Source organism: Echeneis naucrates, chromosome 3, assembly GCF_900963305.1.
Source record: "Echeneis naucrates chromosome 3, fEcheNa1.1, whole genome shotgun sequence".
In the NCBI taxonomy this organism is placed as follows: domain Eukaryota; kingdom Metazoa; phylum Chordata; class Actinopteri; order Carangiformes; family Echeneidae; genus Echeneis; species Echeneis naucrates.
The window spans coordinates 22,983,417-23,049,780 of NC_042513.1; the positions used below are offsets into that span (position 1 = coordinate 22,983,417).

At 39.7% G+C, this 66,364-nt stretch overlaps 4 protein-coding genes across 4 annotated transcripts; 2 read left to right on the forward strand and 2 right to left on the reverse strand.

Annotated features, from left to right (window-relative positions):
• Window positions 1-5,139: 5,139 nt before the first annotated feature.
• On the reverse strand, window positions 5,140-6,787 carry serf2b (small EDRK-rich factor 2b). The gene is made up of 3 exons (XM_029497959.1): window positions 6,635-6,787; window positions 5,797-5,905; window positions 5,140-5,573 (listed from the first exon to the last, which is right to left on the reverse strand). Exons 1-3 carry the CDS (start codon window positions 6,639-6,641, stop codon window positions 5,501-5,503), a joined length of 189 nt encoding a protein of 62 aa, XP_029353819.1. The 5' UTR covers window positions 6,642-6,787; the 3' UTR covers window positions 5,140-5,500.
• A 14,898-nt stretch (window positions 6,788-21,685) lies between these two features.
• Window positions 21,686-45,758, forward strand: LOC115041418 (RNA polymerase II elongation factor ELL-like). Its single transcript, XM_029498845.1, has 12 exons — window positions 21,686-21,951; window positions 22,495-22,542; window positions 33,952-34,079; window positions 34,981-35,144; window positions 36,736-36,980; window positions 38,333-38,457; window positions 39,276-39,390; window positions 39,661-40,138; window positions 40,626-40,677; window positions 41,441-41,612; window positions 41,749-41,793; window positions 42,724-45,758. Exons 1-12 carry the CDS (start codon window positions 21,814-21,816, stop codon window positions 42,832-42,834), a joined length of 1,821 nt encoding a protein of 606 aa, XP_029354705.1. The 5' UTR covers window positions 21,686-21,813; the 3' UTR covers window positions 42,835-45,758.
• A 996-nt stretch (window positions 45,759-46,754) lies between these two features.
• Window positions 46,755-52,252, forward strand: wdr93 (WD repeat domain 93). Its single transcript, XM_029498577.1, has 15 exons — window positions 46,755-46,826; window positions 47,439-47,640; window positions 47,887-47,951; window positions 48,218-48,296; window positions 48,386-48,471; window positions 48,847-48,931; window positions 49,020-49,161; window positions 49,910-49,980; window positions 50,204-50,290; window positions 50,440-50,571; window positions 51,094-51,301; window positions 51,380-51,440; window positions 51,529-51,685; window positions 51,878-52,064; window positions 52,162-52,252. Exons 1-15 carry the CDS (start codon window positions 46,755-46,757, stop codon window positions 52,250-52,252), a joined length of 1,725 nt encoding a protein of 574 aa, XP_029354437.1.
• A 2,348-nt stretch (window positions 52,253-54,600) lies between these two features.
• Window positions 54,601-57,483, reverse strand: LOC115040744 (putative gonadotropin-releasing hormone II receptor). Its single transcript, XM_029497746.1, has 3 exons — window positions 56,935-57,483; window positions 56,022-56,226; window positions 54,601-55,130 (listed from the first exon to the last, which is right to left on the reverse strand). The coding sequence occupies exons 1-3, from the start codon at window positions 57,481-57,483 to the stop codon at window positions 54,601-54,603; spliced, it is 1,284 nt and encodes a 427-aa protein (XP_029353606.1).
• Window positions 57,484-66,364: the final 8,881 nt, after the last annotated feature.

The following is a 66,364-nucleotide window of genomic DNA, read 5'->3' on the forward strand; positions in this document are numbered from 1 at the left end:
CAAACTCGTCTCATTTGGTCTCCCTGGACTGAAAATGATGAGAATGGAAGACTCTGAATATATCAGAATGAGCAGGAACAACTTGAAATTGCAACATCACAACTAGACAAGCACACAAATTGAGATGCAGAGGCAGCACTTAAGGTGCAAGAGATTTGGGTGATGACAACACCAGCAGCAGCTCTCAGCATATTTCTTCACGTTGTGTATAGTCACAGTAAGTTTACTGTCTTTTTTTCAGTGTCGTCATGCAATTTTGCTGGTCTGATACATAAAAAGTGAGTCTTGATGAGCACTTTTCATCTCCTGATTTGTCTGGGACAGTTTAAATAAACATGAACTGTTGCAATTACAGCGTCTGTCACTTTTAAAGAAAGCCTTGTTTCCAACTCACAATGCCAATTACCCAGTAAAGAGCTGTACAGAAGGATTTATTTTTTGCTATTCATCTATTTACCAAAGCAGCAATTTAATCATCATCCTGAACAACAATAATTTCATCCTAACAATATGTTTAGTGTTGACTTCTGTTCAGACTTCTGTTCACAGAAAGAACATGTTTCAAAAGAGCAGCCAGAAGTAATAATAATGCCCAAACATGGTTTTATCACAAAAGCTATGTGACTGGGCCATAAATCAAAATTTACAGAATCAAGCCAAGTGGATCATATCACAGATAGACGACATTAAAGTAAAGTTAGAATCTGATTATCTTCTTTTTGAACCAACAAATGTCCATTTCCATCCTGATGGTCATCAGGATATCAACTTTAGAGATAAAGAGAGGTGGCTGCATGCAACAAAAAGACTCTGGCGTTGTGCTTGTATCAGTTCATTTCATGCACCGTTGAGGGAATCCATTTTCACAGACAAGCCAAAACTGACTGAGCCTCAGACATAAAATCAGCCTCAACCATTCACACTCACAGGCAATTTAGAGTCACCGATTATGCTCACACTATACCTGCATGTAATTCCACTGTGGGAGGAAGCCACAGTATGGAGGGCCACCTGGGTTCAAACCCTAAACCTTGGTGCTGTGAGGCAGCAGTGTTAACCACTTCACTACCTGGCATGCAGCATGCCACAAAGAAAAGAGCCACAGCCCAGGTCCAAGGCATCCTGCAGGAAATTCAGTGCACTGGGCATAAATCTTTATCTTCTACTGAGGTGGAGATGAGCTGCCTCAGGGATAAAAGACCTCTTCCATACGACAGACCTGATGGTCACATGGAAGGCAAAGCTCACTGCCACTGTCTCAGGCCCAGCGACAAGGGTCCTGCCCTGCCCCTGTCTGTTGTGCTCTTTTATTTTTCTGAATTTCACCAAACCACAGAGTAATCTGTCTCTTTCGATACACTGTGACAGATCCCATTTACTCTCAACCCCAGCCGCTCATCTGCTGTCACCGACCGATTGATGATGAGCAGAGACACTAATTTGCTATTCATTATTAACAAATCACTGCACTGTGAAAAGTGCCTTTTGTTCGCTGCAGCCATTGATGGTGAAATTGAAAAGCAGGTTTACTTTTCGTAGTCAAGGAAAAAAAAAAAACAATTTCCAGACGGAACTTCTCAGCTCAGGTACCTCCATCTCATCTCTCTTCGGAAAAAGATGTGCATGTAGCAGTTAATATTGTGGAATGGATGACGATTTGTAATAACCTGAAACATTTCCCGTTTAAAGTGATCCAGAAATAAAACTAGCTATTTTTGGCTTTTGTTCAGTTGATTCAGTTTGGTTCAGCCTTAATTTCAGCGAATAGGACACAGATTTTTTTACATACTAAAGTTAAAGAGGATCCCAACTGATTGTGTACAGAATAATGTTGTGTTTATTGTCCTGGGGGAATATTGTTTTCACAGCTTGCACAATCTTGCGTCTTAGGTGCAAGCAATTAGACACAAGTCTGTGCTTGTTTATCAAGCTGAAGATTGAAGAGTCGGGTTCAAATTCATCCTTTCACATTTGGGAAATTAAAAGTGTGGCTTGATATTTTGGGAGATTTATTCACTTATTCTCTCATGCCTGTATGACAAATGTAAAGCTACAACAAGCAGACATTAGCTTGGCTTAAGATGTGGACTGAAAAGTGGAAACAGCCAGCCTGTCCGTTTCCAAAGGTGACGTGTGCTGGAGCAGTAACTTCCTGTGCTGACCTCATTCAGTGAGGTCAATAAATAACAGCACATCACCACATTTCACAAATGTCAAGCTATTAAGTTTGATTATTTCTCACCCAAGATCAATGATGACATTTTTCATGTGGACAAATATGCATGCACACAAAACTGTATATGTGAGCATGCACTGTTATCTCAGCTCAGCTGATTGCATTTTAGGGTAGAGAAAGTAAAACTGTTCAGTAAGTAATCATATCCTGCTGTGATAATCAAATAAAAATCATATGGTTAGATTTTTACAGGCGTATCAAATTTAATCAATATCAGAGGAGCGTTTATAGTTAATGCCATTCCCCCTGCGCTATCATTATTTATAGTTATATGGGTATGGAGATACAGTTACTGTGCACACACTGTGCTGTGTTTCATTTTGGGTCCACATTTTAGAACACCATCACTTATCGTGCAGCCATTATCTAAGCGACTGCAGCACTGTCACTGTTTGAAGTGTTATTGAAATACTGTTCTGCCTTTTTCCTCAGAATAATGAAACAGGAGGACCTCCTGCCAGTGCCTATATTTATCAACACAAGATGAATGTGATGATTACTTAAAGGAGGATCCTCCAAACGCTTATTCTCAAAGGACTGTCATATGTAGCTCACAATAAGGCGAGTCTTACAATTTTTTGCTGGTATTTTCTGAGTTATTAGATATTTCAATATACAGGTGAATTGAGATGGGGAACAATGGGCTGATCCCAAGTCTCAGACTTAAAGTGTCATTAAGTCAAGAACCCATGGACTGCACTCAGACTGGTGGTGGTGCAGTGTAGTCTTCATGCCTATCAATTGTGGTTTGAATCCCACTGCCTCAGTGTTGTTGCTGACTATGTGCAACCCAAAATGGCCACAAGTTACCTTCTTATAGTTTGTCCATCCATTATTTATACCCAGATCTATTGCAGGACAAGAGATAAACAACCATTCATGCTCACATTCATTTCTACTGACAAAGTGGAATCAGCAGTGAAGCTAAACTTTGTCTTTGGACTGTATGCTGCAGCATTAGAGGGGCTGCTCATGAGCAGCTAACCGATTCAGTGCTTATTAATGCAACTTTTTGTGAGTAGAATGCTGAACAAAATGCCAACGTTTTGATAACGACAAAGCTCAGTTAAATGTGCATGTGACTCGACGATTTTCAGTTTAAGGTTAATCAGCTTTGTTTTTAGCGAATTGAACTTAAAACAATTCTATCCCTTCAAGCTTTCAAGTTAAATTCACTCAAGGTTTTATCAAACATTACTTCTTTTTTTTTTTTTTTTTAGAAAAACTGGTCTCCACAATTGTTTTAAGTAGATTCGCCTTATCCAGGCTGACAGTGCACATGTCAAGAAATACAGCTGAGGGAGTATGAAGACATGAAGCGTCTTGTATGAATTTAATTAGATGAGCTGACGGCGTCTTTTGTCTGCTTTCTGGGAGAAAACTGGCCCGGACCTAAGGACAAGTCAGTCTGAATTTAATGGACGGTATCATGCATGATAAGGTTGGAATTTTCCAGAATTTTTTTTTTAAGCACCCTGCTGATTCTGCAGTTGTTCCTCATCACTATTCAGCTCCTCAACCACACTTCTGCTATTTGAGATGGAAGAAAGCTAAACTGGTGGCTTAATTATACACCCTGTAATCTTGGGACACAAACTTGCTGGGTTTCAGTAAGTAGACAGGCGGCATATTGACTATAAATAAGCTGAGCTGTAGCTTACTGGCTAAGCGAACATTATAAAATATCAGCAATAAAGATTTTGTGCTCATGCTGATGGATCAGTCATAACACAAGGGTGCGGCAACAGAAGTGTTTTTTTAGGGACGTGTGGGTGCATGAAATGGAAAAAAGTACTCAAACTGATTCATGACCCTTTTTACTGGATGTCATTTCAAGAGACCAAACCAGTAAAAAAAAAAAAAAAAAAAAACTATTTCCACTGCATTGCCATTGTGAATAAATCCAACGCTCACCCTTGAGAATACTGTTTTCATAATCACCATGGTGTCTGCTTCCACCTGGTGGTCACAGTATTACTTATGCTGTAAGAGCCTGCTGGCGTTTAAGGTTTAATGACAGCAAGTCTGGCAAGCTCCGGTGTTACACAACACAGATATATCAGAAACAGAGCGCAGATGTATCTGCTCCTTAAACACAAGTTTATGTGGGCAGGGTGTTATTCTCTTCTCTTCACAGTAAATACCAAGATGTTCCCATGTTGAATGTGACTCTGATTGCACTTGTAAATGCCACTTCTTTGTAAATTTATACCTCTGAGTCCTTGAATGGTCATAAACTGAGCCAATGCCATAAACAATAGTACAAAGTTAGTGCTGCTGAAGGAGTCTGGCATGGATTTGTGTTTCCAGTGTTGTGTCCAAGATGTCCTACTGTATTTTTCCAGATGAGCTGATTCATTTGTCTCATCAATTTGATTAACTTGATTGTATAGAACTTAGCACAATGTCATAGCTATGATGTTTCTTTTTTAAATTCATCTACTTGAACCATTTGATCAAATTCAACAAAGATACACTTCTTTCCATAAAAACCTGTTTCCCTGTTTTGATCAAGGAAAACTGGATTATTTAGTAGATAGATTATGTTGAAAATGTAGTGAATGCCGATTAATGTCTGAAATGTTTTGTGCTCTTTAAGCAGAGTGGAATTATATGTTCCATACCGCCATTTTTCACCATTTCATAGAACGAAATGTTCCAAACAAGCTTTTTTTTTTTTAAATGCATTTCTGGCCTCACAAGCTGAAAAGTATGAAAATAATATTCAAATACCAGCTGCACAAATGCTTTAAACTGTTGATTTGCAGACTATAACTCATTCCACAAAGATTATGCAAATTACACACAAATGTAATGCATTTGCCTTTCAACAGTCCCACAACAATGGTGCATATAGTGCAAAGATACAACTTAAACAAACACTGAAAGTATCTCAAACAGGCATGAACTAAAAAGATACACTTTATTTGAAACAGGCAGGGGACATTTTTGTACAAAAATACACAACTGTTACGTAGATGTTTTGTGTCAAGAATTGTTCATCTTTGTCCTGCTGCTTACACCACTGATGCTCATCTGCATGCTGCACCAACGTGGGACAACCGCTAACTTGCTCAGACATAATTTCACAGAGTAAAATGACAAATCCGACAAGCAATGTCATTTCCATAGGGAAGAAAGTAGGATCCTAGATTCTTGAGTATTGACAAAAATGATAGATCCCTTCTCATAAATATCAGGAAGAATGCTGAACATGGGATGTTCTTGAAACACTTGAGTTGAATTCATTTCCGACTTCATTCTTTACTTGGACTTGGTACTACTTTTCCCAGCTTCATCCGCTTTCTTCTGCTTCTGCTGCATTATCTCAGCATCCCTTGAGGAGATTTCAAGAGAGAATACACTTCATGTTTACCTACAATCAAACCTCTGGCAAAAATATCACATTAGCAGTAGATCTGTTGTACTACTTTTTCAACTTTTTTTGTTGTAGTTGAAACCACACAAATGCATGAAAGCATGTTGAGCTTGCAGCAACAACAACAAAAAAAAATCCCACTTTATTTGTGAGCCTCTGGTGTCTTCAGACTGCTGCCTACCTCTGCTTCCTTGCAGCAGCGGACAGTCCATCGTCTCCCCTCTTCCCTTTACTGGTTTCATTCTGCTTCTTGGCATTCTTCTGCCGTGCAAGTTCGCGTTGGTTTCCCCCTGCAAGTAAAGACAGAAGAGAGAGAGAAGGGGGGGGGCTGAGAATTACCCTTTAAATGGCTTTAAACGCCAAATGCAACAAAAGAGCAGGCAGGGGCATTAAGTGTCAACCAGGCTGACAGTGTGTACAGTAAATACGACTTCAGAGGTGAGGCCGGTTGAAAACCAGCGAGCAGCGACGTGGCAGGGGGGCGCTCCAGAGCAGCTTCATGCCCGGGACAGCAGCACTCCTCTACCGCCAGTCAGGTAAATACGGACCAGCACCGAAGGCAGAGCCGCAGCTAGGAGAGCTAAAATGACTTACTACTTCACCAGCTTATCATCCCGAACACCGCGGAGGCAGATTTCACGTCCAAACGCCGCCGCGCCGCGTCTGTGCCGACTGTAGGCCGAGGATCAGACTAATAGCTGGACGACCCGTCCGTGTTGACAAACGCACAACGTACACACAAAGCCGAACAGCTACGTGACTCCAACAACACGCTTAGTCCAGATACATCTAATAGTTCCGCTTGCTTCAGGTCTCTGTGTGTGCTTAAAAAACCCTACAACATTAATGCTCTTAAAATAACGTTATGGGATTTGTTATTTAGCCCCCCAACCCCTCACTCAGCAAATAGCCGGAACCCGGCGTTGGCTACCGAGCGGAAGAAAACAACGAGCACAGACGACATGCAATCGAGTGAAGTACATGGATGCCTTACAGTCAAAATATAGGTCGATACCCACTGGTCATTGTAATAACGGACGCTTCTTCCGCCTGAGATCCAGAAAAGCTCAGCCACAGGGCCGCTGGCTCCCTCCTCGTCTCCCCAGTCGTTGTCTCTGCTCCGGTTTCGCCTCTCTGCGGCGGCCGACGGTACTTCCGGTCGAGAGCCAGAACATTCCGTCTCCCTGGGCGATCACTGCGCATGCGCCGGATGCTTCGGTTTGACAAGATCAACTGGAAAGCACGAAAAAACAAAATAATAATCTTAAGTTAAAGCTTAGATTATTGTTGTTGGTGTTTTAGAGAAAGAGGCTTGGTGCTTTTGGACGCAGCTCCAGTTTTATCATACAGTTTGGAATGGTGGTTCTGGGTTCGATTCCCAGGCCTGAGGGCTTTCTGTTCTTCCTGCGCATGCGTGGGTTCCCCCGGGTTCTCCAGCTTAGACAGATATTGATCGATTAATTTATTTTATTGATTCAAAGATTCAAATTCTTATTTGACAAATACACTTAATATAGAATTATCCAGCTAAAGATAGAGCATTTTGAAGTGTGACAAATATGTAATTTTTTTTAAGTCTTCTTTTTTAGGGGTTTAGTCCTTTTTTAAGTTTAAGTCCAATTTAAGTTGTGAGTTTCCACAGCACAGTTGTGTAATTTATTGGACCCAGACTGTCCTCCTAGTAATAATAGCCTATTACAGACGAAAAGACCTTAAAGTTAGATTGTAGATAAGCAGAGATATGATTTGCACTTTCAGCAGAAGACATTGAGAGAGTTCCTGTGTCAAACTGTAAGCATACATCTTTCTGAAGACTTAAAATCAAATAAGACCGAATAACAATGAATACACGTATTTGTGAGTGGATACACATATTTGCATTGATTATAAAAATCAAAAGCAAATTTAATTTGCTTTCAGACTGAATGCATTTGTTACTCGCTCTCATCTGACACTTATTTAAATACGTAATGTACAGTAATGCTGGATAGCCAGCAGGTGGCAGACCTAGACAACCAATAAACTGTGAGCAGCCAATCATTCATTCATTCATTCATTCGTTCATCTTTTACTGCTTAACTGTTTCCAGCTTGCGTGGGGAATCGAGCCCACAACCTTCTTGTTGTGGGGAAACAGGGCCAACCACTAAAAACAAAAGAAATCATTCAGAGTAAAAAGATAAAGGTGTTAATTTCACTCCTTTTACTAAATACTGAAACTGATAAATTGAATTTTGCATTGAGAAACTAGATAGAGATCCGCATAACAATCACACAATATGGTCGCACAATCATAGCTGATCAAATTAAACTTGCCAACCCTTAAGTGAAAGGGTAAAATGTAATTCTCTTATTTATGTTTTGCTATAAAATTCACACAGCATGATTTTAATGACTGTCTGGTTATTAAATAGGCTACATGACTGAGTCACGTCTGCCTAAAACTGAATTTCTACCCAGACATGGAACCTATGAATAGAAGAAGACAACATGTTGAATACAGTTGAGCCTGCATGTGTCTCATGCACTGTAGCTCTTGGCACAGCCAAGTCAGCACATGTTTCATTTCAAGAGTCTGCAGCTGCATTTAACCCAGCAGTGTCATAAACATGGCAGGTTCGGTTGAAAATGAAATTTATTTAAATGAGGTAAATATTTATAAAGTATTTGTTGTTGTCAAATCCAGGGTTTGCAAGATGACACAGCCAGCCACGAAATGTGCTCGTAATGGTGGAAGTGAGCTGTGGCAGGAGAGTGAGGACGGGGTTGGGTTTCCTGCTGAAAGACGAATGTTATATTTTAAGGACATAATTACTGTTTGAATACAATACGCCATCAAACCACCCCTGTGATTGTCTAGCAAACTGTCTGTTTGTTTTAGCCTGCAGAGCTCTGCTAATTATTTTTTCATGAATATTCAGAAAAAAAACGAACTTTACCTGATAAAAGTAGAGTCTGGAGAGAAATTCTTTCTCCAGATGTTTCTCCTCGACGTCTCGAGGTCAAAATCATGTGTATGCTTTTCAAATATAATGAGTGGTAATTCAGAAATGTCTTTGTGACGGATATACATCGCCTGTGAACAGAAAACCTTACTTTTGTGTGAATCTCAGCTGAATAATATATTATGCCTGACTTTATCAACTGGTGACAGGAAGGAAGCAAGAATTTGTTCACTGGTTAAAATCTGTAAAGTAACATTAACGCCATAAATCAGTAAAAAAGGAGTAGCCTTCATTTTCATGAGACCGTGAAATCAACAAAACTTAGCAGTCTAATCGTTTTTGAGTTTAAAGGGCAATGTTACCTCCTACCTTTATATTAGTTTCATGTGGAAGGGATGTGATGTGGCAAAGGTCCTCTTGTCAGGAATCAAACTATATGTGGTTCAAGTCTCACCAACTGGATCATTAAAGTGATATATTTATAAACTGAAATATTCCAATGTAAATTTGATATGGTTTATTTACCAAATTTTCTTCAAAGACGTGAGATTTGTGTGCGTGCACGCAGATGAAATGTCATATTTCCCCTTTTTTTGCCTTTCTGTGCCTAATAATTACCTTTCTCCATATTCAAATTCTTTCCTGCTCAGGATGCAAAGGAAAGATTTAGTTTTCTATCCTGGACTTGACACAGTTTTTGATTTGTTTTTAATATTGAGTCATTTTTGAACCCCACACATCCGCCCCCATTATACAGATAGACTGCAATTGAAAACTGGATTAAGTGAATAAACAGTCAAGGCCTCTTTGTGCTGCGTGTGTGCTGCAGTGTGTCGACTTTAACAGTGTGTAGAACAGCATGTTAAACTCTGCGGTCAGTTTATTGGGCTGGTGGCGACACGACAGCCCAGCATGTCTGACTCTGAGCTGTTTTCTCCACAGCTGCTTTCAGTGACAGCATCCTGCTTAAAGCAGACTATTTTTGTCTCCCAGTGCAATTATCACCACCTGGTAATTTTGACAATGTTGACTGCTTCTGTTTTGTGAAGCCTTTAATGCTGTCCCTGTGTTACTGCTGCTGCCCTGGACGCCAGTAGATCCTCATGAAGCCTGTTGTGCATTTAATTATATTTTTGATTTCATAATATATAACTGCGGAACTTAACTCTTAATGCAAGAGTCCACTTCTCCAGCATTTTAAGTGACAGACATGATTGTATCGAACGTTCAGTTTGGCTCTATAATATATGTGCTGTGTAGCAAAGTCCTCCCCCCACCGTACATGTGGGCCACCCCCTTTACTGTAGTTTTTATTAATGCTAATCATGAAGTGCTGAGGAGCTGGTGTGTGGCAGTATAAACTTAGTGCGACGAACTGGGAGTTGGGTGCATTCCTCTCTGTCTCATTTCACCGCTGCCATCCATCATGCTGCCAGAGTCATGCCTGCTGTCGTGAATGATTGATGGGACTTGCTGATCCCATCTTCTGCATTGCCTTAATGTCCCTCATGCCTGGATTGTTGGAGCTAATTTTGACATGAGCCCGTGTTGTTCATGCTGTAAACAACTGTACGTTTGTTTGTTTGTTTCTCTTCTCTAATAGCCTTCATTTTCAGAAAGTGAAAACGAGTACATGTACAGCATTATCTGGACCACATTAACCAAGCTGCCCTACCTTAAAAAAAAAAAAAGTGTAACTTGTTTTCAGAATTGGGAACATTTTGTGAAAAGTTAATTGTCACATGCAGCGCTGAATCACCATCCCACATTTTGAAACAGTGATTCGTGCCACCTGCACATTTATCTTCCTCTGCACTGAACATAAAGCTGAATGTTTGCATGTGTTAACTTCTCGGCTGAAATTACAGAAACCTCGATGAGATAAATTGTTATATCAGAAAGCAGATTGCACAGCAAAAATGTGAATAATCTTCTCACATACTTCAGTGTGCTCATGTGATTTAGATTTTTACTCAATTTAAAAATCAAAAGTGGTGTTACAGGAATAACTACAGACCTGCTGTTAATATTAAAATATCTATTTGAATAATAAAACTGTGGTGAGTCACACTGCCCAGTTCACCTGTTGAGCCAGACAAAGCCACCTTTTCCTAATCTGTTTTAATATTGTCAAACCTCTTTTGGTCACTATATTGTTTTCATCTTTTATCTGAAGTCTAACTATCAATGTAGTCCAGAACAATTCAACATGAGCGGAGATTAGGATGGATCGAATTTCACCGGCATGCGCACAGATGTAAAGAGAGAAAAACTTCTTAACTTGTTTGTAGTCCACATCAACGTTTTTCACACAATGAGAACAAGGAAAGTTTGAGCAGTGTTTCAGCGCGGATGAATTTGCTTTTGCTAAACCTTCACTTCACTTGAGTAAAGTTCATTTGTCTCTGCGATTGTAGAGTTAACCCTTTTTTTCGTTCTGAATCAGTGCAGTCACAAAGCCAATGTCCACGGGAGGATCTGCGACCCCAAATGAACAGTTGTGTATTCAGAAACATTAACAAGCTAGTTTTTATCTGGTGATCCACAAATCAAACCTCATTAATGCCAAGCTATACATAACTACTTGGTGTATGTTGAGCTTGAAATCTGTACTGTAATTCTGATTAAATAGATGTTTCTCAACTTGGTATGGAAAAATAAATTCAGGGATAAAAATGATGGGTTTATTTATGTACTTTAACATCTGATGTGCACTGTAGCCCGGTTTAAGGAAGTGGAAACCTGGTTTTATCTGGGCATGTTGAATGTGTGCACCGTGTCCAAAAAGTTACTTTGTTGGTTTTCAGTGAATCGGGATTGTATTTAAAGCAATGGGGAGAAAAGAACATTGCTCAGAGACAAATCCACAAAGCATTTTTATGGATTTTCATCCCTGACATAGTCAATATGCTGAGCAAAATGGGCTTACATCAAGACCAGCCTCATTACAATAATGAAATGAAATCATGACATTGTCCAGACAACATGTTTTCAAATGGTTGCCAAGGTGAGGGCCAATTTCTCAGACAATGTATTGTGTCCAGAATATAGGGTTGACTAGATAACAGTGGATGATGTGCTGGATCGTACCAAGAGCCTTTGACAGGGTTAGATAGTCTAGCATCAAAATGATTTTGGCATAATTGCACCAGAACTGCAGTAAACACACACCTTCATCTTTGAAGGTGTGTGTGTGTTTTTTGTTTTTTTTTTTGTTGTTGTTTTTTTTATTTCTATACACTAAAATGTCTTTGTTGTTCTGCTGTGGATGAGCTCACCACGTCCTCCTGTCTGACTCGTCTTGGTTGGTTCCAACATCAGATGATCCGACTGATGGCTCTCAGCTCTGCAGGTACAGAGTACAGAAAATTATCCTTTCTCTTTGAAACCTGGAGGACGTGCAGTCTGGACTCAGTGAAAACACTCAGCAGGGCAGCCGGCCCTCCCTTAGGGACCATCATGGTATTGAGTACATACTGCACAACACATACAGGCTGGATATGATGTGATGGATCAAACAAATCCGGGTGCTGGTGCTTTTTTCATCTCTTTTAAACTGGCAGATAATCAGCTGTTTGTGGTTTGACTTTTGGATGGCCTGCCATGAAACTTGGTGGATGGGTTTGAATATTGAGGTGTTCATTTCACCCTGTCCTTGAAGATGTTAACAATATTACACTCAGAGTTAATTGTAAAAAGTCCCAGCTTACTTTCTTGTCTTCTGAGATGTGGGTGCCCACGATGTGACATAGAGGTCATGATAAGCCACAGTCTTGCATGCATGGACTAATATTTTTTGTTTATATGATTTTGATTGTTTATTTATTTGCAGTCTCTCTGACCATTGTTTTGTCAAATGCTGTTTCAAAGTTTGGAATTTGGCCATCATCATCTTGGTTTTTGAGGCGGATCATAGCCAGAACTAAAAACCTGAATCTATCATCTTTCTTGCCTCCTTGCTCACTCCATGAGAAGACATTTGTGCATGTGTGGAAAGCTTAAAGTCGCCTACAGACGAATGATGTATGAGTTCTATGAAATACAATCTTGCCAAAGTCAATTTTATGCAGAATCCAGACAACAGTAGTATTTTTACTGTGTCCGCACAAAATTAAAATATAAATGTTCAGCACAAACCTGCCAATGATCCCAAAAGAGTGACTAAAAGTAGCATCCCAGATGCGGGAGTCTCTTCCATGGCAACTTGTCTTTGCCAGGCCTCAATTAGCTGAGTGGCAGGACACATGGGAGCCCCTTACCCATCTTGAGACCAGGCTCCCTGGGCCGGGGGGGAGGGGGGTGAGTACGGCGGGCTGGTTCTGTACAGTAAGGACCATTATCGTTGGTACAAGGTGTAACAAAATATCCACGGTGCCTTTTCCCTGAGAGAACACATGGAGACAAATATTATGAAGGATGAATTCAGATACAAGGTGGTCTACAGGTTTGGTTCCTGTTCCCAGGGCTCTTAAAGCTATCGAAGCTGGTGTAATGTTGACAAGCATGACAACTGAATACAGGTATTTTTTTCTGTGAGGTGTTGGATAAAAAAAACAAAAACAAACTGCACATATATTCTTTGTGAATTGTAAAACAAAAGCAACCTTATCATTCATTCAACGAATGTAACTGCAATACTCACTGCACCTTAATGTCTTCTTTGGCCTCTACCAACTCCAGATAATGTCCCTCTATTGTTATTGTTGGTAGTTTTCTGTGCAGATAGTGCACAAGGGATTTGATGGGATTTTTTTTCCACAACATAGGAGCACTCCTATGAACAGAAAAATAGCATGTTTGGCTGATATTTCACTTTGGTTTTGTTGCTATGAGCATGGCTTAAATGCACATATTGCAAGTAATTTGTTTTCATTTAGCCGATGTCATTTAAATAAAACATGTCACAGTGTTGCACCAGTTTCTTAGGTTGTGATCTTGTGCAGGAAAGTAAATATCATATGCTGTTACCATTTCCTCTATTTCAGCAAACTGATGAAATTGCAACCTGGCGACTAAGTGAGCTCTTTTTTTTTTTTTTTTTTTACTGTTCCTCTGTTCTCTTCCTCTGTTTGAGGCTTTTTTATGTATTTTTCTTTCTATTTAGGGAAGCTAACTAAATGCAGCTGTGGCAGCGTGAAGGCACCTGTCCTGAAGAAGATGACGTCTGTGGCCTGAGTGAGTCATCACGACCCCTGAAGTGCTGGAGGAAACTACAGCTGGCTGATTATCCTCCACAACAGGAGAGAGCTCCAGTCATCCAGCTCAACAAAAGGCACGAACAGCAGCATCACATCCTGAGATAAGACAACATGTAACTCTTTTGTATGTTTCTAGTCCTTCAACTTTTAAGTCTAATTACCTTGTTGCACACTTTTGGCTTTTGGCAGGAGCAACTTTAATCGAACTTCAAAAGGGGTCAGCATCATGTGGTGGTGATACAGACAAAAATGCCAAAAAAAAAAAAACAAAACAAAAACAAGATTTTTTGATAATTTTTTTCTTTGGACATAAAAACACATAAATACGTCTTTAACCACCATTAGAGCAACACTCAGTTGATTTATTTGCATATTGAAAGTGTTGGAATAGGAGCTGCTGAGCTTGTGGTGACTATCCTCATCTCTGCGTTGAGCGAACATTACTGGTGACAGATGATGAAGTGTTTTGTTTTTTTTTTTCTGTTGGAAAGCCTTAAATTAATTTTCAGTCAGATACACACATTCACATGAAGCACCCATGTCACCATGAGCATGTTGTACGGTGCTGTATTCATGTTTCCTTTCAGAATGTAGAAATCTTCTTAATGTTTTCACTTTCCGGCATCATAAGTGTCTAAATTTATATTCTGTTTTGTCTGTAGATGAAATATTAGATGTTGCCAACACGTCTTGCTAATATGTTAAATTAGTGTGCTAATTAAAGGCTATGGACTACCTCATTGTCAGCATGTTAGCGAGCTGCCAGCATGGCTGTAAATTCTTTGTATTATTAAAGAGACACATCAGAGAGTTAAAGGTGGCTTGCATATGGCCTGGTTTGAATTTGAACCAGTAAAGTTGTGATTTAAGACAGTGAAATCCCCCCAAAATATTTTATAGATGTATTTCAACACCGCAGCCACATTTTAATTTGGACTTTAGTGATGTCAGATTCCTCAGAGCGTAAAAGTCCGGTCACTCTATTATCCTGCTCCAACAAAACACAGTTTCAAAGACGTGACCCCTTCCTGTCCCTTAATATGAAAGTTTCGGCAGTCTGGTGTCTGACTTTTATAGGATCGTTGGATCCAATTACCCAATCGTGCTTCAGCATCAGGCGCCATTTCTGTTGTCTATTGTGTCCAGTGGCAGACCAGCCCATTTTAATCAGAAATTTTCCAATTATATTAAGTATACAGTAAAAATAGACATCAACCACTCAGATGGCATTGTGAGCAGATGGTGGAGTCTTTTCACTGTTATTATTAAAATGTAAACTTTGAAAAATGCCCAAAACAGGAGGGGATAGCTGTGGATTATTCTCCCTGACTAGCCCACAGCTGAAAATACTGACGGTGTGAGGATGTTGTTTGATTGCTGTCTCTTTCCATGCGTGGAATGATCAGTCACACCTGCACAATCGCTGTAAAATGGTAACTGTACAGAGCCTGTGAGCTCAGTAAAACACAAACACCTGGGCCTGCTTAGAAAGGGGTGAATACATGTGTGTGCATGCATGTTGCAAACACACACACAGAGGCGATGAAAAGCTAATTCCTGTCTGATTGTGTTTCTTTGTGGGAAAGTTTGCACCCACCTTCACTTTGAAAACAGTGAAAACAAATGTGCAAATCTCATATGTGAACATAATCCGCACTCTGCTGAATAAGCCTGCTTCTCGGTGGACTGTTACCAGGTCCAGATGTTTTTCTGTTATTTCAAAATTTTTGGAGGAAGGACATAGTTTGAGCTAAGCCTCTACACTTTACAGCCTGTGAAATCATCAGGTAGATTGTTTTGATTAAATCTTTTCTGAGATTGTGCTGTGGCAGCATCACCAGGTTACCTCAGCAGCTTTGACATCAGTTTGAGGTTTTTGGGTTTTTTTTTTTTTTTTCTGTTGATGATAACCTGATATTAATTCAGAACAAAAGATTCAGGAACACATCCAGGAAACCCAACTACTAACTGCAGCTTTTTATGAAGGATGAAGTCTTGGACCCGTCCACTGCCAACATGCCTTGCAAGTAACACACTGCCTTGAAATTCCTCCTCTACTGAAACACAGAAGCTTTGAGTGTGACTCGATGCAACAATATGAGGACTTTTTACTCATCTTTGCTCTGTAGTTCTACTCATAAACAACCATGGCTACTGTGCATTTGTACCTGCTTTCAACTATTTAATAATTCAATCATAATTAAAATCTATATTGTTAAAATAATCACACACTTGATTATAATATCAACATTACTGATAGTGAGCATTGGCAAAGAAATCCAATGACACATTTACATTGCATCACTATTACATTAATAAGGGAATGAAGCAAAGCTCAGCAACCTTTAAAAGAACTAGCTGACACCTTTTTAAAGTGAAAGTGCTGAACATGCTGTTGTGAAAATCTTTTAGAAACAAACTATATTGAATATAAAAGTATGTGCAGGGTAGTTGTTGTTTTACTTCCAGAGCTAGAAATAAAAATAGACAATAAGACTTTTATTGTATGTTAAAATGCTTAACATTAAAAAAACAGATTTGAATTTTTATCAGGTGTCTCTTCATAGACAAACATAAACATACATGTATAAAATTTTGGAGATGGCAGAAATGCAACTGAACCTATTTTACATCTTCACAAGCCTGGAGCTTTCAGTGTCTATGACACCGGCTGATACATTTTATCCATGTCCAGGCGTTTTTTAGGAGCAGCGATAATCCTTGAAGCTGTTTCTGCCCAACTGAGGACGGCGCCCAGCCTTGACCTCCCCACACATCCAGGGAGTGATTTTTTTTTTGCAGAAAGTGTCTGTGTCCTCACTGTCAGGTGGCTCTCTAAAATTATAAAGATAAATCATAAGATTAGATTTATCCAGAAGAAACCGTTTTGTTTCCATAAAAGGTTCAACAGTAAAAGAGAAAAGGTAACTGCTATCAAGCTAGGAATAAATATCCAGAGTATAGAAACTATATTACCAAATGTAATATAGATGGCATGTTTCTCTCCCTGGTAGATCTCCTCGACATCCCTAATTTCACTATTTACAAAATCACACATAATGAACTATAATACTACAACAAAAATGAACGAAGGCAACAGAGAAGGCAAAAAAAAAACACTCCAAAACTCAAACCTTACTAACACTATTATTTAAAATGCTGAAATAGTATTTTAATTGCTGAACATCCTGTTGACAAAATGCTGAATATAATGTGATGCTGCCCACACTGTACGCAGATGATTGTGTTGCATGTCTTGACATATTTCATATCCTGACTCTTGTTCGCTTAGACAACATTTTAGCACTTCATGTTGACAATCATTAGAGTAAGCTTTCCCAAAAAAATGTTATCAGTAAATATGATGATAGCATTTTCACTTCAGAGATCATGCACATTTGTAAACATCACATTCGCTGCAGGGAAATATCAGCGAACTGATCTCGTCATCCAGCTCATCCAGAGTACTCTTTCTCTTTCCTTGTTTTCTTTTCACTCAATAATGCTGATATTTCTGTGGCCTGCCTAAAAACAGCCAGTTCAACTCATTCAAATTCCAAAAGTTCCAATTTCCAACAGCCTGTGAAACAAGTCTATAAACATGCTGGTGTGTTTAACACCAGGCAGGGTGTTAGTCTCACACAGGAAGCGTTACTGGGTCTAATTTGATACCTTCTCTAAATTCATAAGTGATTTCTCACTCTGCCAGATAAACCGTCCCTGCCAGCTGAAAAAACTGCGTGTGCGTAATGTGAAGGTGAATGTCACACATCCACTCTATGCCTCAGTCTTTGAGTCATTTGCTCTATCTCTGTGAACATTTTCTTTGGTTTCACAACCAAATGTGCATTGTCATTGCGTTTCGTGTGCATCACTGAAATAGATGAACAACATATGTTATCTATGTGGTTATTTTGTACGTGTGCATATTCAAGACTTGCCATGTTGCTGAAGTATGAAAACATTCACAGTCCCAACTAGAGACGACAGTGGGTTTGGATTAAGAGCTGCTAGACTGCTGCCATAGTCTTTGGCCTGTTGTTGATTTGTTCTGACTGTTGTAGAAAAAAAAAAAACAACCGCAAAGGTCATCTGTGTTAAATGTTTATTACGACCCATAGTGACACTTTATTCTTAACGCTAACAGTAAATATAACAAAAGCAAAGGAAGAAGTCAGTGGACACATAAAGACTGACAGTGGTGCTGCTCGGCTCCGTTTACTGTCCCCAGAATAACATCCACAAATCTGCAATCTAACTGTTGGAGGATGAGTTGCTTTTAACACACAAAAGAGGCAGCGTCGGTCTTTCTTCTGCATTGATACTAACTGATTAAATTAAAGATAGAAGATTTATAGAAGATGTGAATAAGTTACTGCTGTATGTCTGCGACAGTTCTCAGTCATCCAGGTCATCTTAGTCTTGGTTTTACTTGCTGCTCTAAGTCTCAATTTTCCACATCTGCTCCTCTTTCTCCTTTTCTCCAGGCTCACATTTCAGACACATGTTAGAAGACATAAATTTCAACGGACCATTGTGTTCTCCTGTTGAGGCTGGGAGGTGGACTGTGTTATTCAACCTTTGGTGGTGATGTAATGGACAGATTAGATGCTTTTAACGCTGACTGACCTGCACTAAAGAAACTTGGGGGATGATTGTACAATGTGAGCAAGCTCTGCTTCTTGCCAGCTGCAGGTGTCCTCAGAGTCATAGACCTCAGGTGTGAAACGTCACTCCCGGGGTGGGGGGGGGGGGGGGGGGGGGGGAGTTTAGTGTGCATTAGTGGTCTCCCATGCAGCAGATGGTAAACCACAGACAATGAGTGGATGAGACAGATGAGCCAGGTAAGAAAGAGGGAGGGGCTGAAATGTGTTAATCTCCCAACGCTTGGCTGTGGGAGGGCAACTTCAGACCTCCCTGCATCAGTGAAGTGGGTGGGTGGGGGGGGGGTGGTGTTTTTCCTCTCAGGGGCTTGATTCACTGATATTGAATTGCAGAGACATTCAAAATGATCAAAAGAAACAGGGTTTTATAATGTAAGGTGTGTTGACGTGAGGAGTGATTTGAAAAACCAGCACCTCCTGTTCTCTATTGACCTCCTGTTACCCTCCCCCCCCCCCCCCGTCATGGTTGCGTACTTTCATTCAGGGAATAGCTTAGCAATTTAGCTAAGTAGGCTTACTTGTCAGACTCATCTGCTTTGCCAACCTCCACCGTCACTTGTTGGCTCCCTCACCGTTATGCAAACACTTAAGGTGCTTAGGTTTGATGTTCTTTCAGCTCGGTCATACCTGCTGGGCTGTGAGGCACAAACATTTGGAACTAATGATTTTCCCCAACAGACAGCAGGTCGACTCAGCAGTGGGTTCCGTCTTATTTTTCTATCTGCTCCCGCTACCGTCCATTCACCTTCGACACAAAGGAAGCTGGGAGGACTGTCGAAAGTGACGATCAGTGCGCCCATTAACTCTTCATGATAAGAATCTTTTCCATCAAGGATTATTAACAAACTGACCCCCCAGTTTGCCAGACAATTCAGAATAAATAAAAATTATATACATTTCAATACACTGGTTCTGCTCCCTAAAGCCTACAGTACATATTAAAAATTAATTATTTAATTCATCACTGCAGTACGACCGCTTCATAGAGATTCTGACTGCACATTGTTCTGCACCACATAGATGATAAATGCCCTAAACACTCACTGACAAAAGCTTTTTAATGCAATGGTTGAATTGTCTAAAACTTTCCATAGGAATTCTCAATTTTAACATTTTACAGAGTTTACATACAGTTTGTTCTGTGGCTGCAAATGACTTTAGATGACTGACAGACATTGTACACCACAGACAGAAAAGCCACCACATTGAACTATCAAATTAATCTGTCCAATGACAGTGCCTGCTCATCAAGCATCAGTGTTTTCAGTAATTATTCTCATAAAAGGCGTTGGTGCTTTTAGCTTTCCATTGAACCCGTTGAACTCTTTTTTGGTTCTTGTGGGAAATTAGATTAATTAAATAAATGTTGACCTGCGACCCGGAAACGGATAAGATGAATGAATGAAAAAGTAAAAGTAAATGAATGTTTACTGTGTGCTGCATTGTGAAAAAACAGGTTTTGATATGAATCATAAACAGGTAAACAGGCCTCCCTATTAATGTCAATTCACTTGTGAGAAAAAACACCAAACCCAATATTAACGTTAACAGTATTAAAGATATGTGGTCGTTATTAATTAAACTATCTTGTCTAGTTGTGTTTATTATTATTAAAGTATTTCTTGAGTAATGTATCAGTATTTCATCTGGCACACACTGACATGACATTTAAATCACCTTTTATCAAGAAACGCTGATCGTCGTTTTGTCACGTCCTCCCAAGTTAAAAGTCAGTTTAAAAGAAAACTTGACCAAGGTGGTGACACATTTCTCTCTCTTCTCTTCTCTCTTTTCTTTTCTTTTTTTTATTAAATTGCCATCTATCAGATTAGTGCTATTGCTTTATTCAGGTTTTGCAACGAGATAATTAGATAAACAGTAGGTTGCCACACTTCCTCACACACAGACACTTCTTCTTTGCTGTAGTTCTTGTGATACAGCAGACTGACACAACATGACAATTGAATGGATTTCAGATATATATAGTTTACACTGAAATGATAAAATCTGTTGTGTTAATTACTTTACTTTACTACAAGGAAATTTGGCTCCATTGCATACGACAGGTTGTCATTTTTCATTATGGGTTACAATCGACTTCAAATACTGTGTGTGACTTTGGATTTGATTCAGTTTATTTTTGCAGCGGTGGGAAAGCTGTTAACACAACATTGACTTATTATCATTTGATTGGCTTAGGCTGCGCATTGAAGGTGTTAGCAAACAGTTGGTTATTTGCATGTTGAGTAAACACTTAAAACACAGCATTAGCTTGGAGCCTCTCTCCAATTATCTCTCTCCATTTGGTAAATCCAATCAATATACAATCTCCTTTTTTGCTTTATTTTGGTCTCCACCAAGACAAAAGTGTGCCTCACGATGTTCACCAACAAAATCACCAACATTGTCACTGAGTGATAATCTTCAAGTGTATCCTCATGAGTAAAGTATTGTTTATAAAAATAAGAAAACATTGGTACAGCTTTAAGACAGATCTAGATCTAAATCCCGCAGAACAATCGGTCTTGTTCTTTTGTTCCCAACAAATAAAAAAGGAAAATGATAAACGGAGCTATATTGACAAGTGGATTCATGCGCGAGCTGTCTTATTAGATTTTATTGCAGTGTTTGAACCTAAAACTAAAATTCGACAATGGAAACTTCTCCTGAATTTACAACTGCTTCAAACCTGCTCTGCACAAAGCTGTCATTCAATGGCAGAACTTGTAAGAACTCTTCAGTGAATATGTTTTGGTTATGGCTGTAGTGGGAAGTTCACTGTCGTGTCTTATTGTTGGCAGATGGGTGTTTGATTATAACAGACTGGAACTTGTATTATTCTACTCTAGTCTTCGTTTACGTTATCTTATTTGTTTCTAATCTGCAATTTCATTTGTTAGTTTGTTTTTCTTTTTTTAATTTGCCTCATGAGACTCCCTTTGTCTGTTCTGTGCTGTTTATCAGTCAGTGCTGCAGAGCCAACACACAGAGACATACGGAGACAAACAACCATTCACACTTTACGGGCACTTCACCACAATGTACGTGTATTTGGAGTGTGGGAAGAAGCTGGATTAGCTGCTGGGAACCCACAAAAAAGGCTCCAGGCCAGGGATTCAAACCTGAAACCTTCCGGCTGTGATGCAACAGTGCAAAAACCGCGTCACTGTAATATCAGCAACAGAAACGTGTTGCACGAACAAAAGTGACACGTTGTGCAATAACACAACAGACGCGACGGTGCGGGAGTAACCGACGACCTGCCGGCCTCAGCTCGCGGCGGCGGCGGCGCCGTCGGCGTGGCCCCGCCCACGCGGTGACGTGCGTGCGGGAGCGTGCGGAGCGCAGGCAGGAGAGCAGCTCTAATTGCGGGGCGCACAGAAAAGCCAGCGATGGCTGCGCTCGGGCAGGAGCGGCGCTTCGGGCTGTCCTGTGGAAAAAGCGGCCGGAGCGGCCCCGGCAGGACTCTGTACCATGTGAAGCTGACGGACACGGCTCTGCGGGCCCTGGAGGCCTACCAGAACCTCAAGGTGCCGCTTCGCCTGCTTTGTGTTTGTTTGTTTGTTTGTTTGTGTTACGGCGCCGAATTTATTTATTTCTCCTCACACTTGTCAAAGTTGTCGCCTGCGCGTCTTCTTCTTCTTCTTCCTCCTCCTCCTTCTCACGGCTGCCTTTTTGTGTGTGTGTGTGTCCCGCTCTTTAGTTGGCTTTAGTTTAGTTTTAAATGAACAAGTTTTCCAGTTAGTTGTGTTTCTGTTTCTGTTTCTGCTCCCCCTCTCCGAATCCGCCTCAGACCCGGACCGAGGACCGGAGCGACTGTCAGCTGTGTGCCCGGAAACCTCCCTCAGATAGTCTGCCGACTTATCTCAGAGGAAAAACTCTGATAGTTTGTCTCATAATTGGCTCCACTTGAGACCATTAACCAGCACACACACACATTCTGGTTGCATAAATGTAACCAGGTTTAAAGAGATTAGAGCCTAATTGTGTTGGAGACTTCATTTAGATCACAAAAATGTCTGGATGTGTGGAAATTATATTTAATTTCTTCTTCTTCTTTTTTTAATCTTCAGGCATCTTTACCATGTGAGCCATCAATTTGTTTCAAAGGAAACCAAGGGGTAAGTTTACCTTTAGCTCATTACAGCCAGTGCAGCTATTTATGTTCTGCTTATGATGCACTAAATTCAATGTAATCTTCTTAGAAACGTATTTAAAATTTAGGAAGATGTGAATGTTGCTGCTCTCGATGCCACAAGGCCGCAGTTTATTTGTGTTTGGGAGGCATTAAGTCAATTTGTCATCTCTTAAAATTGGTGTTTGCACGAAGTAATTTCTTAAATGCAACAGCTGCAAAAAAGCTTTCGTCCCTCTCACGTTGCGGTTGACTCACACTCCCACCTAACTGCTGCCCCTCCTGCTCTCCCTTCGCTGAGAGGAGAGATTATAGGTGATAGGAGACATGCAGGTTACTGGGTCAGGCTGGAGACTGTGGAGAGGGTCGGGTCAGTGAGCGGTGCTGTGAAGAGGAGTCAGCTCTGCAGAGAGGAGCCATCATAAGTGAAATGAGGAGCCTTCGGTGACACAGATTAGCATTGTGCACCTTGATCTCACACTGGTTTCTATTTATGGAGTCAAACTGGCTCTGACGCTGTGTTATTGAGGCAAAATATGCAGCAAAGGACGAATATGTGTGTTCAGATTAAAGTCAGGAGCAGCTGTGTCTCTGGGGAATACTTCAGTTTTTGTTTTTTTTGTCAATGCTAATTGTGTGGGCAGGTTAGAAGGACTGGCAACCGAGCTGAGCGGTGGTGTGTTTTGTAAAAAGGGGCTTGTGTGGTTAACAGACTGGATCAAACCTTTAAGCGGGTATAATGATGGAGAGTATGCTGCTCCCACTTTGCCCTGAACTGGAGGCACAGCTCTACTTTGAAAATGTTTTAAACGAAATACTGTTCTTGGAAATTCATACCTTTTTTCTCAAAGGCAGAAGTATCCAAGGCGTCACAGCTCACGCACAAAAATGTGAGATTGAGTTTGTGCTGAGAAGCAGTTACAGCCATAAAACTTTACTTAATGAAACTACTGTAGCTGCAAAAATCCAACACCTTTATATAGATGCACATGAATGTAGTTTCCTTAAGAGGCAGTTTTGTTGACTTTGTCCTGCTCCCTTTGGGGAGAGGGAAATGCCAGCTGTTAAACTCAAATAGACGGAAATTAAACAGATATTGTGATTCAAGTCAGTGAGATTTAATTCAACACGGTGCTGAATACTGTATCAAAACATCTCAGAACACCTGAGTCAGGTCTGGACTTGTGTCTGAGGTTTGACACCGTGACAGTTCATTTTTGGACTTTGGCTGTCATTGTGATGATGGGCGGGGGGAATTTCTCACCACTCCCCCAAATACGGCTCAGAGAGCTAAAGTTATTAGCCAAATGAATGTTTAGAGGTAATTACAGGAGCTATAATGCTCTTGATTACAGTGTGAAGCATCATGACTTCAGTTTGCATTAGCTCCCCCCTGTCTGACTCATGAATGTGTGTATTTTTGTGTTTTGTGAAGCATTGGCACGCTCTTGTCAGACAGATAAAATGAACTCTGACCCGTTCCCAGGTTTGAGCCCTATTTCTTTCTGGTCTAATAGGACACAAGCTTTGTTTGCTAAAGTGGTTGTTACGTGAGTGATGTAAAGGATACTGTGCGTGGTTTTTGTGTTAAATGTGGGTGTGGGTGTTTTTGTTTTTCAAGCGTGTGCATATGTGTGTATGTGCCAAGTCCTGTCCTGTGTGGCCTGAAGACATGATTTATTCATGTCCCACCTCCTTTTTCCTGTCCTGCCCTCTCTTCCTATTGTGGAGCAGTCTTTAGCCTGGCCGGATCAGAGTGGATTCCCTGAGGACCTTCTGTGTGTGCTGTCTGTCTGTTTGTGTAAAAGAGAGAAGGAACTTGGTTTTCTTTAAGTGTGTTTCAGCGCAGTAGTGTTTTTTTTTTTTTTTTTTTTTTTTTGTCTGTCATTGCCTTCACGCTCTCTTCGCTGGGATCCCCAGAGTCCCCTCTTGCTTGTATGTTGTCTCCCCTGGTTTGAATAACAATGAGTGGGGGAATGCAGACTGTGTGTTTGGATCACCCAAAATGAATCAAGTTTTTCAGGAAGGCGCTTTACAGTCCAGATGTGCTGTGGCGATTTGTTCTGCCCGACACGATACACAGTTTCTCTGCTGTGGAGCTAAAAATGTTCCATAATAAACACTTATTTATTGAACTCTGACCACAGTTTGAAGTCTAGACTTTTATACGACTTCTGTCGCTTGTTTTTTATTATTATTATTTTCTATATATGGGAAACAGTGAGCAAATGCAGCAGAAGCTGTAGGCGTAGGTATGAAAACTAAATTACTGCAATTTGAGCTCAGTAAAAACAACCTTGTAATTAAATTCAATGAAAAAGTACTTAATGACACGTGGGAAAAAAAAGTAGGGCAATTAATGTAAGCACGTGTACTTTAAGTTTGCAAAACAGCTCTTGTGGCATTCCAGTAATCTATTCAGTATAAAGTATGCGTTGTCCACACTCGGTACTTCTACAAAGCCAAGAATGAAAATCTTGTGTGCCGGCAGGATAACATATTTACTTAGTGACTGTGTGAGTGCAAGATGAAGACAAGTGGACCTCTGAAATCCAGCAGCAGCTCAGGAAAAATGCGTTCTCTGTCCAATTAAGCAGCTTGGCGATAAGGAGCACATCTTGGCTCGCCAAGGAACGTGTCCCGTTTAATTCCCTCATGTGAAAATCCACACCATAAGCTAATGAAGCGTAAAAGGGTACAGGCACACACAGACGCACACATGCAAATGGTGATGGAAACATACCGATCTGTGCGCGGGGGGGCGGGCGGCAGAAGGAGGGGAGTTTGTCAGGCACAGTGACCCACAATTTGTTGAAGCTGACAGTTTGGCCCTCAGGCACCTGCCAGAGATCTATCGTTCTTGGCATTGCGGGGGGAAACCTCGGGGGATGCTTGTGGCACAGCGTCCCTCCCCATCCTCCTCCCCCACCTTCTCCGCCATACCCAACAGCCTCTGCCGCGGCACTGGAGCTTGCATCTCTGGCAGCAGCTCTGTCCCTCTGTGAAAGTGCAAATGAAAAGGAATGGAAGGTGATTACAGGCTGGGGCTTGATTACATGCGCTGTCTCCCACTCAAGGCAGCCACATTAATCACTCACTTTCCAGCCCGTGCAGCTCAGCCAGAGAGAAGACACCGCATCGCTCCAAGCGTTGACTGATTGACTGCACGATCATAAACGCACGCAAACACGTGAAATCTCCAGTTTTCCCTTGTGTTCGTTCCCCTCTGTCTCCGCTGCCACTGGTCCTTCTCTCTTGCGCAGAAACAGAGACGAACATTGTGTTTGTATCGCTGGGCTCTATTGTGGAGGGGACTTAAATGGCATGTGTCAACTTGTGGCCCTGGGAACGATTGGGCTCTTTTGTTTGTGATGAGATGATGAGAAGTAGTGTTTACTGAAGTGTGGTGAGGATGAGGGTGGTGGCTGGCTGGCTGTCTGAGTGTGTGTGTGTGTGTGTGTGTGTGTGTGTGTGTGTGTGTGTGTCTGTCTCTAAGCCACTAGCAGAGATGTTTGGCTGATAGCTAGACTTTGGCCTTTCTACCTCCTGAGTCTTATGAGTGGCAGTAATGCTGATTACACCCTGGTGAGAGGAGCTGGAGCTGAGCCCCTCTTTGCTCACGCTGGATTAACACAGACACACACACACGCACAGAGTTTGCGTTAGCAGCAGACCCACAGTGAGTCGCCTCCCGCTGATAACAGACAGCGGTGGTGGCGACAGGTTTCACTCCCTCCTCCACCTCCTCCTGCACCTCCTCCCTCTCCTCCTATCAACCACAAAGAGGAACCAGTGCCATGGCATCCCACTCTGGAGCCGAGGAGGCCAGAACAAAAGACGGCCTGTTTTCAGAAGGCCATTACTCAGGCTGCAGAGGATGTGGAAACAATAGGCTGCATGAGATCTACACCCAGACCCCACATTCAACCAAAAGCTAGCAGGAAACATAAGCCCTGTGCACCGACAGCAGTCTCTCACAGCTTTTGTTCAATCGACTTTATAGTATGATAAAGCCAGGAAAATGAACCTTTCCCGTCCTGCGACATCAACATGTGGAGACATTTATGGCGGTTGAAGGTGAACTGTGCCTCGTTAAGATTGTGTTGCCACACGTACTGACAGACTCGACTTTTATTGTCTCGAAATCCAAACTGCTCAAATTGTCCAGCGTGGGTCTATTGTGTTACAAGTATTTCTCAGCTGAATGTTGAAAACCTAATACAGGTCAGAAGTTAAGTCCCTAACTCCCCTATTATTATTATTATTATTATTATTATTATCATTATTATTTTTATTTATTTATTTTTTATTTATTTATTTATTTTTTGAGGTTATACATTGTCTCAGCATGCTGGTGTGTTAAATAAAGAAATAAATGAGCTTAAAGTGGATCATCACAGACAGATCACCACATCACTCATATAAAAGATAAAATATTTCTAAACAGGTGTCTCCAAAACTTGGTTAATTAGAGTACCAAAGCTGTGGCCGATAATTATTGGTTAGACTGAGACAGGATTTCTTAAATGGTATAGAATAAAGATAAAGCTTTGCTGTTCTGAGCTCCTTTACCCAGTCAAACGCCAGGAAAGAAGTAAATAAGCTGCATTCAAAGCGCGCACACACACACACATGCAGGATTAGTTACATAAACAATCACTGATATCACCACACAGTAATATTTCTGGTTTTCTCACAGAGGTGCCATTCAGCCCAAAAACAAGCACCAGGATCTACAATTATCATTTCATCAAACGTCAAGCTGCTGCGATGTTCCCTTACATAAGATGACGAGGCTCAACTTCATTTCATGTCATTTAGAAAAGGATTTAATGTAGTAAAATCATGAATAAAAAAGTTGGATGCCTGAGGGAATGGATGTGTGTTGATTTATCACTTGTGTGTGAGATGGTGTTTCCTGCTGACTTCAGGGCTTCTTATCAGGAAGAAAGCAGGAACTGACTTTGGTGATATCCATTAAAAATGTGTTGATGGTGTCCAGTCCAGGAAAAGATGCGTTTGATTCTGTTGCTGACATAAAGGCGGATATTTGTACTTTATTATAGCAGTAAGGTGCAATATTTGATCCATTCTTTATATTTTTTATCTGTTAGGGTGGGGGGGATGGAACCGATCCCAGCTTGCAGTGGGTTGGGGGGGGGTTCAAACTGCACAGGTCACCAGTCTATTATTGGGCCGACACATAGAGACAAACAACCACTGATGCCAACATTCAGGCCTGCAGGCCTGTTCATGTCTTTGGACTTTAGCTGGAGAACCAACAGCTATGGGGAGAACATGTAACATGAGAAAACATGCAAACACAACAGAGAAAAGCCCCATCTCTGGGTCTGAACCCTCAGGGTCTAACCACTGCAGCACCGTGCCACCCAAGTGCAATATTGCCACATTGAATTAGCCTGAACAGGCTCATTCACAGGACAGTATTGAAATAAATGATATCTTTGTTCAGACGCTTACAGAGGAAATTCTTTTTCTCAACTACATGAAGAGTATTTATCTTTTCTTTGCTTCAAATCCGTTGTAAATAAGTTACATTATAAACCTGGAAAAGAGTTGGACAGACCGAAGTAAACAGAAAAACTGTTGAAAGAAAAAAAGCGTTGTGAAGTCCGCAAATGAAGAAAACAGATGGACGTTCAGGTTTAGGCCAAGAGTAACGCCTCTGAGAAGACTGATGGAGACGAATACTTGATATTTGTTTTTAACTAAAATGGAGGAGAAATTATTGGAAAAGCAGAGACGCTGCCCCAGCTGTTTTAAGAAAGAAACAGAAGTAAGTTCAGGGATTAGACCCGATCAGCTGGAGGTGAATGCATGAAGTTTATAGGCAGTGGGGGGGGGTTGAGTTAAAAGAATGAATTATATGTTGGCAGATTCAGGATTCAGGTTCACCTCTTTGCCTTTTGGCCTGTGAGGGTCACTGAGCATTACTGAGGGCATCAAGTCACTCCCAAATGGGGGACAGTAATTATGTCATTTTCTTACAAGTAGTCCCTCGCTGATTATTGCTTTTAGTTGTTACCACCATCATAAGCTGTCCTCTATGCTTCTCTTGCAGCAGTTTTCCTTCTGCTTGATTTAACTATCACGAAAATCAGAAGCAAATTCCCCGAATATTCAACTTCAAAGGAAGACAATAAATATTTAATTATTCATGGTCAGTTGAATTCTTTAGTGCAAAGCCTTTTGTTAGAGCGCCTCTATGGGTTTGAATTGCCGTGTGTGCCTCTTAGGAGGATGCAGGAGGCTCTGGTACTGGACTCAGTGCCTGGGAACCAGAGTGCTTGTTGTAATTTTCACAGTGGGGGTCTAGAAGTCTGACCGTGGAGCTCATATGAAACACCGTCACTAGATTAAAGCCAGCGAGTGCTCATTAGTGCTCTCCATGACTGTGCGTTTGTAACAGCTGGAATCCTGCAAAGACAAAGGACACAACCCAACAAATAAAGTCTGTAAATTATCGATTGTTAACGCTCTGCAGGAAGAAATGTCCTGTGATCTCCTCCCTGAAAAGTGGCTGTTGCTTTATCAAGAATATGGGAGGTATTAACTAAGATACACTGTGTAAGCTACACATTGATACACATGACTTCTGCAGCTGCATGATGTGCGAGCCTGTAAGCATTATACCGTCAACAATAACAAATAATGCTAACTATTGATTTGTATAAACTGAAAGAATTCAGTTTTTTATGGGGTTGTGTTTTTTTTTGTTTTTTTTTTACCCCAAACCACAAAAGTTTCATGACTGTTCCTACAGATTGGCTCTTGATGTCTCTGTGAAATGAAACTTGTCCAGATGGCGGTATGAATTCTTCTCATACTGTGCATCCCAGAAATGTTAATGACACTGTGGTGGCTTTCTCTTGAAGGGGAATTTAAAACGAGTAACATTGCTCTTAAACATTTTATGGGCTTTTCCAGGTTAATACATTTCAGCAGGAAAGCCAATGATTTATCATTTTTGTAATGGATATTGAACTAATGATTACTCTGATTCTGTATATAGATATTGAACACATCAGTGTTTGCCTTTTTGACATTTATCTTCAGTGACTATATTGACAATTACAGTAGCAGGTGACAGAAAATGTGGGTCAGTGTGCCAGGTGAGATGTCAGGTGCTAATCAGTTTTTCTTTGATTAAACTGGGAGTCTCCCAAGTTCCTAAAAAGTGGAGATATCTGGAAATGCTGCTGTAATCAGCTTTGACTCCCAGTGATGACGGCAACCTGGATAATGAACTATATGTGTTACTGATATTGTTGCCTTCGGTGGCAGCTGTCTGCTGGGGGGGGCACCCCCCAAAAATTACGTCCCTGACATGACTTATTTTACAGCTAGCAGTAGCAGTTGGGGTCAACATGAATTGGAAAAGATGTTTTCCTTAGAATTTAAAAGGCAGCATGTTTGAGACTTTATAATGAGACACTTATTTTTGTTACTTAAGCAGTATGTGATATTTCTTTTGTACAACAATTCCTTCTAAGCATGGATAAATGTTTAAAACTTAATAAATGTGAAGGAGACACACCTATGGATTGAAGCAGAAATCCCTATGAATCGAATTGTAGCCCCCAAAAAGCGTGAGATAGTAAAAGATTCCCACCCCTAATGTTCACCATCTTTCTTATTCGCTACTGATTCACCCCAGATCTGTCCGAGAGAAAGAATCAGGTTGATTCTGAGAACAGTTTTAGATCTCTTTTCTGTTGGCTCCATTAATTGATTTATTAGCTGATAGTTTTATCAATCGCTTATCACAGAGAACTGAAATACAACAAATACATAAAAGTGAAATATACCAGATGTTTCACTGGTTTTGTTTAAAGTTGCTCAATCACAAGGAAATGGAACAGATTTGTAGGTGTGAGATGATGAAGTGTTTACATGATGTTTGTAATATTTTTCTTGGAGGCCTTTAAACTTTATATTTAGTCAATGGATATGCCAAAGTGGCCATTAAAAACAAAGTGCATACATCATCTTGTGAAATGGTGAGATGAAACTGCCTTCCAGTGTGATTGCAACCTGTTTTCTGATCTGTGCCTCTTTCCAAGAATTTGACCGCAAACATCACCATACAGGCTTTAAGCATGTAACTCTGCAGAAGCAACGAAAGGCAACTATTACATAATCTTAAATCGTGTTAGAAACTGAGAAGCTCCACCTGTGCAGCTACTCGCAAGCCGGTCTGTACCTCTCAGTGCAGTCGGAGCTGAGCTGTATATAGTTTGTATGAATTCCTGTGGTGAAAGGCCACATGTTAAGACATGTGCAGCAGCATGATAAGAGAACAAGACCAATGTCTGTTGCTTTGTTGCTCACTTGCGTCAAAACATCTGAAGTGACTTTTAAAGGGCTCCATCCTGCTGAATGTTGGCTGAGCAGCTTTCACCGAGTTGTCGGTTCAAATCAAGTTCATAGCCGTTTAAACATTTATTCTTTCTCATGTCAGTCACAAAACGCTGGGCAACTTTAAAAAGCAGCATAATCAATCAGACAAACCTATTTGTTGTCAGCTTTGTTTACACTGTTCAACAAATGGCAAGTCAGTGCAGAATGCTGAAAAATATCCATCTCTGAAGCCGTTAAAGCCCACAGCTGTGGTTCTTATCATGCAATCATAATAGAAAAAGTCAGTTTCAACTCACTGATAGAAAAAAGTGATTTTAAATAGAGCAAGCAGAGAAAATTGTGGAAAAAATTTTAATGTTTCATTTTAATACAGCTCAACTGCATTTTAGGAGATTCAGGAGGCTGCACAGACAGCTTAAATGTTTGAACACTTAATTTTTGTCGGCTTGATTGGCAGCAGCTTGCAGCTATAAAAGCACATTTAAACCTTTTAAACCTTCGTAGTAAATATGTCAGAAATCACCTGAATTTGCTCTCTAGCAGCTCCTGAGGACGTTATCTGACCCTTCTGGCAAACGTCTACGTTATGATCATTAAGCAGTCGGTAACTTTGCCAGCTGATCTTCTGCTCGGTGCTGAGTCGGCATCGCACAGTCAGTCCTCAGACCATTTTTACCAAAAAATAAATAAGCAAAACTGGTGAGCATAAAACAAACATAAAACCAAAACCATAAATCTGTCAGTATAGTGATCCTGCATGGACTTGGAAAGAGATTTTTCATAAAAAAAAAAATTGGAATTTTAAACAATTACTCATTCATGAAAATAGTTGCTGATAAACTATTAAAATATTCTACATAAAAAAAGTTATAGCAACTTTAAGAAAAACTATGAATCAAAGCACATATTAGCTCTAATTACTGACCCACTTACTTTACAGTCTTGTAGTTAATTTAAACTGTGTTCAGTATAAATAACTGGAGCTCTCAGGGCGTGGACGGACTTCTTTGCTATACCTTTTCACAGCTCGGTGTGAATGTCCCACCTCAGTGTGTGTGGATGCCAGCGTCACACACAGACAAACACATGGACGAGTCTGAACAGTTTGAAAAACGAGGAAGCCAAACCCTCATGTACCCAACGGGAGAAAACAGAGGACATCAAACATTAAAAGTCTCTTCCCTCCCTGTCTAAAAAGATGGCAGAGCTTCTTGCCCCATTTGTGATAAGATTTTGGTGAAACTGCTGATCTGCACAGGCACATTCATGCTGAGAATCACTTTATTTGCCGAAGCTCAGAATATCTCTCTGTGTATGCTTCTCTCTCTCATTTATACATAAATTCCTGCAGTGTGTCTGTCGTGCAGTGCTGCAAATTTCTCATAAAACTAGATGAAAGTACCAGTGTAATTTTGCTCTCATGAACGTGCAATTACATCTTTTTCAGTGGTCAAATCAGTACAGATCCTGACTCTTTTTTGTCTGATCCTCAGTTTTCCTGATATGTTATTATACGTCTGTGTGTGTGTGTGTGTGTGTGTGTGTGTGTGTGTGTGTGTGTGTGTGTTTGTGTGTGCATTTGTCTGCCCTGGAGGTTGCAGCCTTGGCTCAGCTGCGCTCCACTGAGTCTGCCAGGAGATCTCAGTGGAGCGGACTCTTAAAAACACTGTTTACCCAAGGAGATTTATTTAAAGTTACAGAGCGGCACAAAGTCTCACTCTGGGTCCTCTACATGGCATGTGTGTGTTGCTCGTGGTGTTTGTGTTCACTTGTGCACGTCAGCTGATGCTGGAAAAACGAAGACGTTGCAGTTGACGGTGATTGTAGTTTATAACGTATCTGATCATTTCACACAGCTGAATTTTTCTCCACAGCTGTAACAGTCAAGGTGCTTTGCACTCAAACAACCGGACTGTGTTCAGGAGGTCTCATTAACGCCTAGACCCTCCTCGGTGACAATCATCAGGTTTTGTGCGGACTTTTTTTCCCCGCAGTCTGGAAGACTCATATGTGAGTCATATAGTTTCAGGACTCAGCAACTGAGGAGCATGAATCAGACTCTGCTGGTCTTTGAAGAACAGAGTGTTTATTTTTATTTTTATCCTTTTAGATGTTGAAATGACTGGTATCAAAGATTCTTGTAATTTATCATAAATTGGTCTTAAAGAGAACATTAACAGGGTGAAACATGTATCAGGATATTTTTTGTGCAAGAAGAAAAGGTCTGTGTTCATCAGTAAACAGACTTAGTTTGTGCCTTTCTGTCGTCTAATTTTGTCGTATTTTGACATTTATATAGCATATCATGTTCCAGACCACCTGATATGACCAACCATTTGGTGATTTTTATTTTTATTTTTTTTTTTTTAAACTAGAAAATGTTTAGATTTATTACAGCTCCTTTTACTGTTTCTGCTGAGCCCCTCGACCTTTCTGCTTGTGTGCCACCATCTGACCAAGCTTTAGACTTGACAAAGAGGGCGATTAACTACATTTATTCCAGGCTGGACTTTGCAGTGGGCTGGGAAAAAAAAAAAACAAAACAAAACAAAACAAAAAAAAAACTTCATTGATTTATGTCGATTGCAAAAACCTTGACTTTGGACAGCCCTGTGTCCTTGGCTACAACACTTTTGGCATCAGCATGTCTCTACTGATTCTGCTGAGTGGATAAATTTCATTTCTGTAAAAAACGTTGACAGCTTTAATGATAAAACTGGGAAAACATTGTCAAGTTAAAGCAACAGACTGGTCCAGGGCAGCCGTTAAAGATTACTGTTCTCTGTGTGTCTGATGTGCAGGGAAACGGTGTTGAACACCTGGGTTACCGTCTTAAAACGACAAATCTTGATTTGGGAAAAAATAAATAACAATAAAGACAGGAAAACCTGGCATGTGTACATGTATTTAACTTATGTCGCTTTTGTGCTCATACAATTTGTCAGTCAACTTCCTATGTAATTGTCCTCTCTGTTACAAATAAAATGTGACTTTCTGATGTTTTTCTTCACAGTACATTAAGATCCCGACTCCCACGCCAGAGTCTCTGTCTGCTCTTCGTGTCTTCTCATTTTACTTATCCAGCGACAGCAAAGACCAACCACAAGCCAGCTTCGACTGTATCCATCAGTATGTTTCAAGGTACAAAGTTAATTTTCACAATCTGCAAATCTTTTAATTGACGAGCACATCAAGAAATTTGTCTAAAACCCCGAAAACATTTTTTTTTTTTTTTTATGTCTTTGAATCCCCGGCTTTCACTTCATGGCCATGTCTCTGAAACCATTGTGAGAGACAGATCTACACAGGATGAAGCCGTTGTAATTTCCTGTGTATTTCTGGGCTGACCCTCTCATTACTGAGACCAGCGATGCCTTGTTTATGGGGTGGATGTGCTTGGAGAGTGAGGGTTACGCTCTGTTGCTACCTCCTGCTTCCAGACGGCCGACTGCGGTCTGGACTGGAACTCGCCCTGCATCGAGTCGTCTGCCAGTGCCAAGAGCAGCAGTGGAACCATGTGAGGGCAAGAGTTTGCTCTCTTTGCCCCCACAATTGTTTTGATATTTAGAGGATAAAGAGAAGAAAGTTTATGATTGTGTTAAAAATTGGATAAGATAAGATAACCCTTTTTTTTTTGGGGGGGGGGGGGGTGGTTTGGGATTTTGACAGCACAGTAAATGCCTGATTTCTTCACAGCACTAATGCAGCCATATTCATGTTTTTTATGTTTTTTATTTTTGGCCAAGTTATTCCTTGTTTTGCAAGTGTGCTGGCAGAAGCCGAGCTAATCCTGGTGGATTTACGTGGGCTCTGTCCTGCTTTGAACAAGGGTATCTGCCTTTCTCACACACAGCGGACTGCAGGGCTATATGTAGCCTGTGTCATAACGTGTAGTAACCATAGATCCTTCTTAGCCAGCTTTCAACACAAAGCCACTTTATGCTGCTCAAAGATAGCTAATAGAAGTATGTTTTCACAGTGTTTACTGCACAGCCAGCAGAGAGCCTTGCAGTTCATTGGGGTCTGTGTTTCTGTCTCGCAGTGACGGCCACGAGCAGCTGGAAGGTCAGGGCATTATCCAGGACAAGATCACCGTGTGTGCCACTGATGACTCCTACCAGATGACCCGCGAGAGGATGTCTCAAGTAGAGAAGGACAGCTGGAGCCGCTCTGCCATTGAGATCAAACCAGGAGCCACGCATCCAAGTAAGAGCAGACCGGAGGCCTCAGAGGGGGTACCATTCTTAAGACAAAGCCAAAATGCTTTAGGCTTGGAAGAACCATCAGCACATTGGATGTGGACACACTGGTGGCATATAAAAAGAGAAATATAATAGTACCAATAAAAACTGTCCAGTATGCTTTGCTTTCAAAAAATATCGTTCTAGTCATTGGTCGAAGCTGAAAACCAGATATTTTCCCATTGTAATGTGGAATGAAATCAGATATAAAGGCAATATTTTTGCGCTTTTATAATTAAGACTGAAACATAACTGTCTCCCTTCAGACATGTGGCTTTGAAAAGAGAGTTTGCCAAATAAATGTTTGGTCCAGGTCGTATTCAACTGTATCTGTCTTAAAAGATTAGTGGCAGATTTATAGCCATATCTTTATAATCTATTTCACTGAGAGGCATATTTTCATGAAGGAGTAATGGTGGTAATGTCCAAAACATAACCAGTAGAATTTAATGTTAGCTGCAAAAAGGCGTAAATAGTTTTATTCTTGTAGCAAACAACTACATTTGTTGTATGGTGGAGCCAAAAGCTTGTGCAGAAATGGCTCCCTATTTGTACAAATGTATAACAAGTCTCTGATAATTAAAAAGATGTTTGCCGTGCATCTGAAAAGCATAAAGTCAGTGATAAGTTTGTTTTGTTTTTTTTTCTCTTTATCATAGAGGATACTTTATATCATGAATCATACGAGAACATGAGCTATCAAGCCACAGCTTCTTTTTTTTCTCTCTCTACAACCTTTGCCACAGTTATGCAATATTGTTTCTTGCTATGATTCTAGACCCCCATGTCAGTGCTGGAGCTCCAGGGATGCTGAAACTCTGGGTGGTTCAGACCAAATTTAGACTTTGTGGATTGTGTAACATCAGGTTTTAAGGTGATGATGGCTTGCCCACATTCAGTATATGTCCAGAGGGAAATGTTTAATAACTGCACTCTGCACTCCCCTTTCAGCCTCAGGCGGTGCTCATGAACACAGCATAGTATCAGGCACGCCAAAGCTTATAAAGCACTGACACCCCACATATCACACGCCATGATAATTACATAATTTATATTACCCTTTTTAATGATAATTAATGGCTGGTGGTAGAGAGACAGTAATGCAGATTTATTAGCTCTTGGCAGGGCAAGCTTCCTGTGGTTGGAAGGAAAGCCTCTTCCTGCACTTCTACCTACCCCTCTCTGACCTTCAAAGAGCAGATTAACCTGTAATGGGATTAGCACAGAGAGATAGCTTTCACTGTGCTAACGTGCTCTCATCTATCTGAAACAGACATGTAAGCAATAATCATTTGTGCGTTTACACCTGAAGACAAATAGCTGGAGACCAGCAGGATTCAGTGCACTAGAAATAAAGGATAGTGGAGGATATTGTAATGAATATTTCCACATTAGCCAATCAGCTGTCAAGATAGTTTCGTCAGGTTAAGGCTGTAGCGTTTAAAATCAGGCCAATGAGCTTCATTTTTATACAACAGTCAATACAACTATTAATTGCAATTTCACTGAAATGCTGAATATCACTTATATCACTAGAAATCCTTCTCTGGATTCAGGTAAATGTGTCAAGTTCCCAAAGAGACCTGCTCCTCCTCCTGGGTCAGACAGCAGCTTCTATAAGCACTCTACGAACATCCGGAGGACTGGCGTTATGGCCACGTCGACGCAGAGGCCCCTGAGGGAACGTGTCATCCACCTGCTGGCTCTCAAACCCTACAGGAAACCGGAGCTGCTGCTGTGGCTGGAAAAAGACAGAGGGAGTCCTAAAGACAAGGCTGAGCTGAGCCCAATACTGGAGGAGGTACGCAGAAATAATGTCTGTGTCCACGCAAACGTTCATATAACATCATGCACAAATACATTTTATTTATTTTTTTTCTGGACTCGTGCATGCCATGTCCCATTACGTTTAGTCTGTAGTCTGCTCACTGCTCAGAAATGAGAGTAAACTTATTGACACTACAATGCTCTTCCCAGAAATGAACACATTGCAAAATCATTAAAATATAAAAACATTTCATCCAGGGATGTCAAAATCAATAATTGTTAAAATATAAATAAAATAAAGAACCGAAGTGCTACATTTTGGCACATTACAGTGTGGCAGTTTAAATTGTATGTGACCCAGGATCTTAAAAATAGAGGTCTCCATTATGGTCATCTAACAAACACATAATCTTTTGCTGAAAGTTACCCAGGGCCAGTTGTGCTTTAATCAAATTTCGAAACATTTACTTTACAAGACTTTTCCTGTATACATTTTTGGGTAATTCCTAAATTATGTTTGTGTGTTTATGCTGCCATCATTGGTGTGTGTTTGGGTCTGTGTGTTTTCTGATCCTTGTGCTTGTTGATGTGTGTGCATGTATGTGCATTTTCGTGTGTGTGTGTGTGTGTGTGTGTGTGTGTGTGTGTGTAATTAGGTCAACGCCGTAATTGTCTCTGCAGAGCTTGTGTTTGCGAAGGGGGGGGCGGGGCTGTCTGTCAGGAGGCCCCAGAAAGATAAATGTCCTCGGAGAAAGGCAGGCTGACGAGATTAGAGAGTTGCTGAGAAAATGAAAGCTCTGAGATTCTCCAAAGGGAAATAAATCCCAGAAAAGGTGTTTCTTTCTTTTGAGGAAATTCACATCCTGGAGACCATGTAGTGATGGTGTTATTTATTATTTGACTCACTTGTTGGTTTATTGAAAAAGACAATGAGCAAGGAGTTCTAAAATTTAGACATATCCCAAGAATATTTATGTGATGGTTCACAAAAAAAAATCCAGGCTAGTGTAGGCTTTATTTTTCATTAAGGAGTAATTCTCATTCAATAAAGACATTTCTAAAGAGATCACTGGCCCACATTTGTTAAGAGAAAATATATATGCTAAGAAAATGCTTTTTTCTCTGTATTGGCACATTCAATTCCAAGAGTAATAAAACAAAAATTATGTCAGGTATACGAAGAAAAGGTCGATAAATTATGGACATTACATACGTGAAGGTTTGTATATGGGTCAGTGATTTACTTTAACAGGTATGAGGAAGAGGATCAAGCTGCTGCACAGCAGGAAATACAATTTGAAGATGTTTTCCCAGGTGTTAATTAAATAAATGAGTCGGAAGTTAAAGACCTGAAAATAACTATTCAGGTGCTGTCTTGCATTTCAGGTGGCAAAAGTTAATCCCAAAGACAGCAGCTACCTGCTCAGGGACGACTTCTACAAACACGTGCAGAGGGACTGGCCAGGCTACAGCGAGGAGGAGAGGCAGCTGATCAGTCGGCTGCTGTCCAGGTGGGTCAGAGGAATAATGACAACCCCCCCCCTTCTTATAAAGCTTTTCAAGTGTCTCTCCATTCTCAGCATGTCAGGGGTTCAACAGCACTAGGGTTGGGCCGAAATCACTCACTTATCCACTTCACCCTCCTCACCATCTCTCTATGTCGAGGGCTTTATGGTGAGCTCGTCAGTAAAATTGAATTCTTGTGCAACAGTTTTGTCTCTCACTGCGAGCATGATGCATGATGAAATACTCCACATATTGGTGGGTTAGTGACCATACAGTACAAAGAGTACCCTATTTTTCATGATGTATGGTGGGATATTATGAGTCCACTATAATAATAATAATAATAATAATAGACTGTGCGCTTGCTGCATTGAAATGCAAAAGGGAAAAATCCCCCTCGTGTTGGACTATACATGGAGTGGTGAGTGGTTTTTGGACACAGCGGGAGCCTTAGTGGTGGTGAAGGTTCATCATTATCACGGCTGACAGAACAGTAATACTAAGTGGACGTGGCTACTTTTCCTTTCAGCAGTGTAATTGTTTCTCACAGCTCTGGGCAGACAGTGGTTTCTATCTATGTCTGTCTTTTCTTCTCTCCTCTGCGTCATCTTCTTTCATTTCCACAAATCTTTGTGTGCACGTATCAACACTGGCAAACTTGTCTGTACCTGAAAATGTTCTTCTTTTGTTTTTCTCCTGTAAATGCTCATAAGTTCATAGTGATGCCAATTAAAACTGAATTTGTCTAATCTTTTTTTTTTTTTTTTTTTTTTTTTTTCTGTCTCATCCTCAAATTGCCATGTTCTCTCTTTCTGTGTAAAAGGAAGCTGCAGCCACAGGTTAGCAACCAATCCAGAAATATCCAAGCAAACATGTCAGTACTGAAGACACCAGAGGATACAACACCACATCACAGCACAGTGAAAAACCCTACAGTGGTAAATGAATAAATCGTTTTTCATTAACTTATGAATAAAAGTGACCAAAGTGATTCTTTTCTTATTCACACAAACTATAAATTAATATCTATTTAAAAACACATCAAACAGCATTTGAGTTGTTTCTGTCTAGTCTTTGAGTTCTTGTTTCTACTTTGGGGGGGGCATTGTGGGATTATAAGGATGTATGCAGATAGTTGATTGTTTGTGTGGTTTTTGTAAGGTGATCTTTGTGATTTAACTTGATAATTCTTGTTCTAACTTTCCCAGAAACGCCCTGTGCCTTTTGACTCCTTGGAACGGCTGGCTGTCAAGAGACAAAAACTTACAGAGCAGAAGTTGCAGCAGCCTACTGTAAACGGACTCTTAAACAATAAAGGAGGACACGACAATGCAAATCCTGCCCTCCACCCCAGCTTCCACACAAAGACTGAGTTTCAAAGGACAACTAACCCTTCTAGCAACCAGAATGGGTCTCCAGGGGGCCACAGTGGCTCTCCTTTAATGCCCAAACTGTCTAGCGCCACGAACACACCTGCTTCAGAGAGCAGGGAACCCAAAGTAAGCAGCCATCAGCCGCCGCAGGGTGACTCTGACTGTACTCACCAGCAGCCTACAAACAGCCAGCACAGGAAGAAGAAATCTAAAAAGCACAAGGACAAAGAGCGGGAAAGGTTAAAAGACAACCAGGGCAGTGAGTGGTTGGGAACAAGCCCTGATCTTAAACAGAACCCAGACAAACTTGACAGTAAGGCTCCTTTTCTATAAACCTTTCTTCTACTGACACTAACTTTGGTCTGTTTATTCTGTCACATTGCAGAGGTCATCTCTAAGACACGCTGAAATGCTGTTTTTCCTCAACACTTTCCAATATAATAATAAGTTAACCACACATACTTTAAGTGGTATTGTGTCTGAGAACTGGTGAGTGACCGTTTCTCACTGGTGTGTTTTTAGTGTAATATCTCATAAGCTTGTCTGTGTTTGCTCCCTTAAGCTCACTCTCCTGGGTCCTCAGTGTATTATATGGCTGATTGACTCAACAACAGCTCGAGCTCCACGTTGGGTCTCTAAGCTGAGATGTCTCCTGATAGACACACACACACTCGCAGTGTGGCTTTGTGCAAAACAAAAACACATTGCTTAAAATCTAGACAGTGACAAAGTGCCATGTAGCTGTTTTGACTCAACTCACACTAATATGATTTTCTTTATCTTTTGTTTTTTGTTTTCAGATCCAGACATCACCAATGCTGTGGCCTCTGAGGAGAAGCCAGATTATGTGCTGTGAGTGCAAACATGATTTTAAAATGATTTTGTTATGATTGTTCATTTCTTTAATTTGCTTTCAAAACACTTAGAATTTAGGTTTATATGTTCATTGCACATTTATCAACCTTCCTAATTTCTACTGCATTTGAGCCATTCAGTTAGCAAAACTGACAGAACCTGCTCTGGTCCTGGTTCAAGGTGATAGTGAGACATGCTGGTCTGCACATATAAAGCTACAGTAAATGATTTGATGAAACTTCATCTTCAGTGGTAATGACCAGACTCATACCGGCTTTGTTGATGTATACTGCCATCTGGTGTCAAAAAGAACTATTGTGCAGTAATAATAATTCAAAAGGTGATGAAAACAGGCTATTCAGTGCTTTAAACTTAAAAAAGTCACACAACAAGAAGAGAGCACTGTCCAACCACTTCAACACTGTTCAGTGTCCCCTGGAAACAGTAGTTACATTGTGAGTATTTGCGATGCATTTGTGTATTTGGTTGTGACAGTCAGTATTAACAGTGAACGTGTTGTCAAACTGATGGAAGTTTTATGTATTTTGGATGCGTTGTATTAATTTACATTGCGTTGAGCTCACAGTCGTCATACTATTGCACAGTGACTTTAAAAAAAGGATAAAATTCAGATGGAGGAACGTGTCGTGTCGATCTGTTGATCCACCACAATCAGGGTAGATTGGCTAAGATGAATCTTGATCACATAATTATCACTAACTGTCTGGGTGATTTTGTGTGTGTTTTTCTCTCTCTGTAGCACCTACGGCACCATAATGACTTTGGAGCAACGTCAGCGGTACCAGGAAGATTTCTCCGCCGAGTATGACGAGTACAAAGACCTGCACTCACGGATCGCTACCATCACCCACATGTTTGTTCAGCTCGGATCCAAGATCAAGAGTCTGTCCCCCGGCACCCGAGACTATAAGGTACAGATACACTCTCACTGCTGGTCTGATCTGTTTGGGATAGACACACATACGCACAAATGTAGATTTTATGGTAATATTTTATACAGCATTAACATTTAAAATTCTGTTCCTTTCATTTTCTTCTTCCGCATAGATAATGGAAGACCAAATACTAGAGAAGTACAACAAGTATCGAAAGGTAAGTTAAGGTTTAGCTGTTATGTGAATGGTTAGTTAATTTCCATCTAATTGTTTTTATGTGCGTCTTTTATTTCACATGAAAATAAATGAGTGGAAACGCTTTGGAAAAACACTCCATAAATTCCCCAAAAAGTATGTTTGTTTTTTTGTTTTTTTTTTTATGATCAACTGATGTGGAATGTTTTTTTAAAATAATGCTAAAAGTAACAGAACTGGCTGATACCTATTAATGTGTGTGCATGAAACAACAAACTGAAAGTAGGAGGGATATGGAAAACTGTATATTGTTTTGATCAATAAAACATACACAAACAATATTTCCATCATGTTTTCCCCAGTACAAGGCTTTTTCTGCAGCAGTTAATGGCGCTCAGGTTTAGGATTAGTGCCGTAAACCATTTGTTTTTCTCCATAGCTCTGACTTTCCCAGCCATACTGAGAAGGTCATTCAGTCCTTTGAATGAATAATAACATTTTAACATCCACAAACAAAGGAACATGAATTCATTTGGCTCTTGTTCTACAGAAGACAGATGTAAAGATACTGTAACTTGATTTATTTTTTCAGCAGCTTTTCGAACTTCCAGATACACTAATCTGGGAAAAAGTAATTGGAAATCTTTATAACTGTCATTAATTATCACTTGTTGAAAATACACCAATATATCCAAAAGGAATCCGATCAAGATAAGATTCCTTGTGAGCTGCAGCACATGGCTTCAGTAACTGGACTATAAGATGTGCCATAGTTGTATGTGTTGTATCTTAGTGTGATAGGTTTGTGTTTGTTTGTTGTTTTTTTTTTGTTTTTTTTTTTTTGTCATAACTCAGTGGTGAAAATTTGGGCAGATATAAAATCTCTGCAAACTTTTTTTATTTAATTTTTTTTATTTGTATTAAAACCTTTTATTTCTCTCCCCCACTGCAGAAGTTCCCAGGCTACCGGGAGGAGAAGAAACGCTGCGAGTATCTCCATGAGAAACTGTCCTACATCAAACAACTCATCATAGACTATGATGTCTCTCAGGTTTCTTTGTAGCAAAGACTCTTCTCACAGCTTGACATCTGCTTTTTATTTTTTATAAAGAAGCCCCCTGTTTTGCGTAAACTGCGCAGGTATCAAGCAAAGCGTTCCTACCTGAGAGTTATATAAAAGGGTTTTGGATGAAACTTCAGGTGTCAGCACAGACTGCTTGTGCTGGAACAACAGATCATGCTGTGAGCACTAATTATTATACAGTAAGTCAAGAACCGATTTCACTCTGGTATTTGTAAGTCTACTTGTATCAAAGTTATCATTTCTTTTAAATATTATATTAATGTGAAAACTCCACGGGAGAAGCACAGATAGTCAGACAGTTGTGCATCTGTGCAGATCACAATGACCTGACACTTTCCTTGTCATGTCATTACCAGTGTCAGTGTAAGCCATATTTTGAAAGTATGTAAAAGGGAGCAAATGTGATGTTTTTGACAGATTAAGTCAAATATTGGTCCAAGGTTTGTTTTTGTTTTTGTTTTTTTTTTATACATGTATACATTTAGAGGTTTACACATGGAAAAAAGTGTACTTTTAAAAATTTGAAATACTGAAATGCACACAAATTTAGCCTTCACCTTTTATTGAGACAACTCCACTTGTTTCCAATTCAGTTTTGCTTCCAGGCAAATTTAATTACACTTTCTGGGCCATTTATACGCGATTATTTGAGAGGGAAAGTGGAGCAAGAAATGAAATATGGGAAAGAGGTTGTAGGAGAAACATACCCGGTCAGGACCTCCTGCTCAGGGATCAGTATGCCCATATGGTACACACCTTAACCACCTGGCCATCAGGGTGCCCCATGACACCTGATTTTTTTTTTTTTTTTTTTTTTTTTTATGTCCTAAAAGAAATAGTGTTTTGGAAACAAGTGAAACCATCTCTTCCTCTGGGTAAGGTTATGAGAACTCAATAAAAAGCAAAGTGATACATCGGGGATATTTTTCAATATAGCCAGTAAGAGGTACTACTCCTCATTTCACATTCATTCACTTAACATATTGCAAATTCAAATTGAAATACTTCCAAGCATTTCCAACATCTAACATTAGCAAGCAGAAGAATATAATGAATTAAAAAAAGAAAGTGTTCAAAATGTTAATAGGTGCAGATTCACATAGAGCCTGATTGTACGATGAGATGTATACTGTGTCCCAAATGCACTTGTGTCTATCTAAAGTATTTATTCACCACACCGACTTCTTTTCAATGATTGGAAAAAGGACCAAATGCATGTCCTAATGGCTGTTGCAATAACTTGGTGAGGAAACCTGATTTTATTTATTTTTTTTTTTTCCTTCCCTAAACACCTGGACAGATTGTTCATCAGGTGTCAAGTCAAGTTTAAAGTATTTCAACCCACTGGGGGAAAAAGTGTGTTTCTCTCTTTTGTTTAGAACTACTGATGTATTTATTTTAAGCCAGGTTCCTCCGTCCTGTGCTGTTGAAGCGTTGGAGCTCGTTAGATCAAGGTGTTTGAGCGGGGAGGTGGGAGAGGTTGTGAATAGATGAAAACATGCGTTGAATGTTTTGCCACTGTCCTGACCTGACACGGTTATGGAGAGCCGTTGAGTTAAAGCTGCCCCAAAGTCTTCTCAATATTGTTGAGAACGAAGAGAGAAAAGAGAACAAAATTGTTCACTTGCGCTTAAAGTACATCTGAAATTGTTCACTTGCGCTCTACAGAGAAGACGACACACAACAAGAATACAGTGCAAAACATGATGGTACATTGCAATTTGGATATTTTCACAACTTAGCGCTAAATTTCAGTTATTCAGAGAGTCAACACTACATTGTCGAGTTTATAGTGTACAGTAATGATTTCAAAAACAGATCTACATTGGTGGATTTTGTTGAAATATGCAGCCATATATTCCTAAAATATGTAAATTTTCTATATTGTAATCATTTCTGGTACTTGAGTTTTTCAAATACTAGTCTGGAAGCTTTTATATCAATCACTTTAAGTTACTCAGTGCACAAAATTGTTTGTTTCTTTTGTTTTTTGCACCAGACCCAGTTTGAGTAAAAGGGGCAGCAGGTTCATAAAATTTCCTTTCAGGTTGTAATTGTTCGCTGTGGTTGTAGTTTTTGTACCAAATGCTATCACCAAGTCAATTTAAGTATGTAGAAGCCTTAAGATTTCACTTTTAAAGGACAAAAACCTTCAAGCTGCCAATTTATACACAGCAGTTTTCCGCACTCATCTGTTTTCTGCCTTATATTTTAACTATTAAGCCTGTCTTTGCCATTTAACTGTTTAAGTGAATGCCAATGGTGGCTTTCTCACACATTTGAATATTACTTATCTGAAGCAATATTTCAGTGTGTTTTTTTTTTGTTTGTTTTTTTTTTTTTTTAATGTAAAATGCAGCAGCAGCAGCATTAGTAATCCATCTGGTACGCTGTCTTTAATGATTGATTCACATGGTAAAGAATTTATCTTTTGGAGTATGATCGTGGTTCATTCTGTCTCTAAAATTCCTATTTCAATTCGATTTGACTCAGCTCCAAGCCTCTGGTGTGACTGGGAGATTGTGTTCAGTGGTTTCTGCTATATTTCAAGCACACAAAAGTTCTATTGTTAAAGAAAAATATAATGGGGATGGGGGGGGGGCGGTTATTGAGCTTGCTGGAGATGATATTGAATATTTCTTACAGTCACTAAAAGGATTTTATTTATCTGTGCACATCTTAATCACAAGCTACAATAACATGTTTGTCATGTTTGTTGTTGTTTTGTTTTGTTTTGTTTTTTTGACTGGTGCTGGCTCAGAAAGCACCAGTGTGTACGTAAACAGCAGGTGTCTTGTTCACGTGCTGAAGGGAAAGCAGCGAATTATGAATCGAGTTTTGCAAATATATACTTTCTCTTCTCCTGTTGTGCAAAGTTGAAAATAATAAAAGCATCAAAGCAATTTATCGTGTTGGGCACTTGTATTACAGGCATTGCCTTGTGAATTTCACCTACACATAATCTGAATATTTCCATTGATCGTTTTTTTTGTTGTTTGTTTGTTTGTTTGTTTTTTTTTGTTTTTTTTGGCTACATAGACTTGTGCAAATCTAAGAAAACAGCCACAAAATGCAAACAATCTTGCTATAAAGGCTATTTTCAATATCTGCATTTCTTTAATATTTTATAACACTGAGTTTGTTTTTCTTTCTTTTAATTCCAGGTAAACACAATACTTTTATTTTTGAATCCCAAACAATGCCATTATAATCTCATGCAAATTTATAATGGCATGGTTTGTTTTTTTTGTTTTTTTTGTTTTTTTTCTAACATTTCCCTGGTAATAGTAGATTTACTCAGAAATGCATCATCCACTTAAATAGCAACTATCAACATAAGAGAGGCAGTTTTGACCTGTTTGTGTTGACGGCTGTGATCCTGATGACAGGATGAGAAACCTGGATGAAGCTTAGTGAAAATTATTTGCTCTTTTATAGTGAAGCATTTTGTTTACTGAAGATCATACCGATATTATTTATGATATAATTATTAACATTTTCATTTGCTTTATTTGTAACGCTTTAAGAGTCTATGTTAATCGCAATAAACATACTTTTACAAATGCTACAGACTATTAGACATGCATGTTTATTCAAAGGACCATCAGCTGTTCCTAATGATTTTAGAAAAATATATTTAATAAGCAATATCCTGATAAATCCATTTCCAAAGAACGTGATACCTGGTGTGTGTGTGTGTGTGTGTTACATCTGTCACCACTGTTGTCCATTTTGATTGTTGACTGAGTTTAAAAATTGGCGAATTATTGTTTTGTTTTTATTTGCTTGGAAGTTAAAAATAAAATAAAATCATTTAATTTAAAAATCAAACAATTGACGACGTTGACGTGAAGCTCAGGTTGCCCTGGCAACAGTGAGCCCAAGGAGACGCCGTCGTCATGACCACCGTGACACCATTATCGTCGTCCGTCGCTCCCGGCGTCACTTTCTCCAACTTTGTCCACATGAAGGTGAATTTAAAGACATTCACGAAGCTTTTGAAAAAGATTTTCTTTTACTTTCTGACCGAAGGTCGCTCCCCTCCGGCCCACGTGCTCGGGCTCGTGGTGAGCTTTGGATTCATGTCTTGCTATCAGTTTCAGCGTTAGCTAACTGCTAACGCTTCATTAGCTTCAGTTGTATTTGTTGTTATTGTTATTGTTGTTTGGTGATAACGTTACATTCCTCCTCCACATGCAGACATTATTAGGGCCATTCTCACCTTTGCTGCAATGTCCGTGTCTGTTACTTTGCAGAGAATTCGACACCATGTTTGTTTACTACGTTTATTAGCATGTTTTTATGTATATGACCCCAGAAATGGAAGCAGCTTGTGAGACAGAGAACTCAAGGTTGGAAACTTTGAGACCGTCCAGTGCAACAAAGGTACAGAGCTCACAGCTTGACATGCATGTTACTTTTTTTAAATCAAGTGAAGAGTATTTGTGAGACGCATATATGGATTGGACAATCCTTCCTTCTCACTCTGTTAATGGGAACAAAGCGTTCATTGAATGAAAAGATGGGTGATTACTGAAGGAAATATTTGGTATTCATTTTTGATTGTTTCGCCTATCCATTAGCTTCCAGAGAGCACCAACTGTCTTGCATGCTCGGAGGATGGCATGTACCTCAGTCTGGGCCACGCTCACGGCTTGTCTGTGTGGTGTGTATCTTCTCTGACCTGTGTCGCAGAGCGGCTGGAGGACAGACTGGAAATAACGTCTATTCAGATGAGCAGAATAACCGAGAAGACCTATCTGCTTGCAACTATTGATGATATGGGTGGGTTCTATCCCTCTGATGAGCCAACTTCAATTCTCTTTATGGATCTCTAAGTTGTTAGATATTTCTAGATTGACTGCTCTCAGGTTGTGTATTACACTCAAACAGCAAAACAAATGAATAAATAACAAACAAGAGAAAAGAGGTGGTAAAACTGGAAATCTAGTAGAGGTTTTCAGAGCCTCCAGAAACACCTATTGTCATCATCATCATGGTAACACCAGCTGCAATCATATTTCACTGCAGGTGTTGCCCGAGTCTTTGCTTATCACTGTGACAGCATTCACCTGCTCAGCACTGTGAACAGCATGGTGCGTATTGACATTTGTTATTGTATTTTATCATTCATGTCTTTAGCTGGATCTTCTCGTACTTTAATTTACTCCCTCAAAAACGTATTTAACAGTTATTGAACCTGCATATTAACTGTGCATATTTTATCAGGTTGAATATAAATCTAGTGTAATAGTTATTCTCTGAAACATCACAAGAATCTTTGTTGCATAAAGGTTTGATTTTTTTCATTTACTGAAATATATTTTTTAACAAGAGATTAAAAAACTTCTGTCAATATCAGGAAAATGTCAACAAAAGGAGCATTTGTTTGACTTTCGAACTATCTCAAGGTGGATACTATGGAGTTGCAGCAATCAGCTGTAAGTAAGGACTTGTTTCTTGGTGCTTTTGCTTGAAGACTACTTAATATTTGAATATTGAGCAACATGAATTTAATATCTTCTATTAGGTAATAGTGCTGTTTGGCTCGAAGTGTATCGCTTCCCCTCTGAAGCCTGGCTGAAAGAGTTAGAGATGGCAGTGTCACATATCCAGGTATTGTTCTGTAGTTTAATATTAGAGAATTCAATATTATTAATTTTAAATGTGTTTATCAACTAACCAATATTTAAAAAAATATATATATATTGCATCATTAAATAAATTAATGCAGAAAGGGGAGAGGACAAGAAATATTTGAACAGATGATAACTGGTAATGACAAGAAAACAGAAAGACTTGCTGCTGATGTACACATTTCATTAAGTGTCTTTGAGCACATCACTGGCAGAAAAAGGTCCCCCTTCTTTGTTATTCATATTAGCAGGAGCATTTTTTAACTTTTTTCATGTTATTGAAATCAAATCATGAGTAAATTGAGAAGGATTATGATAGGACTCTATTTTATTGGTGTTTGTCTTGAATCTTCAGGAATCAAATTGTAATGAAGACGTGGATTTGAAATGGACTCCACTGTCAGTGGTAACTAAAATTAAGCCACCAGAAATTCCAGAAGGTAAAATGTTTTGTCAACGTATTTATTGTACAATCAGATCTATCTCTGCGAAAATGTCCAGTTGTGTCCTGTTTGTGGCATTCTGCAGGGACAGAAATGGAAGGTCCAGATGAGGTGCAGACAACAGACTTTCTGATGCACTATTTGGCTTTGGACATTCTCACCAAGAATTGCAAATTAGAGACACATTCTTTTAAATCAGATGAAGAAAAAACACACGAAAGCCAAAGGTATGATAAAGTTTGTGCATATAAAATGAGTATCTCTCAGAAATATCTCCCAACTGAGCTGGCAATTTTATCACATTATAATTAATTATGTGTTTTTAAAGTAATTTTTTATTTATATATTATATATTATATTATATAACCAAAATTGTGGGACGTTTGTAATTATTTATCTGGACCAAGACGCAAACACAAAGACTCAAGCAGCACTGGTGTGAGAATGTTGAAGGAAGATGGATGAATGGGGTTGGGCTGAGGTACTGTAGGCGATGATAGGTGAGAGTTGTAGGCAAGTCAGAGGGGAAAGGGTTATGGTAGGGACAGGCAGACTGGAATAATGAGATATATCTGAAGTCCAAGGAACTGGAAACGGAAGGTGAAGAGATTGTAGGGTTGGTTAGCAGGCAGCAGTTCGAGTGAAATTGAGTTAAGTCCAGGATTGAGTCTATGTTGAGGGGTTTAACAATCTGGGAATGTGTGATAGTATTTGATTGAGGGCTAGAGGGCCATCATGTCAAAAGCTGCCAGAAGCAGGGAGAGGCAGCTGCACATATAAATACATACAACCAACCAACTAGCACAGACAGACCAGGGTGACAGAGACATCCAGAAGCATACAGAAAGAAATATAATTCAACTAAATCCAGGGCTGTGACATCATGCCCAGGATCAGTTCCTGATGAACCATTTCATGTAAATGCAGATTTCTCACAGTTATGTGGACTCTTTGGTGGTTTTATCTGTTTTTCAGATGTTGCACTGTGCATTTTCTTCTGCCTTGTGGTCAGTTTCCTGGAGACTTAAAGATAAGGTCACAGCCAGGTTTGTAATTATTTGGTAATTTTAAAAATAATGAATTGTAAATTTGGTATATTTCAGTGGAAAACCTTTCACAAATGCCAGGTTGGCAGCCTTGAGGGTGTAGCCCTGCTGATTTCTCTGATGGATTTTATCTCTCATAATCATTCAGTCACTACTTTCTAGCCAGCAGTGACATGCTCTGCTCCTGTCAGTATGCTTTTAATGTCTGACCTTTTCTGAGCAGAATCTCCTGTTGCATTCTGTGTATGGTGGAGTGACAGTCATAATCTTCTTCAGTATCAGCTGCATAAAGCTCGAAATTTCAAACCAGGTAGACTGTTTAATTAGATGCTGATAACCGCACCCTGTTATGTTCATTGTGAATTTTTTTGTCTACCATGTTTTTTCATTTATTATGTATTGCTGAAAGCCACTGGAAAACATGTTGTGATCCATGTTTTATTTTTGTTTTTTAAGCAGATGTTGAGCCCGTTCCTTATTTGTTTTGGCCAAACACAAAGAAAATCCTCTGCTCTGCTGTTACTAGATGCACCCAATACATAGCTCTTGGACTTGATAGTGCTTTGGTGTGTATCTGGGACAGACAATCTGGTGAGCATGTCTTACGGTGTGTCTAGCAGATCCTTATGGCCAATATTATTTCTGGCTGACTCACTTCTTATTTGCTTATACTGCCTTCACCCTTGTTTCAGCATATCTGAGTGGTTTTTTTAAATGGTTTTATTAATAAGTGCTCATGGTCATTGACAGTGTTTGTTACATTTCACAAGAGTCTAATATAATGCAAAAATTTGTACTTGAATGCTCACACTTATTTGTACAGCAGTACTATATATGATATAAACTTTGTGGCATTGAATGAGTTTAGTTCTAATTATTTACCAATGGATCTACACCCCAACCTTCACATGCGTTCATGAGATTTGGTTAGTCACAAAATAGGTGAAATTGCGATCTTCTCTGGGTGAAATGAGCTTGTGTATAGGTGATTGCGTCAAAAGAGTAAAGTTGAAATTCAAAAGGGGCTGCATAAGTGTTGAAGGCTTGGGGGAATATATTATGTTAATAATGGCCTGTTTTATTCTCTCTTTCATTTTCTTGTCTTTCCCACAGGGGCTCCTTTTTCTGTCGTCTTAATTTCAGCAGCAGACTGTGTCATCTCCAGGATGCAGTTTGTGGATGACTGGCCTGTGTCTGGAGATGATACCCAGTCTTTTAACACAGAAGAAGTGCATCTTTTGGTTGCTTGTAAAAGTGGAGCAATCCATACTATCAACACAGGACGAGGGAGACAGTCCCGCATAACGCTGCTCACTGACAGGTTACCTGAGTGAATTACATGCAGTCATATTGTATTTAAAAAAATCAGCAGCACACTTAATTCCCTCTAACACTACAGCCCAAAGGACACTGGGGACCTGCCAACTGTCATTGTATCAGTGCCAACCCTGCGGAGCTTAGTAAGAACAATGAAGTTCATTTATAAAAAGAATTCAAAAGCATTAATCCTGATAATATCATCATTTTAATCTCCTTTGGCAAAACTAGGTCCTTCGGGTGCAAAGAAATGGAAAAATTTTCCTCCATGATGTCCTCAACAAGCAAACTTTGTGCACTTTAATTCCTCCAAAAACTCATTCCATTGCAACTCCCTGCAGCCCTGTTTATGCTCTGAACAGTAAACGGAGAATTCTGTTCATACGAGGTAAATCCAAAAACAAATATTTGCTTTGTTTTTCATTATACCCGAGGCTTTGGTTTTATCAAGTTCAGGGGAAAAATATTGATAATGGAGTTACTGCTGATCTTCTCGAGGAGTGTGACCTTCAATATAGGTTCAGATGAAAGTGGATATGTGCATAGAGATGATACACAACCAAAGTAACGTGTCATACAGGTGATCAGGATACCAGCTACAGGCCATCTTCACAAGAATACAGCCAGAGTCAGCTTTTCATCTTTCATTTTGGAGAGTCTGACAGCCTTCAGAAGTATGTTGTTTCACCTTCAGACTCCCCACAGCGACAAAAAACGCTGAGCTACATCACTCTAGAGGAAACCTGCGACCGCTACCTTCAGCAAAGGTTTGTGGACTTTGCACTTTTATGCCTCTGTAAACTACAATCATTTCATATTTGAATATTAACCTTGTGTGTGCGTTTCCTTTGTTTTCATGTGAAGAGCACTGTCTGCCGATGCAAGGAGCAGAGCTTTCACACAAACATGGAAGGAGCTGCAGGAAGCAGTGATGGCACAACAAGGACACAGCTGAGCAGTAGCAAACTGAACTCTTGCAAACAACCATATGGTAATGTATCATTCACGTAGTAGTGAATTAAAACACTGAGGTGATGCCAGTTTGTCGAGTAGGGTAAGAATAGAGAAGAGAAAAGACAACATTAGACAACATTATTGTGGTTGCTAGCCGCCATCTCTAATGTGTATTTTATAAGGATGAGTGTGTTCAGGCTCATTAGGGCTGGGCTGCTGCCTTTGGGGTCGTTGAATGTTTTATATGTTGTGTTTTTAATGTCAGAAGACAAAAAAAAATGACAAAAGAGATTTTCTGCGTTACTATTTCATCATAGACCAGTCTTAAAAAAAAATCCATTTTGTTTTTTGTAAAGTTTTAGATGAAGTAGTTTTGTAACAAAAGAAGTGGTATTGTTTTATGTGCACCTACAAAAGAAAAAAAAAAACCTCATGCCGTTTATGTTCATAAATTAATTGATTTGCTTAAATTGCTTCCACCAGTCTCCATTTTTCACATATAATTGAACCTAAGAAGCACAGATTCTCTGTCTCTCTTCAACAAAAGGCCTTCAAAATTGAAATTACTTCATTATTTTCACATACTATTTTGTTGCTTTCTCACTTGGATGAGACAAGTGAGTCACAAATTTAATGTTCCTCTGCAGCGTTATTTCTGGTCGGCTCCTTCCCTGAGCTTCAACTGGTGGCAGAACGTGCTGCTCTTTTTGGACATTGATCTGCACTGTTGGATCATATTATTGCGTGGCATCTCTGTGAAAGAAAACTGATGCTGACACCTGTTTTAATTTCAGCTTGAAAGAAAATTTGACTTTCTAAAGTACTGTTGCCAAAGTATCAGAGATAATTGAGAGACTTATTCAAAGACCCGGGCATCCGTCACTGTCATCATCAGGTTTTTCCTGGGGCCAAAAAAAAGCTCAAGGAACAATGAAACAATGCTCTGTATGGAACTGTGTACTTTTATTGAGCAAGAGACTTTAAACCTTCTTTCTTGTTGCTGTTGTTTATACTGTAGTTGAATGTTTTGCTCTTCACCATTGTTAATATTATTATTATTATTTTATAGCACTTTTCAAAATAGAGTTACAAAGTGCCATCAGATAAAGCAACAATACAGTAAAACAAAGGCAAAACGTTGAACATAGACTTAACATCGATCAATGATGACATTTAGAATAAGCTGAAAAAGGAGCTTGGCATTATTATAATAATTATTATTATTAGACCTGATAAATTGTACTTATATGGTAAATATGAAGCTCTGAGAGCCGGCTACACCCTGGACAGGTCGTCAGTCCATCACAGAGACAGACTGAGATGAACAACCACTCACACACACTCAGACCTACAGACAATTTAGAGTCACCAATTAACCCAGACATGCATGTCTTTGGACGGTCGGAGGAAACCCACGCAGGCACGAGGAGAACATGCAAACTCCACATAGAAAGGCCCCAGGCCGGGAACCGAACACGCAACCTTTTTGTTGTGGGGCAACAGTGCTAATCACTACGCCGCCGTGCTTTCCTGGCACACTGTAGTTATCTCTAATTTATTTGGTGAATTTCATATTCAGGGAAAGTTCATGTGTGTGTGAATGTAGTTGGTAAAAAGTGGCGTCTGAGATCTTCTACATTAGTCACAGATGGCTGAAATACAGCTGTTATTACATCGACAATTACAGCTACAGTACGTCATTTCTTTTATAAAACAAGAAAAGAAGCTTGATTGATGGTTTTCAGTGGGCCGATAAGATGCTACAGTCGCTGCATTTGAACCCCCATGTGTCATTTGTTTTTTTGTTCTGAACAAAACATTAAATATCCATTTTCTGTCCCTAAGAGCCAAGAGCTGATCATTTCAAAGTTACCCACAATTCCAGGGTAGAAGTGGCCTTTCCACTTAGGTGTTATGACTCATCTCTGATTACAGGCAGCCGCCCCCTCAGGGAGCCGACAGCTACAAATTAGGACAAAGATGGTGTCTCCATTAGAGATCTATGCTAAGATTGCTCAGAATTGCTGTGGAACAGTTTACATAGTTACATTTGCTGCTTTATTAATAAATTTCTCACCTGACGGGTAAATTTGCCACAGAAGATTGCCAACAGCATCCGATTCACAATACTCATCCCGATAAATACATTTAATGTAAGATGACAATGAATCACAATTCACTGACCACACAAACAAGCCACCTACAACTTTTTGTTTTAAGTAAGCCAAAATGACACATTGTGATCCAGGAACATGTGATCCATCAGATTACACAGCTAGACAGTTAATAAATCAGGCTACATAGTTACAGAACAGAAGTAAAAACCACCAGGAATCGTTCGCCTGCTCCTCATATGATGCTCTCAGGGCTCGAGTGGTTTTGATCTCTCTCTGCGTCAGTGTCCACAATTAGAAAGCTGCTCCCTTGTGACACTGACTCTGCTTTGCTGTGATTATCACTACACAAGATGAATGTCTCCTGGCCGGTAGGGCTCACCTGTCTCTTCAGTGGTAAAGCAGTGGCAGCGCACGTGAACGATCCAGTTATAACCGTGTTTGTGTCCAGGTCAGATGCCGTCGTGGCAGCGTTGCAGTAATACCTCCGGAGGCCCTTCCGGAAGTGAATGGTAAACAGGCCGTAAATGACGGGGTCCAGGCAGGCATTGACGAGGCCAAAGATGAACAGGATGTGTGTCAAGGAATGGGAGACTTTCCCCTCCAGGTCTTCTGGGAAGAACCAGTACCAGAGTCCGAGCAGGTAGTACGGAGTCCAGCAGATAATAAAAGACAGGACGATTACAATACTCATTTTTAGAGTCCTCATCCGAGCTCTGGGGATGTTATTCTTCGAACAGCGTAACTGTACTTCATTGGAGGATGCTGGAGGCAGAACAAAAAAACCAAAATGTACATATCAGAAAAAGGGCTTGATAATTATAAATAATACATGTGTTATGTAATATGTTGCAGATAATGAGTGGCTCACTGCTGCCAAGCTTTGATACTAAATTATTAGTCAAATGCCTTTGCTGCAACGAGCTAAAATGTTTCTTGATTTCATCTGATCTTTGGTCAGAGTGTAAATATGCAGTGGAAAGTGGAAACTAGCTGATAAACACTAAAACAATAGCTGAGACTGATGGAAATGTCAGAAATTGATATTTAGTTCAGGGATAATTATTGTGATTAAATTTAATCCACTAACCCCAATAAGATATGAATGAATTCTAATGGCAGATCGTGCAATAGTTCTCAAGATATTTAACAATAAAGCCAAAGAAAGTCAGTGGATGGTGGTACTTAAGGAACAGTCATGGATCTCACAGTCATCAGGATTCATGACTGTGAATAACGATGTTGGTTCATTTAATCGTTGTTGAGATAGTCGAACACCATAATCCCCTCTACTCTGCCGAAAGTGATCTATTTAATGAAAGCTGTGCATGTTGGAGTCTGTGGATTATCCTGAGTCAACACAGCTGCAAGGAGATGCTGCTGTTCAGATTTTGAACCTTCTTCTTCTGCGTGGACGCCACAAAATGAGAGTCCACCCACCTCCACTGTAGAAATTCAGACGGACGATATCTCATACAAGCACACAAGTTCATTCTGTTGTAATTCGGGTAAACCGCTTTTGATGTGATGAGGCCGTACTGTTGAGAATCATAGTTATGTTCTTTTGAACCTATCAGCCCAGTTTTCATGAATAAAAGGGTGAAAATAATGTACAGCAGCAGCTTGTCCCTCATAAAAAACTGAGTTTAGACTCACAGTTATCTGTTTTCAGTCGTTTGGAGATCTCACAGAAGATCCTTGTGTAGCAGGTGATCATGATGACCAGCGGCAGCAGGAACAGACAGGAAAAGGTGAACATGTTGTAGGCCGTTTCATGCCAGTGAATGGGAAAACTTCCACGTGTTGTGCACTGAGTGAAGTGCTCAGGATGGTCGATGGTCACGTTGTGAAAAAGGAATAGCTAAGGAGGAAAAGAAAGAATATTCTGTGAGTCGTCTTCAGGCACGTGAAGTAACGCTGATTGTTCCGACTGCATGTGTTCAGTCGCCATGTCGTCACTCATATTTTCCCCTCCTCCTTGTGGAGATATTTGATGATGCAGATGCTGTTTGCGAGTGTTTGATCAGTGATGAGTGGAAATGCGTTCTGTTGATTTTAGGTCTGTTCATCCTCTCAGCACAGGTTGCATTGACATTTTTTACAGAATTGTTTGATATGACTTTTTTTTTTTTTTTAGCTCATTCATTATAATTTTGTTTTGCCACCAATTTCATGCATTTGTGGATAGCAAGATATATTTCCTGGAAAAGAACCACAACCGAGTGTTTGTGGTTGCTCTTAAAAAACACACTATGAGACACACGGTGAGAGGAAAAAGGATAAACTGGAATGTGTGTGAGTGTGCTGGGCAGTAAGTCAATCTAATTGGTGAAAATGATTCACAACAGAGAGGTATTAAGCTGCAAATACAACACTAATGATATGAATACATTAATTCTATGGCCGCTGTACTGCGGTTAACTTTGGTACTTCACTGCCCACATTTCCTCGTGTTTCTCTTCTCTTTTTACAAAATTGATTTATTGGAATCACAACGGACCCAAATATAGAAGCTGGCCATGTTTCTCTGTAAACACAATACTTCATCAGCCCTGCCACATGACCTCACCTGAGGGACCGACAGCACGGTGCTCATGCCCCACGCCACAGACAGCATGATCCTGTTCTTCTTCCTGGCCTTGTTGATAGCCAGAGGGTTGAGGATGGCCGACTGTCTGTCCAAACTGATCACCACAGTGACGAAGGCGCACGAGTACATCGCCTGCAGTTTGAGAAACATCAGGAGCCTGCAGGCAAAGTCCCCGGCAAGCCACTGGACTGTGATGTTCCACACCGCGTCCACGGGCATCACGATGAAAGTCACCAGGAGATCTGCCACCGTCAGGTTGATTATCAGCACCCTGACGTGGGATTTGCGTTTCCCATCGCTGTGTGCCGCCTGCAGCACGGCCAGGTTGCAGAAGGCCGATACGGCACAGAGAATGAAGGTAATGATCACTCTGACTTTGGCTGCAGTGGTGAACGTGGGCAGATCCAGCGTGTCGCCACTTCCGGTCCAGTTGTGTTGGAGAGAAGAGCAGTTGCAGGTGGTGTTCAGCGGGCAGTCTGCCATCAGGAGGTACATGGTCACTGCAGAGTCACACTGAGGGGAGTCCATTTTCTGAGCTTGGCAGAGGAGCCAACATGCTCATTCACCACGATGAGCCACTGTTAACAAATATGAAGAGAATCAATCAGGTAAGAACAGATGAGTCAGGGCCCTGAAGTGGGTGTGGAGCGCTGTGACGTCACAGGAGAACCACAAACATCAACATGAATGAATAACACAGTGGCTCATCAAGAGGAAGTAATATATGGGAGCCTCATTCGCCTTATAAATCAGTGAGGTGGAAGAATGTAGCAAGCAAACTGTCGGGGATGTGAAAAATATGAATCCAGTGCAAATATCTACTAGACTTCTGCTCGTGTGCATGGAATAGAAATTCTCATCCACAACCTGCACACAGGAAAGATTTTTTCAGTCACTGTGAACCTTTGGGACCAAAATTGTCTCCCAATAAAATGCAACAAGCAAAAATCATCTTTATGTTTCTGTCTTTTGAATTTGAAACCAAATGGACCCTCTTTGGTTCAATTTTATCCAACAAGTTATAGGCAGCCTCTGTTTTACTGAACTGATGTCGTGACCACACCTGCACAGCCAAGCTGAGCTGGGATGCCGGTTTAATGAACATACACAACTCAATATCCACTATCTGGATTTAAAAGACCAAATTATTATCATATTGATTAAAATATAAATAAATTCATTCATTCACCTCACAGGACTCACCGAGTCTGTAATTTATTTCTGTCTTCACCATCCTCTGATTTTAAAATAAATAATTTTTATAGATGGGAAATGTTGGAGAAACTTTGTGTAAATAATGATTGTGTTATTATGAATACTCCACAGATCGTTTAAGCAGATTTCAACACACAATCATGCTCTCTCCCTCCCTCTCTCTCTCTCTCTCTCTCTCTCTCTGTCATTGTTTTGTTCTGGGTTTTCTTATTTCTTCAATCTTTTTTGTTTCGACGGGGGGACGATTTATCAAAATTATTACTAAACTAAACATTTTCATATCATAATCCACTGATCAAACCCAAAACGGTACTTCCCAGTATCTCATGACATTTAGCTGAGTGTGTGGATCCAGAGGTGATTTTCTATGATTTATTTTCACTGAATATCTCAAAAAGTCCTTCGGCACAAATGACAACGTTTTACTTTGTTGCATGTCCTGATTCCCACACACACACATTAGACTGATGTGAGGTGAGACACTGAGGGATTATAGAACTACAGCCTAATTAGTTCATGACAACAAATGAGCCTCCAGATCTGCAGATGGGGGGACCGATGGCCAAAGGTCCAGTCTGTAACCTGCAGGCAGCACTTGAACGCAACACGCTTACCTTCATGTGCAGTGGAGGCTGCGGTTTGAGCCTTTTGCGCGGCTTTGTGATCCAAATGACTTAAAAAAAAAAAAAAAAAAAAAATCACCGCACATCCGTGTCAGTTAGTTTTCCAAAGGTGGGATGATGTAAATTTAGAAACACATCTGTGCAGCTCCTCCTCTGATGGTGATCACTGTGAGCTCTGCATCCGCTCCACCTTAATGTTCACACCAATCAGCGCCAGATAGGGAGAGGCTGGGGGGCGTGGTCTGACCTAATCTGCATATTCACACATTAAGGTTATTACATATTAAAAAAAAAAAAGAAGAAGAGTAGGATTTTTAATTTAGTGATTGAATGCCTGGGATAAATACATTATAAGTGACAAGTCAGTGTGTAAAAACTGTTCAATGCTGAATATACAAAAAATGAGGTTAATGGATACAACACATTAACATCATGTTTCCTCTGAGGACGTCTTAGTTGGTTTTTAAGAAAAGCTGAATACACTAACTTCTTTTTTAATAATAGGAGGCGACTGAAATGACAGTTTTTGTTCATCCAGAGCAGAAAGTTGAACTAACACAGGTGTGAAAACTGCCGGATTGGATTTCCCGCACAACTACAAACTTGCATCTCCAAAGCTAGAGGCCACAATCGCAGAATAACTAAATACAGTACTGTTATTCATGCGTGTGTTCAAATAGGCAGCATTTCCTGTGTTTTGTTTTTTGTCTTGTTGATGTATATTTTACTCGCTTTTCAGCTGCCCAGCTAACAGCAATGCTAACAGTCAGTAGCTAATTTTCCGTTTGACCCGCGGTGGTTCATAATCAGCCACTGTCGGCCTTTTGTGCCGTTTCCTTCTGTTTTTATCGCGGCTCCAGGGGCCCAGGGCCAGTGTGGCCGTCAGAGAGCCATGTCACGGGTATTTATTTGAGCAGGGGAGCCACGTTTTTAAAGAAACATTCAAAGCAGCTGTGTTGTTGCTGATCCTTGATACTGTCTTAAATATGTTTTTGTCTTGTTATGTTTGTGAGACCTAGTTATGATTAATTGAAACACTGTCTACTTTTTTAATTTTTAATTTTTATTTTGGATCCTCATTAGCGGACATAACATGCCAGCTAGTCTTCCTGGGGTAAGTCCACACAGACAAAATACAGCAAATCCACACAAAAACTCACACATCTGCACAAATACATCACAGAATACAGCAAACCATACCCCACACATAAATTAATACAATTACATCAATCTACAAACTACGTTGAGCAAAATTAGATTAAATATTTTTTCTCTAATAGGTCTGTCATCCTGCTTGCAACAGATACACCCAAAAAGATTTATAGTGGTAAGTCCTGTCCAATTTTCATATGCTTTTGTTAGGCTTCATTTTTTATTCTGTATATTCATTTCCCAAAATGATTATGATTATTTTGGCTCTAAAATGATCATTTTCAACTAGACTAAGAGCAGAAAGCATTCAAACCTTGAATGTAAAACCTGTCAGTCTGAAATTAAAGAATTTTTAATCAGGGATTTTATCTGTTGACATGGTAGCTGTTAATATTTATTTTGCAAATGGGAGATTCAGTGACGAGACTCCTGACATTCTTAAATCTGTGTTGCAGGTTTGGTGGTGTAAGTGTGGAGTTGTAGGCGGTGCACGGAAACTGTGTCCAGTAGGTCCAAGCTTTTCTATCATTACAAATTAAATTTGAAATTTTCAATTTTGGACATAGTGCTCACTTTCCACGTACACACCTGCACTGTCCATGTACCTTTAAACATGGAAGGCACTAATTGTCCATCAACGCAAAATCCACTCTACAGGAGTGGCACACAGAGAGGAAGTAATATTTAGTTGTCATACATACATTGAAGAGAATTACACAGTCAGTTCTACGTTTTCTGGATGTGACTTTAAAACAAACATATATTGTAGGTTTAAATTCCACAAAAACCAAAAACACTGCCACCACACATTAGTTGATTTTAAACCTGGAGTTGTTTTAACCAGGATATTATTTTTGAATGAACTGGAGGAAAAACAGCCACATACTGACATTCCTTCAAGCAGTCAGTCTCATACTGAGGACTTCCAAAAGGTTTTTTGGCTTCTGTGCTGATGTTGGAGCACTCAGTCCATGTGTCCAGCACAGCAATCAGGGAGTTTTTAACCCAACTCCATCATTTAATTAGTTCTGCACCCATTACGTTGTCTTGTGACCCCGTTAGTGGAATCTTTACACAGAGAAGCTTCCCCGTAAATTAACTAATTAACGAAATCTTCCATGCAATTTGCTCAGGTAATCCTGTGCAAAGGTCTACACTAAGAGGTGGCCCTCACGTTATGAGCTGGGACACAGGTAGCTGAGACACAGAGCTGCTGAAAAAATAGGAATCACTAAGGCTGGGAATGTAAACAAGTCTGTCAGATGCAAGCATGTGGAGAAAGCAGCCTCTTTGCCCACATGACTCATTGAAATCTGAACTTAACATCGCATCAAAATTAGGATGGGGTAAGAGTTTTTGAAAGTATAAAACGTCAGACTTCTTCTTAGCCAGGAGCAATTGCCATAGGCAGGCACCAGGAGGTGACTGGCCCTGATTATGAAATAGCCCCCCCCGCTTGCGTCGCTGACCAGCTTTGTATTAATACACAGAAATAAATCATTCCGGAGCAGATTTCCATTAGCTTGTTCGCAGAAATAGTCCCACGCAGGGCTGATATTTCTGTTCAAATGTGTTTTACTGGCAGTGATTGCCCCCTGAAATCAGTTAACTTTGCCAAATGAAATGCTTGAAGAGATTTTGATGAACACGTCCAACTAAATCTAACTGCTGGGCTCTGTTACCATGGTAATGTCTCCCTGAAATTTGAACACAGGTTTAAGCAAAGGAAGAGATGTGACAGGGATTAATTACAGTAGCCTGTCAACTTCTCGCCACACATTCCTCCACCTTCAAATGTAAGAATGTAAAATGACCCAGTATGAGAAACTGAAACAACAGTGAAGACGCATTTACACGTTATCAAGACTGATAAATTGCAGCTGTCATTGGTTGATGGATTCCCTTATATAAAAAGTATCAAGTTGAATTTTTCTCATTGCTGTTGAAAGTGACATAAAGCCATTTATCACAAATGTAATGAACATGCCAACAAATTTGATTTGGGTATTTTGTTGTGAAGATATTTTTTGAATGGTGTCTGCACACAAAAGTAGTGCCATGTGTAATGAATCTCTTTGTTGATTTTTGTTTTGTATTGAAAGGCCAACGATGGATTATGATCCTGTTCCGATGAGTAATTGGTGAAGTTCCTGAGGATGGATGAGCTGTTTCTGTCTGCATTCCTCTCATTTTATTAAAGAAATAAGTAAACATTCAGAGCCAGGTTACTGCAACATTTGGTCACCAAACTAATAATAATAATAATAATAAATAATTTGTTAAAATAAACAGCTCTAAATCGGATTGAAGCATTCAGGTTCAGATATTTTATTATCATTTTGGTTATTTTAGGGAAGAGTCTGCGTCCCCTGTGGTAATTGGTCAGAGCTGAGGGAAGTGAGTGAGAGATTTGTCCAGAAAATGAAGTGTCACATGAATAAATCTGAGCACTGCAGTAGTTTGAATCTGGGGCCTTCATGGGTTAGATAGTTTATTATTGGTAAGGCGTCATCGTCCAAATGATTTCCTGCACAGAAAAACATGGGCTGGGGTGTTGACCAAGAGATGAAGTTTGGCTGAGTCAAAGGAAACTCAAGGCTTCTGGTGTGTGGTTGGATTGTTCAACTGCTTGAGTTGAGGCCATGCGAGGGAAAATTATTCTGTCTGCAGATTTTTATATTCAGTTGAGAAGAATAAAAGACATTTTGAGCATCTAAGTCTCTGCAAGACTTTTTACAGGATGTTTTACAATCCTGTAAACTTCACTGTGATGCCATTATGATTATTCACAAGAGAGGACAAACAAATCAACAATTATATAGAATACAGAGCATAAACACTTAAGATGCTATAAGAAACAATATCCAAGCATTTTAATATGATATAACTGACTTTACTAGGGCTATGAATCTACTTGTAAGTTACTGTAAAAAGCAGTACTTGGTCTCCTTGACTTGTGTTGGCCTTGTGTTCATGCTGCCGGATGTCCTGTGATTTGGTGCGATGGATTAATTTCCCTGGTTTCAATTTAGGATAATTATGTGGTGATCAAGTTACAGCCAGGAAGGGATGGCATGCTGACCCAAAACAGGTTATTTGCCAGCATCTTCCTGTTTCGGTCATTATGAGCCCTTCCACGTGAGGTGCGTCACAACACAACGGTGGATTTCATTCAGTTGTGTTTTTAAGCTTGACAAAGGAAGTAGAGCCATTGAAGCATTTGTTAAATAAAATTATGCGGAAAGAAAGCAAATGAGCATTTAATCAAGTTACATTAAAGGGTAATTTCTCATAAAGAGTTATAGAGTTAGATAAAATGCTTTAATTTGAAATCCCTAATAATATCTATATGTCTGCATATTTATATTATTTACATCTTGATACAGATTTGTACAAGATTTTGTAACCAAAATGAAAGTTAATTACAGTCTTTCATAATAATTATTAATAATAGCTGACAGGGAAATATCATGACAAAACAGTCCCCCAACAGTCTTTGTGGAAGATGCTCTGAGAATAGTGTAAATGGAAAGCTGCTGAGCTGGAAGCCAGGAGAAGATGAGAAATTACCGTCTGTCACTGCCACCTGAAGTGTGCTGTGGTCCACAGTAATCTTATTTAATTATAGATCTCATTAAGAGGTTATTTTTTTATTGGAGTCGTTTTAATTTCAAGTCATATGCTATCATTGATAAGATACAAAAAAACATGATAAATTTAAAAATTTAAATTCAATTTTAGAGAAATTGTAAGAAAATTTGTCAAAGTTTGATGTAAATTCCTTTTGTAAACATAGTTTGCATACCAGTGCATGAGAGAAATTTCACTGCAGATTTACTTCCGACTTGTCAGAGTAAATTATGGCAAAATATCTCTGCATAGATCAATAGGTGTGACGGCAAAAACTGACTTAAAATGAACTGTGCACACAACATGACAATCTGCATCTAAATGCTGTGGTATGCAGTTTAAGGGTGATTTTTTTCCCTCTGGGTTGTATGGTTGCGTGTATGTAGCTACATGGGGTCCGAGATGGCTCAGACAGTATCTTCTTCTGTGAGCAATGACAATAAACTACTGAAATGAACTGATTTAAATGATGACTGATTTTAAAGTGGCAGATTTAAATAAAAAACGCTAAGCCATACTGCAGCAGCTGGATATGCAGGTCAGGGTCGCATGAGGCAAAGCAGCTGCTGTGTTTATCTCAGGTTCTGCTGCTGTGAAGCTTTGGGGCTAAGCCAGGAAGTCTCAATGTGCACTTGAAAACCCATCACCATATGCCACCATATGAGTTTTAGATTTCTCTGCCATACTGTGAAGATTGCAATCATCTGTTACACATTCAGATTTCTTACTAACCCATGTATATATAGATACAGTTTTGAGAAAATATATATACAATATGCAAGTCAAAGGAGTTGTGAACATTTCCACATTTGTTGCCAACACTTTAAATTTAACCCATAAAAAGCCCCAAGACTATGTGAATGTCATATCCATCTTATAGCACAGAAAATGTGTAGATTTTTAATATTTACAACTCACCATCAAAAAGACATATGGAAGTAATGTGAAACTGATTAAATAAATGCCTGGTTCAACAAGCATGTGATTACATCGTGGTCAAACAGTCTGGCTGGATAATTTGCAGACTGCTACTGAAGTGTGTACTGATGACATCATAGACCACATGAAACCTGAATCATACATTAGCAAGGCTACTCAACCAAAAGTAAAATGGCAACTGGCAGAATATGGAGGTCATGAACAGTGAAAAGAATGGCTCAAAAAGGAGAATATTACTCAACACTGCAAGCCTGCATTATGTTATAACATCACTCATATAGTAATACAGATCCTCTGACAAAAAGGAAAATTAAAATTAACCCCTGGATTGAAAGATTGAAAGTTTTTCCCAAACTATTTGTTCTTTGAGGAGAAATTGAAGTTCGATTCATTAAATAAATGCTGTAAAATAAATGGGACATATGAGCAAAGAAGTTTAATGTTAGATGCTAAGTTTGGCAAAAAAATGAAAAATTAATAACGTCTTAAATGGAATTAACAATAACTGGCAAGCTGTTTAGCCTTTTTTAGCTGCTAATTCTTTCAGTTTCTCCTGGTATAACAGTTAATTAATACTTTCATTTTGTGTTGGGTTTATATAATAAATAAAAATATGCGACACCTGTTAAATCCCTGGCTACAAAAGGTTTTAAAGGGCTGATTTGACGCTGGGTGCAAAGTCAATAAAAATTGAGTCTGAATAATCATGTAGGGCAGTCATAAAGTATTTGTCTGAATGATGATGCCAAAACAGAATTTAATTCAAAGATTAAGGCTAAAACACGACAAAACTTTACTACAGCATGTTTAATCTGTAATTTATTAATCCGTGAAACAGAAATATCTTCATATCCAAAATATTACAGCAATTGCTTCATAAAAGTATTTAATAGGTCTGGGTTTGTGCCTATATATTTTTTGGGAATTACTTTATTATTATTATATAAAATTATTGTATAAAAATCAGTATTTTTATTTTATTTCTATTTTTAATTTGTTTTTAAAGCAGAACTGTTTTTCCGCCTTCTCGGATCACGTGACTGCCTTACTTCCGCCTCAGAGTTCTGTCAGTTTTGTTTTTGAACCGAAGTAACTTCACATTTCTCCCGATGACCGACACACAGTCTGCCGGTTTCTGTCGGTGGTCTGAAGCTCGGCTCGGAGCATTTTGACGGTCGTCTAGATCCACATTTCTTTTTGTTAAAACTGCCGGGAAAATGGAGGAATGTGAGGACGCCACCGGAGACGGAAGGAGCAGTAAATACCGGGACTGGGTTTCCCGGAATATATTTTCGATTTCTAATCTAACCGGAGTTTTACTCGGTAAATTTAGAGAAAATAATAATGCTGAATTAAGTTCATTGTTTTCAAAATGTTTCTGTAATGATTACGCCACATAGATGCAGCAAAACTAGCTAAACAACATCAACGTCCGCGGTTGTTTAGCTAACAACTGTTGCCTGGGTAACGGGCCGAAGCATGATCACGTGACTCGGTTGTTTAAAACATGGCGTCTCTACGTCCTCGATTAGCGGCGTGTCTTTGCCACCACTGAGTTGGATTAGTCTGTGGCAGTTTGTCATAATAATAATAATAATAATAATTCGGGTTTTATTGATGTTTTCTTCATCTGTTATGTGATGTATGTGTCAGTTTCTGGATAGATTAATTTCCTTGATAGGGGATTAATTAAGTATTTCCCATTCTATACTATTTCACTCCTTCTAGTTTAGGTTCATGTTGGGTTATTGCCATCACAGGGATGACTGGGTTGGATAAAATAGTTACCTGGGTATAGATAACTTAAAATTGGTCAGATGATTAACTAAGCTACCTTGGTTATGATTCCG

Coding starts and splice junctions, on each gene's coding strand:
- serf2b (XM_029497959.1), bottom strand. Junction 5,574..5,796: donor GCTGCTGCAAGGAAGCAGAG/GTAGGCAGCAGT, acceptor AATCTCCTCAAG/GGATGCTGAGATAATGCAGC.
- LOC115041418 (XM_029498845.1), top strand. CDS start 21,814: ATGGCTGCGCTCGGGCAGGAGCGGCGCTTCGGGCTGTCCTGTGGAAAA. Junction 40,139..40,625: donor GAACCCAGACAAACTTGACA/GTAAGGCTCCTT, acceptor TTTTGTTTTCAG/ATCCAGACATCACCAATGCT. Junction 41,794..42,723: donor AGTACAACAAGTATCGAAAG/GTAAGTTAAGGT, acceptor CCCCCACTGCAG/AAGTTCCCAGGCTACCGGGA.
- wdr93 (XM_029498577.1), top strand. CDS start 46,755: ATGACCACCGTGACACCATTATCGTCGTCCGTCGCTCCCGGCGTCACT. Junction 48,297..48,385: donor TGGAGTTGCAGCAATCAGCT/GTAAGTAAGGAC, acceptor ATCTTCTATTAG/GTAATAGTGCTGTTTGGCTC. Junction 50,572..51,093: donor TATCTGGGACAGACAATCTG/GTGAGCATGTCT, acceptor TCTTTCCCACAG/GGGCTCCTTTTTCTGTCGTC.
- LOC115040744 (XM_029497746.1), bottom strand. CDS start 57,483: ATGGACTCCCCTCAGTGTGACTCTGCAGTGACCATGTACCTCCTGATG. Junction 56,227..56,934: donor CCGTGCTGTCGGTCCCTCAG/GTGAGGTCATGT, acceptor TTTCCTCCTTAG/CTATTCCTTTTTCACAACGT. Junction 55,131..56,021: donor ACGACTGAAAACAGATAACT/GTGAGTCTAAAC, acceptor TTCTGCCTCCAG/CATCCTCCAATGAAGTACAG.